This window comes from Nicotiana tabacum, chromosome 5 (assembly GCF_000715075.1).
Source record: "Nicotiana tabacum cultivar K326 chromosome 5, ASM71507v2, whole genome shotgun sequence".
NCBI classification, from domain to species: domain Eukaryota; kingdom Viridiplantae; phylum Streptophyta; class Magnoliopsida; order Solanales; family Solanaceae; genus Nicotiana; species Nicotiana tabacum.
In genome coordinates this window covers 50,807,819-50,879,907 of record NC_134084.1, presented here as the reverse complement: position 1 = coordinate 50,879,907, position 72,089 = coordinate 50,807,819, and the positions used below count along the sequence as shown (strand labels likewise).

At 38.7% G+C, this 72,089-nt stretch overlaps 1 protein-coding gene across 2 annotated transcripts; it reads right to left on the bottom strand.

The window, feature by feature from the left end:
- Positions 1-35,468: 35,468 nt before the first annotated feature.
- LOC107804954 (light-inducible protein CPRF2) lies at positions 35,469-57,092 on the bottom strand. Of its 2 annotated transcripts, XM_075253537.1 has the most exons (6): positions 56,606-57,092; positions 56,407-56,506; positions 45,418-45,622; positions 36,770-36,845; positions 36,569-36,694; positions 35,469-36,045 (listed from the first exon to the last, which is right to left on the bottom strand). In XM_075253537.1, the coding sequence occupies exons 1-6, from the start codon at positions 56,987-56,989 to the stop codon at positions 35,647-35,649; spliced, it is 1,290 nt and encodes a 429-aa protein (XP_075109638.1). In that variant the 5' UTR covers positions 56,990-57,092; the 3' UTR covers positions 35,469-35,646. The 2 variants fall into 2 exon arrangements, with proteins under 2 accessions (XP_075109638.1, XP_075109639.1); XM_075253538.1 differs by lacking the exon at positions 36,569-36,694 and having other exon boundaries at positions 56,606-57,090.
- Positions 57,093-72,089: the final 14,997 nt, after the last annotated feature.

Below are 72,089 nucleotides of genomic sequence, written 5' to 3'. Positions count from 1 at the left end.
TTGTGTCATTTAGGATGTGTATGCAAAATTTTAGGTCATTCGGACGTGGTTTGGTTGGTTTTTTTATCAAAAGCGTAATTTAGAAGATTTTGGAATTTTTAGGCTTGAATTCGATGCGAATTTGGTGTTTTGATGTTATTTCGAGCATTCCGAAGGTTGGAACAAGTTTGAATGATGTTATGGGATATGTTTGCATATTTTATTGAGGTCCTAGGGGCCTTTGGTGAGTTTCGGGTGGTCAATCGGACCATTTCATGTTTTGGAAAGGTGCAGAAAACTGTTGTTCAGTGTTGCAGAGAAATGACCTTCGCGTTCGCGAGTAGGCCCTCGCATTCGCGAAGGGTTAGCTGGTGAGGATGAGATTTTAGCCTTCGCGTTCGCAAAGGGCTGGGGTCGTTGTGCATCGCGTTCGTGAGGGAGGCTCCGCATTCACGTAGAGGAAGTTAGGCAGCTGGGTTTGAGGTTGATTTGTTCATCGCATTCGCGAGAATGGGAGCGTGTTCGCGAAGGTCAGGCTGAGGAACCATCGCATTTGTGAGGGACTGGATGCGTTCTCATAAGAGGAAATTTGGTCAAAGTAAGATTGTGCTTCGTGAACGCGAGGCATTGTTCGCGTTCACGAAGAAGGAATTGAGGCCTGGACAGAATGTTTAAATAGTCATCTTGTCTGCGATTTTGGGGTTAACTTCCACCATTTTTGAGCGATTTTGGAGCTATTTGAAGAGGATTTAAGAGGGATTCAAGGGTAAACACTTGGAGGTAAGATTCATGGACTTAATACTCGATTCTAATGTGAATTTTACCTAATTAACCATGGAAATTAAGCCTAATATTGAAGAACTAGGGCTTGTAATTGGAGACCTAGAATTTGGGATTTGAGGGGTCGTTTGTGGTTGGATTTTGATGCTTTTGGTATGAATGAACTTGGGGAGTGATAAGGAGTCCATTGATGTAATTTTTATCGGAATCTGAGACGTGGGCCCGGGGGTCTGGTTTGGCCAATTTCGGAACTTGTGTCGTAATTTGAGGCTTTGTTCCCTTAGCATATTGTGATGGTTTTGCACTAATTTAGGTTAGATTTGGAGCATCCAGAGGTCGATTCGAGAGGAAAAGGCATCGCGAGCTAGAGATTTGGACCGGGTAGAGGTGAGTAATGATTGTAAATGTTGTCCTGAGGGTATGAAAACCCGGTTGCACATCGTTGTGCTATATTGAGGTGACGCACACGCTAGATGATGAGCGTGAGATTGTGCACTATTGGGGATTGTGACTTAGTCCATCTCGAATGATTGTTTTACCGCGTATTTGATTGAAAATTGTTTGCTATCATCATGTGTTGGGTTGAATGTCATACTTGGGCCTCATGCCAACTATTTGAACCCTTAGGGAATTTTTACTGATATTTTCCTCACTATTTTGACTTTATACTTGTACTCAGTCATGCTATATTCTACTGTCTTCATAACTCAGCCATGTTTACCCTGTTTTAACACTTAAAATGATATTTTAAATGATATTTGGGCTGAGCATTATGCTTTACTGTTGCCCGAGTGGCTTGTGAGATTTTGACTGAGTAAGGCCGAGGGCCTACTTTATGAGGAAACACTGATTATGATTATGAGGCCGAGGGCCTGAGATTTGTACGCCACGAGGTGGCTTGTTGATATGAGGCCGAGAGCCTATGTAATTATGCCACGAGATGGCTTAATATTGTGCTTGGGCCGTAAGGGGCCCCTCCAGGAGTCTGCACACCCTCAGTGAGCGCGAGTACCCATCGTGAAGTGAGATATAGCCCGAGGGGCTAGTATTGTTCCATGTGTTGCCCGAGGGGCTGATTCTATTGGTGTTGTGCCCCAGGGGTAGTTCTTTATTTGTTTATCTTTCCAAATTATCTGTCATTTACTTGCTTAACTGTTAAAAAGGCATTTCAAAGAAGTTTTAACGGAACTAAAGTGACTTTACCTATTTTTGATTGTTTCATTGCTTTTACTGGCTTTTAATGCTTCTTTACAGTCTATTGATGTGCCTTTACGTGGTTTCTTATTACTCAGTCTGCATTTATTATTATTACTCACTGAGTTGGAGTACTCACTTTACTCCTTGCACCCCGTGTGCAGATTCAGGCGCATCAGGTCCTGCTTGCGAGGGTTGAGAGTTGTCCAGTAGATTCCGGAGATTCACTAGGTAGTTGCCCCGCGATTCGCAACCCAGTGTTCTCCCTTTATCTTATTTCCTTTTGTTTTAGTTATATAATAGTGGAGTAGACCCTTTCAGACTCGTAGTATTATTATAGATGCTCATGACTGGTGACACCCTGATGTCGGGCTATGTCTTTTTCCGCAAACTGTATTATTTACCTTATTTTGGGATTTATGATTATGATTAAGACTTAGTTTTATTACTTAATTGCTTAAAAATGAATTGGGAATGTGTCGGCTGGCCTTGTCTTCACGAGAGGTGCCATCATGACCAGGTCCGGGTTTAGGGTCATGACAGTAACAAAATATTATCCAGTTAACTAATAAGCGGACAAAACTCACCTAATTATATCCAAAAGAAATGTGGCACAAGGCCACTAATTGAGAAGGATGACTCTTTAGTCTATTATCCTAGGTGTCTAAAGTAACAAACAAGATAAGTCTTGACTTCAAAAACTTGATATAACATTTAATATCAATTTGATCCTTTCTGAAGTAGAAAACTAGAAACAGAAGCTTCAACCAAACTTCAAAAATGTGGAACAAGTTTAAACTTTAACTTAAAACCATTATTTGGTTCACAAAACAGAAAACAATTTCGTTTCAGTCCAAGAGTAGGTTTCGTTCATATTTCAAAGAAGCAGAAAGCTTCATTTCGTTCAAATAATTCAAGGAACATGTATGTTAAGGCCCTCCCTTCTTTCTTTTGGAATGGTCCAAACTATACTGAAAAAACGAGCAAATACACAGTTTCTATAAATTATTCTATTCATAGAAATAGTAGGGGTGTCTATATTCTTGATTCCCCATGAGAATTATTATTATCTTCTGTTCATAGGTCTCAAAATAATACGCAATTGTAAAAGTTTATCCTGAAGGAATATTGAGATATTTACGTATTTTTCATGGATTTCACTCATTTATACATGTGCATTGACCCATGACCAGATGGTGTTATATACGCGTATATATGTAAATATATGTATATGGGACATGGGAAAAGGTTACTGCATTATATCGCACCACCACCTGATCAACTGGTATATGTTGATGACATTGCCCATAGTGGCCAAGATGATATGATGGGATGCCCTCAGTGGATTGATGATATGATGTACACCCATACCTATGCATGACACGACATTTATACGCACGTGCATGATATTATAAACGTTTCAGAATTTACAAGTTATTCAGATTTAAAGATGTTTTTCCTTATCCATGTTTCGTTTATGTCTTTTACGTACTAATTTTCATGCCTTACATACTCAGTACATTTTTTGTACTAACACCCTATTTCACCAGGCATGCTTTTCACGCCCACAGGTGTAGGTAGGAAAGTTGATGGTCCCTCTTCTTAGGATCCCTGATAAGCGAGAGTTGGCGTGCTCGATTGTATGTGGCCTTGTCGGCTTTTAGTTTCTGATATATAGTTGTCTATAGTAGTCTTGCCGGCTCACCCACTATATTCTGCCTGTATACGTACATATGCCTTGTTGGCAGGATTCCTTCATATATGTTATTGTCATAATTTAGCAGATGTTATTTAGATTCATATCTTAGACGTATGCTTAGGGGTGGTTGACAGGCAGGACTCAGGCACTCGTCACGGCCCATCGGTTTGGGTCGTGACAAAAGTGGTATCAGAGCAGTTCTGTCCTAGGGTTGTTTACAGACCGTGTCTAGTAGAGTCTTATTTATAGGTGTGTCGTGCACCACACTTATAGACAGGAGGCTACAGGACATATATGATGTTATCCTCTCTTTTTATCTCAGATCGTGCGATACAAGAATTCATGTTCCTAACAATATGCTATATTTTCAGTGATGCCTCCAAAGAGTGTTGCCGCTCAAAAGGGAAAGTCTGTGGTCGGTGAGACTACTAGTCGAGCGCCACAAGTTACCAGGGCTCGGGGAGAGTCTTATGGTGAGGTTCCATCTCAGACTTCACATATCCCGCCTTTTCCAGAAGAGCTCCGAGGGTCAGGAGATGATAGATGCTATTCAGTTATTGACCCGATTAGTATCCGCACAGGCTCGGCGTCAGGAAGTAGGTATTGGTCATGCAGATAGGTCCGTGAGTGCGAGGGTTCGTGACTTTATTAATTTAGAACCTCTGGTATTCACTGGAGCAGATCCAAATGAGGACCCTCAGGTATTTATTGATAGAGTGCAGAGGACGCTACGGGTAATGAAGGCCACTGCGACTGAGTTAGCTGAGCTAGCTTCCTATAGACTCCGAGATGTTGCATTTAATTGGTACGAGTCTTGGGAATTGTCCAGAGGTGAGGATGCCTCTCCAGCGGTATGGCAGGAGTTTACAGAAACTTTTCTTCTTCATTATCTACCACCAGAGCTTAGACAAGCCAGAGTTGATAGGTTCTTGACCTTTCGACAAGGTAACATGAGTGTTCGGGAGTACAGTCTTCAGTTTGATTCGTTGGCTAGGTACGCTTCCACTATTGTATCTAAGATGGAGTATCGGGTTTACCGGTTCATGATGGGATTAGAGCCTCACTTGCTTAACGATTGTATGTTGGTCTCACTTCAGTCAGACATGGATATATCTCGTATTCATGCATACGCTCAGGGTGTAGAGGAGCGTAAACAGAAACAAAGGGCCGATCGTGAGCATGATAGGGCCCAGAATAAGAAAGTAAGGTCTTCGGGGCCTTCTGGTGAGTTCCGAGGTGGTTAGAGGCAGCAATACTCGAGGTATCCATCCCAACTCTCGGCTAGCGCGCCCCCTCAGTTTGGCGATAAGAGATTCGACCGTTCCATATATTCAAGGTCTGGTAAGAATTTCAGGGCCTTAGGTTCTCAGTATAGAGGTGAGTCAAATCAGATGAGGCCGCCCTTGCCACGATGTACTCAATGTGGTAAGTAGCATATCGAACAGTGCTGTATGGGATTAGGTGTTTGTTATACTTGTGGGTATTTGGGCCACATTATAAGGGATTGTCCAATAAGAGGTGATGCAAGCATAGCTCGGCTAGCGGGATCTGTAGCTGGTTCATCATCATCAGTACACCCTCCTGGGCAAGGTCCCCAAATACCAATGAGTCGTGGTAGAGGCAGAAGTGAAGCATCTAGCTCGAGCAGCCCTCAGAACCGCATTTATGCGTTGGCAGGACTACGGGACCAAGATTCATTGCCCGATGTTGTTACAGGTATATTATCAGTCTCCTCCTATGATGTATATGCACTGATTGACCCAGGTTCCACCTTATCATACGTTACTCCATTGGTTACTAGTAAGTTTGAAATAAAACTTGAATTAGTTAAACCTTTTGAGGTGTCTACACCTATTGGGGACTCGTCCATAAGGTTAAGAACAAGTACCCTTTTTTTAGAAATCATGTCTATAGTGTCACACCTCCTTTTTACATACCCGCGAGGGTACAAGGGAGTTTTTTCCAATTAAAGGACAATCGAAACGGGATTCGTTTATTTATTTCAGAGTCGCCACTTGGGAGATTTAGGGTGTCCCAAGTCACCAATTTTAATCCCGAATCGAGGAAAAGAATGACTCCATATTACAGTCTGCGCACCAGAAATCCGGATAAGGAATTCTGTTAACCCGGGAGAAGGTGTTAGGCATTCCCGAGTTCCGTGGTTCTAGCACGGTCGCTCAACTGTTATATTCGGCTTGATTATCTGATTTTATACAAATATGAAATTATGTGCAAAATTTTATCTTTTTACCGCTTTCTTACTTATTGTTATTATTTTACGAGAATTGCAACGTCGTGGAAATATATCTCGAACCATGTTACATCAATGCACCCGTAGTTGTTTGGCATATCTCGACTCGGTTGAGATTTAGATTTGGGTCACATAAATGTGCACCCGAGTTAAGGAAAATAAATTATTAAAGGCGCGCCTAAAGCAACTAGCGTCTTGTTATTTTGGGGAAGGCCGTAAAATTCGCTAAACGGCCTGTCCTCGAATTCTAAGTATTTTAATATATACATTTAGAGGGCCCCGCAGCTTGTGCATTTTTTGTTTGTCGAGGCTCGTCTCATTCATTATTAAAAAGAATTTGCAATGTCATGGAAATACATCTCAGACCACGTCACAATCAATGTACCCGTGATTAGAGACACATTTCGATTTCGTTGAGATTTGGATTTGGGTCACATAAATGTGCACCCGAGTTTAAGGAGATAACATTATTAAATACGCGCCTAAAGCGACTAGCGCAGGGTTATTTTGAGAAAAGGCCGTGAAGTTCGCTAAGCGGCCGATCCCGAGTTCTAAGTAATTAACACATACATTTGTGAGGGCCCCGCAATCTATATATTTTACTAGGCGAGTCTCATCTCATTTATTTTAAATGGACAAATCCTAAAGCGACTACATCTTTTCTATTAAAATTAGTCTCTAAAATAAATGAAGAAAATCCTAATTAATTACGAGCTTTTTTTTATTTAAGAAAGCATGGCATACTAATTGCTATATTAATACAAATATTGATGAACAAGAATTTTACTAAAAAAATTCGAAATTATAAATAAAATAAAAATTTGACAACTAATATTCAAAAGAATCAAATATAGTTAGATTGAAGCTCGCATTGTTATATATAAAAAAACTATTGGAATTAATTATTCACAACCATTTGAAACTGGATTTAACCATAATTACTAAAGCTTAATAGAAAGTTTATTAGACTTAAACGTTCTTCTAATTTTGTTTGAACTCAAATCATGCCTTAATACCTAATTCACGAAATTTAGTTCAAATTCATGCCTTAGCTAAATTTAAGTACTTGTTCACAATTAACCTACTGTTGATAATCTTAGAACCTTCATAGCTAGTGAATTAACCCGTTTTGCCAAGCCGATTCATTAAAGACTAACTTATGTTATTTTCTCTTATTCCAATTATTATTCAATAATACATAAAATAGCCTAAATACAATCAATAAAAGGAACAGAGAAAAAGCGAAATTAAAACTTCAAAATTCGATTCTTCATATGTATTCATGCTTCCACATTTTTAGCTTGCAATAACTAGTATTACATTCGTGTACCTGGTATTGGAAAACAAGAGAAGATGAAGCTGAGAAGCAGCAACAGTAGTAACAATGTAGCACAACAACGACAGTCCAGCAACACAGGAATAGACCAGTAACAGTAGGAATAGTAGAAAACCCAGGAGACTATAAACGACTCCAAGTATAGAGAAGAAGTAAAAGGCAGGAAGGTTCTGACTATTTCAGATCTTAAGCGAGGCAATGAAACAGTAACTATTCTTTTTCAACTTCAAAACTCTCCAAAATGAATTCTGCCCCTGTATATTCAGTGTATCCAGAATGTATATCGGGTGTATACTTCTCACTCCGCCCCCTCTTTTTTTCTTCTCTCTATCTAGTTTTTCCTCTTTTTTTCCACCCCTTCTTCCTAAATTTTCTCTTCTATTTATAGCAAAATTTTCGAAATTTTCAGATTTGTGTTTTTTATTATTTTATTATTTTTTTAATTAAAAGAAATCCCACTTACAAATTGCTTTTATTTTTTAGAAAAAGAAATCCCACCTTTATTTACTTTTATTTTTAAAATTCCAACTTTAATTACTTTATCTTATTTAAAATCCCACTTTTTATTTTTTTAAAAGAAAATCTCACTTTATTTAACTTTTCTTTAAAAAACAAACCACTATCTTTTCTTTTTCTTTTAAAAATGCTACTTTCAATTACTTTAAATTTTTTAAATTTTCAGATACCTTTATATTTATTTTTTAATTCCAACCTTATTTTACTTTTAAAATTTTTAAAATTTTTACTTTTTTTAAATTTTCTACATTCTTTTACTTTTTTTTATTTTTTTATTTTTTATTTTTTTAAAATCATTTCCGAAATTACTATATATATATATATATATATATATATATTTAAAAATAAAAATAATAAATAAAATAAAATATTTTCGGATTTTTTTATATATAAAAAAACAAAAAGTAAAACTTTTAATAGTGATAATTCACTTTTTATTTTTTATTTTTTTGGTTTTTTTTTTGTGTTGGACAAAAATGAAGAAGGGGAGTTGGGTTAATGGAGCGGACCGGATCGACCCGGTTTGAAACGGACCGGGTCATGGGGAAAGTTGGGCAATTATTTGGGCCTGTGGTTTGAAATTGAAGAAGTGGCCCAATCCGATTTTTTTTTGTATTTTTGTTCTCTTTTCTTCTTTTATTTTTCTAAAACTAAATTATAAAAGTACTTAAATTATTATTAAGAACTAAATTAAGTTATAAAAGCGCAAATTAACTTCCAATAACAATTAACGCACAATTAAGTAATAATTAAGCATAAAATTGTTCATTTGGACATTGAATGCTAAAAATGCAAAAGATGCCTATTTTTGTATTTTTTTATTAATTTAACAAATAAACATGCATAGACAAACATACAAATAGTTACACAAAATATCACAAAAATTGCACACCAAGAAAAATTATTTTATTTTTGAATTTTTTGGGAGTAATTCTCATATAGGGCAAAAATCACGTGCTTACAGCTGCCCCTCTTTGCCCGAAGACACGAATGGTTTTCGTGCAAAGATAAAGCGAGCGATTTTTGCCCATCCGAGTACTCCGTGTGAAGCATTTTTTTTATTTTTTTATTTTGAAAAAGATTTGACCGAACCTTTGCTTCAAAGGTTTCCTACATATCCTGGGCTAAACAGGAATCAGGTCAATGTAGTTCGGGAAGTTTTGGTAGCTGGGACTACCGTGGGACTGCAATGTTACTGTTGTTGCATGCTATTACCACTGTTTACCGATCTCTTTGTTACACCGTGCTTAAAAGAAAACAAGAAGCTAGGCTAGACTGCAACTTGTTCTTGTTGCCTTCCTTTCTTGTCGGCTTGTGTTTCCTCTGGTGCTTTTCTTCCGTGAATTTGGGGATGACACTGGCCCTTTGCTTTTCTGAATACCAGTTTTTATCATTTTGTTCGGTCCGCTGGGGACATGACTCCCTTCATTAAGCTTTTTGGCGGTTCCTCTGGGGATACGGCTCTCTCCATCAGATCTGTTATGCTGGGCATAATTTAATGTTCACAGGCCGCTTCTTTCAAGACGCGTCTTTTCTTCCTTTTGACTCATGCGCTTGAACTTGTGTTGGGACCTCTTGTTGCAACTTTCTGCTTTCCGGTGCTGGGGATTTTTATTGTTTCCTGTTGGGGATTCCTGTTGTAACCTTCTACCTTCCGGTGGGTTACTAATTTCAAGATTTGCAGTATAAGACTCAAAAGTATTCCTCTTGTTATACAGGTGGGTGCCTGAATGCAAAAATATGAAATGTATGCCCGCATTATACTGGTGGGCGACCTAGAACAGAAATGAAAAGACAGAAATGTATTCCCGCATTATACTGGTGGGCGACCTAGAATATAAATGAAGAGACAGAAAATGTATTCCCGCATTATACTGGTGGGCGACCTAGAACTGAAAGTATTCCCGCATTTTACTGGTGGGCGACCTAGAGCTGAAAAGTATTCCAGCATTTTACTGGCGGGCGACCTAGAACTGAAAGTATTCCCGCATTTTACTGGTGGGCGACCTAGAGCTGAAAAGTATTCCCGCATTTTACTGGTGAGCGACCTAGAACTGAAAGTATTCCCGCATTTTACTGGTGGGTGACCTAGAACTGAAAAGTATTCCCGCATTTTACTGGTGGGCGACCTAGAACTGAAAAATATTCCCGCATTTTACTGGTGGACGACCTAGAACTGAAAGTATTCCCGCATTTTACTGGTGGGCGACCTAGAACTGAAAGTATTCCCGCATTTTACTGGTGGGCGACCTAGAGCTGAAAAGTATTCCCGCATTTTACTGGTGGGCGACCTAGAACTGAAAGTATTCCCGCATTTTACTGGTGGGCGACCTAGAACTGAAAAGTATTCCCGCATTTTACTGGTGGGTGACCTAGAACTGAAAGTATTCCCGCATTTTACTGGTGGGCGACCTAGAGCTGAAAAGTATTCCCGCATTTTACTGGTGGGCGACCTAGAGCTGAAAAGTATTCCCGCATTTTACTGGTGGGCGACCTAGAGCTGAAAAGTATTCTCGCATTTTACTGGTGGGCGACCTAGAGCTGAAAAGTATTCCCTCATTTTACTGGTGGGCGACCTAGAGCTGAAAAGTATTCCCGCATTTTACTGGTGGGCGATCTAGAGCTGAAAAGTATTCCCGCATTTTACTGGTGGGCGACCTAGAACTGAAAGTATTAAAATTGTTTCCTCGTTCTTCCGAGAAAATTTTTGACAATCGGCAGAAAATTTTCTGCCCCGGTTTTGGTGATTTCCCTGGCATCGCGTCCTGCTGCCATCATCAATCCTTCGCTTTCCTGCAGCAGACAAAAGGATTTAGTTAGTTTTAATCATGGTGGGAGGAGGTGCCTTTCCGGTGGATGATTTTTCCTCTCTTTCCCTTTTCTTGCTCTGTGCCCCCATAACTGGTTGGTGGACAAAGTTGCTTGCTGGGGGTTTCCGGCCTGCTGGGGATTGGTTTTCAATTTATCCCCTTTTCTGCTTTCTCTTTACAGTACATGCCGTGGGAGTCTGCTTTTACTCCCGGAAACACTCCCTTTAGGAGTTTACTTCCTCCAAAACTGCAGGGCACAACATTGCATTGCCTGGGGCTAGCCTTTAGGACTGTTGGGGTTACCCTGCATCGGATGAATCCCTCTTCGGTCTCTGGTAGTAAGCTTTAAAAAATCCTTTTCAAGACAAATTTTTAGAAAGAGAAATAAAAAGATAGAAAGGGAGAAAATCTTTCTGAACCAATACTTGGCGGGAAAAGAAATTCAGAAGAACTTATCTGGATGACATGACTGGTCCTCGTGATCATGACGTGCACCATAGATTCCCGACCCAGTCTATTTGTATTAATCAACTTGCCCGATGGTCTTACTTGCTGGGGATAAATGAGTGTCCATTTCTTTGTGAATGTGGACCCTTTTGTTGATCTGTCTTGTCGCCTCATAGTGCCCTTCGAGGGGTTTTCACTAATGAGACTCTCTCTTTTCTCTCAACTCTCGGCGCCTTATGGTGCCTGTGAAGGTTTTCACCGATAAGACTCTCTCATTTTATATCTCTCATCTTATGTCGCCTTTCGGTGCCTATGAAGGTTTTCACCGATAAGACTCTCTCATTTTATTTCTTCATCGAGGAATCGGGGTGTTGTCGATGTGACTCTCTATTCTGGAGATCCCTTTGGACTATCAATTCATTTCCAATTTCATGATCCTCTTCTTTGTTGGGGATCGGCGTATTATTCTCGGCTTTATTTGCATGACTTGGCACCTCTTGGATATTGATCGGGAGGTCTTTTGGACGTCGATGTTGGTTTTGGTGTGGGGATAAAGCAAGGCTATCAAAATGAAATAATTTGATGGGTGATCTGCTACAACTTTTGGAATCTAACCTTTGTTGGAATTTTTAAAACATAACCTCTGCCCCAGTTTTCTTGCTTGGGAGATTTTATTTTTACTCTAGGTTGAGCTACGTGCGTTATGCACACTGTGCCTATTATGCATACTTATGGACATTATGCACACTATGACCGAGCCGTGAGGCGCCTACGTATCCTCTTCGAGGAATCAGGTCAAACGTAGTTCCCACGGTTTTGTATTTCTTATGATTTTTATCTTCTTTTTCTTTTCTTTCTCCTTCTTTTTTTTTCATTTTCCTTTAATGATTTTTTCTCTTTTTTTTTCTTTTTCTTTCATATTTTTTCCATTAGTGATTCCAAAATAGGGGTATGAAAGAATAACTTAAGGCTCAAAAGGGGGAAACAAGGGTTAAAAGTGTTTGGATAGAAGAAAAAATTGCCTCTGTCATTTCATTATCCAATAAGCACCAAGTACAAACAAACGAACCGATAATTGCCATAATTAAAGAAACTACGCATAATATCTCTTGACTGCATCAGAATTGATAGCCATGTCGACACATCTCCCCTCGATATCTGTCAAACACACAGCACCGTTGGACAACACTCTGGTCACAATATAAGGCCCTTGCCAATTTGGGGCGAACTTGCCTTTTGCCTCGACCTGATACGGGAGGATCTTCTTTAACACCTGCTGCCCTACTTCAAACTTCCTGGGGCGTACCTTCTTATTGTATGTTCTCGCCATTCTCTTCTGATACAGCTGACCATGGCACACTGCTGCCAATCTTTTCTCATCTATCAAGCTCAACTGTTCCAATCGAGCTCTGACCCATTCATCATCATCAATCTCGGTTTCAGCGACAATCCGGAGGGACGGAATTTCGACCTTCGCCGGTATTACGGCCTCAGTTCCGTACACCAACAAATAAGGAGTTGCACCTATGGAGGTCCGGACGGTAGTGCAATAACCCAACAGAGCAAAGGGTAATCTCTCGTGCCATTGTCTAGATCCTTCCACCATCTTTTGCAGTATCTTCTTGATGTTTTTATTGGCTGCTTCGACCGCTCCATTCGCCTTGGGACGATATGGGGTGGAATTGCGGTGTGTAATCTTGAATTGTTGGCATACCTCTCTCATCAGGCTGCTGTTAAGATTCGCACCGTTATCCGTGATGATTACTTTTGGGATCCCAAATCTGCAGATGATATGGGAGTGCACAAAATCCACCACCGCCTTTTTAGTTACCGACTTGAAGGTTTTAGCCTCAACCCATTTGGTGAAGTAGTCAATGGTTACTAAAATGAACCTATGACCGTTGGACGCTGCTGGCTCGATAGGTCCAATGACATCCATACCCTATGCCACAAACGGCCAGGGTGCTGACATCGTATGTAACTCTGTTGGTGGAGAATGAATCAGATCTCCATGTATCTGACACTGATGGAATTTCCTTACGAAAGTGATACAGTCGTGTTCCATGGTGAGCCAATGATACCCTGCCTTGAGGATCTTCCTTGCCAATACATATCCGCTCATATGTGGCCCGCAAACTCCAGCATGTACCTCTGCCATAACCGTCGTGGCTTGACCAGCATCTATTCATCTCAACAATCCCAAATCCGGGGTTCTTTTGTACAAAACTCCTCCGCTGAGGAAGAAACCATTCGACAAACGCCGAAGGGCTCTTTTTTGGTCTCCAGTGGCCTGTTCCAGATATATCCCCATTCTGAGGTATTTCTTGATATCATGAAACCAGGGCTCGCCATCTGCCTCCTTTTCTATGGCGTTGCAATAAGCGTGCTGATCACGGACCTGGATGTGCAAAGGATCAACATACATTTTGTCAGGGTGGTGCAACATTGATGCTAAGGTGGTCAATGCATCCACTACCTCGTTATGAATTCTCGGGATATGTTTGAATTTCACCGATCGAAATCGCTTGCTCAAATCGTGCAAGCATTGTCGATAGGGTATGAGTTTCAGATCCCGTGTTTCCCATTCACCCTGAATCTGATGTACCAAGAGGTCCGAGTCTCCCAAGACCAAAACGTCTTGGACATCCATGTCCGCAGCCAATCGCAGACCCAAAATGCAAGCTTCATACTCAGCCATATTGTTGGTGCAATAGAAGCGTAGTTGAGCCGTAACAGGGTAATGGCGTCCTGTTTCAGAAATGAGTACTGCTCCTATTCCAACCCCTTTCGCGTTTGCAGCTCCATCGAAGAAAAGCTTCCAACCTGGTTCCTCGGGTAACTCCAGCTCATTTGTATGCATTACCTCTTCATCGAGAAAATATGTTCTTAAAGGCTCGTATTTTTCATCAACTGGATTCTCTGCCAAATGGTCGGCCAGCGCCTGGGCTTTCATGGTTGTCCTGGTCACATAGACAATATCAAACTCTGTGAGCAGAATTTGCCATTTGGCCAACCTTCCTGTGGGCATAGGTTTCTGAAAGATATACTTCAATGGGTCCAAACGGGATATGAGATAAGTAGTATATGACGACAGGTAGTGTTTCAACTTCTGAGCTACCCAAGTTAGGGCGCAGCATGTTTTCTCGAGTTGAGTGTAATTGACTTCATATACTGTGAATTTCTTGCTAAGATAGTAGATGGCCTGCTCCTTCCTTCCTGTGTTATCATGTTGCCCTAGTACACAACCAAATGAATTTTCCAGGACTGTCAGATAAAGAATCAAGGGCTTCCATGGCTTAGGCGGGACCAATACGGGTGGATTAGACAGATACCCTTTGATTTGGTCGAAAGCCTCTTGACACTCTGCCGTCCAACTTACCGCAGCATCCTTTCTCAGCAGCCGAAATATGGGCTCACAAGTTGCTGTGAGTTGAGCGATGAACCTGCTGATGTAATTGAGTCTACCCAGCAAACTCATTACCTCTGTTTTGTTCTTTGGCGGTGGCAAATCTCGGATGGATTCGATTTTGGATGGGTCTAACTCAATCCCCCGTCGACTGACGATGAATCCTAATAGCTTTCCTGACGGAACCCCGAATGCGCATTTGGCCGGGTTAAGCTTGATATCATACCTTCGGAGTCTTTGGAAGAATCTCCTTAGGTCTGCTATATGGTCTTCCTGATGCCAAGACTTTATGATCACATCATCTACGTACACCTCAATTTCTTTGTGTATCATGTTGTGAGACATAGAAGTCATTGCTCGCATGTACGTTGCCCCGGCATTCTTCAGTCCGAACGGCATTACCCGATAGCAGTAAGTTCCCCATGGCGTGATAAATGCTGTCTTTTCCGCATCTTCCTCGTCCATTAGGATCTGATGATATCCCGCATAGCAATCCACAAAGGATCCGATCTCGCGCCCAGCGCAATTATCGATCAGGATATGAATGTTGGGCAACGGAAAATTGTCCTTGGGACTTGCTTTGTTGAGGTTGCGGTAGTCGACGCACACCCTGATTTTTCCATCCTTCTTTGGAACTGGTACCACATTGGCCAACCACTCGGGATATCGAGTGACCCGAATGACCTTCGCCTGCAACTGTTTAATCACCTCTTCTTTGATCTTTACACTCATTTCTGTTTTAAATTTCCTTAGCTTTTGCTTGACCAGAGGGTATGCTGGGTCAGTGGGCAATTTGTGAACCACTAGATTGGTGCTTAATCCCGGCATATCGTCGTATGACCATGCAAAAACATCTTTGAATTCCACGAGGGTTTTGATCAATTCTTCCTGACATTCGGCTCAATATGGATGCTGATTTTGGTTTCTCGGACATTATCAGCGTCTCCTAGATTCACAGCCTCAGTGTCATTTAGGTTAGGTTTGGGTTTTTCTTCAAATTGGCACAGTTCTCGGTTTATCTCTTCGAAGGCTTTATCTTCGTCATATTCAGATTCATCATCACAAACGACCTCTTGCATCATTGAGTCGGATTCAGATTGATTTATTAGACTAGGTCGAAGATCCGCTGTGCATGCCATGTCATTAGAACCAGTAAAAAGAGAACTGTTCAGAAAGAAAAAGAACAAAACAAAATTAAAATGGGACAAAAGAAGAGAACTTTATTAAACTTGCGGGATAAAAGGGTTCACACTTTTACAAAACAAAAGTAAAATTTGGATTACACCCTGGAATAATCCGAACAAAACAAAACAAACAAAACATAAATCAAAGCCTACTACCAAGACTCCCCTCGGACAGGAAGAGGAGTAACTGTCCAATTGTTGGTTTTGGCCTCAGGCCCCACAAACTGTATCTCTGCTCTGCTGGAACCTTCTCCAGCTTCTACCATACTGACATCAGCGAATAGCCGCTCGAAACTCTGATTCAGGTCCCCATCCATACCAATCAATGGTCCTAGAATCTTTGGGACCGGTGGCCTTTTGGCGCTTGCTCTGACAAAAGATCTTGAGAGACGTGGCACGGGTTTGGTAAGATACCAGACTTTCTTCTTCATTTTCCGCGCTTGCTTTACATCTGCTGCGGTTGGTTTGAACCCCAATCCGAAAGTTTCTAGATTTTTAGGCAGGGAGACAGGTTGGACAATCCCCTGAAGCTCGACTCCCAGGACCTTTCCCGGCACAAATCCATTACCCAGCATTTCCGAGACCATCATGACTGTCGCGGCGGCTACCCTAGGGTGCGGGATGATTTCTCCTTCAAAAATTTTGTTTGCCGACACTGTATCGAAAATCTGGTAGACCCAAGGACCTTTGTCATCATAGGTCTCTATGAAGGGCACAATGGCGCCACCCATGGTGCATGCCGTGTCCTCGCCGTGTAGTACGACCTCCTGCCTATCCCACTCGAACTTCACCATCTGATGTAGGGTGGAGGGCACTGCTTTGGCTGCATGAATCCATGGTCGTCCTAACAGAAGGTTATAAGATACTGTGGCATCTAATACCTGGAACTCCATGGTGAACAGGACAGGACCGATGGTCAATTCAAGTACAACATCCCCTACAGTAGCTGTTCCATTTCCGTCAAATCCTCGGACACAAATGCTATTCTTGTGGATTCTTCCGTGGTCGATCTTTAACTGGTTCAGGGTGGATAATGGACAAATATTGGCACTTGACCCGTTATCCACTAATACCCGAGTAACTACCGCGTTTTCACATTTGACAGTCAGATAGAGAGCTTTATTATGCTCTGTACCTTCCACTGGCAGATCATCATCTGAGAACGTTACCCTGTTCACTTCGAAAATCTTGTTGGCAATGGTTTCCAGGTGGTTTACAGAAATCTCGTTGGGTACATGAGCTTCGTTCAGTATTTTCATCAGGGCCCGGCGATGTTCCTCAGAATGGATCAGTAATGATAGCAGCGAGATCTGTGCTGGTGTTTTCCTCAGCTGCTCGACCACGGAGTAGTCCTGCACTTTCATCTTCCTCAAGAACTCCTCAGCCTCTTCTTCGGACACAGGTTTCTTGGTTGTAGCGGGGTTGGTTCTTCTTAGCTCCACCGGAGCAAAACACCGACCTGATCGAGTCAGTCCTTGCGCTTCACAACTAACTTCCTCCACTTTTTTTCCTTTGTACATCACCACTGCCCTCTCATATTTCCAAGGCACAGCCTTACTATCAACCATCGGCAACTGAACTGCGGGCTTTATTGTGACCAGTTCCCTGTATACCCCTTTTAACACAACTGCAGGTGTGGGCGGAGTCCCTGATATTACCAACTTGTTTGGCTCGGGTTTGCTTGTTATGGCGGACGGTCTCTTCCCCAATATCACTACCGGCTTGACGCCTTCTCCCTGGGACTGTACCCCTGTTCCTCCACTGGTCGGTCCTTCTTTCGGAGCGGCCTGGATCATCATCACTGTTTGTGAGGGTTTTCTCAATTCTCCTCCCTCATACACCAACTCAATCATGTGAGTCTCGTGGTGCGCTGGCAATGGGTTCTGGTTGATGTTAGGAGCTTCCGGTGTCTGGACCTCGATCTTATTGGTATCAATAAGATCTTGTATGGCATGCCTCAATTTCCAACACTTTTCGGTATCATGCCCCAGCATCCCTGAGCAGTACTCACAACTTATTGATCGGTCCAAATTCTGGGGTGGGGGATTTGGTTCTCGAGTCTGGACAGGACTAACCAAACCCAACTGCCTCAATTTGTGGAACAAAACGGTGTAGGTTTCTCCCAACTCTGTGAAAGTTCTGTGCTTCCGCAGCCTGTCATTCCTAGCATCTGGATTTCCCTGAAAGCCTGCCCCTGGAGGGTTTCTATATGCCCTTGGTGGAGGATAGGTGTTTTGGGGTGGTGCATATGTGTTCTGGGGAGCCGGCGCGCGCCATTGCGGGCGAACCGGAGGCTGAGTGTATGTCTGGGCTTGGTGTATGGAGAAATGTGGTTCTCGGTGTGGATAGTAGTGTTGTGGTAGGCTGTATGGGTAGTTTGGCCCGTGGGGCCTAGGTTGATTGTAGTGGGGTTTGCCAGACCTGGCCCAACTGCTTGCCTCAATCGTGGCAATTTCTTCTTTCTTTCTTCTTCCCAACGCACCTCCCGTGCCGCTCTGAATAGCCTGGGTCGTAGCCTTGAGTGCCGAGTAATTCAGGATTTTGTCAGACCTCAGACCCTCTTCTATCATGACCCCTATCTTCACTACCTCGTTGAAGGATTTTCCGACCGTTGTCACCAAGTGACCAAAGTAGGTTGGATCCAGTGTTTGCAAGAAGTAGTCCACCATTTCTCCCTCTCTCATGAGAGGATCCACTCTAGCTGCTTGCTCTCTCCAGCAGAACCCGTACTCGCAAAAACTTTCCCCGGGCTTCTTCCCGGTCCTCAATAATGTGAGACGGTCAGGGACTATCTCGAGATTGTATTGGAAATGACTTGCAAAAGCCTGCGCCAGGTCATCCCAAGTGTACCATCTGCTGGAATCCTGCCTGGTATACCATTCTAGCGCAGATCCGCTCAGACTTTGGCCGAAATAAGCTATCAGCAGCTCATCTTTGCCGCCTGCCCCTCTCATTTTGCTACAGAATCCCCGCAAATGCGCCATGGGATCACCGTGCCCTTCATATAAATCAAACTTAGGCATCTTGAACCCAGCCGGGAGTTGGACGTCCGGGAAAGGGCATAGATCTTTGTAAGCCACGCTGACTTGGTTGCCCAATCCATGTAGGTTCCTGAAGGACTGCTCCAGGCTTTTGAACTTCCTCAATACCTCATCCTGTTCAGGGGCTTTAACCGGCTTTTCAATCTCTTCCGGTACCTCCAAGTGCGGGTTGTAGGCCTGTGGTTCGGGTGCATGGAATGTAGGCTCAGGGGATAGTATTACGTATCGGGAGCCTGAAACAATGGCTCGCTGGTTGATCTTTGCAGGGTGGCTGATGTGGGTCCCATAAAAGTGGGAACATTTGGTGTTGGGAGAGGTTGATGGGGTGGTGGAGCTTGGGAATCATGTGGGCTTCTTTCCTGATGATAACGGGGATTCGGGAGGCTTGTTGAAGGGCCGGAGTGAGGGTATTCCGGCATGTGCCCCAGTGGATCAGGGCTCTTTTGTGCTTTGGCTAGAGCTAGCTGCATTGCATTCATCTCTAGTCCCATCCTTTCAATCTTTTCCATTGCTTCTTTTAACAACTGGCTCATCGGCCTTTCTTCCTCGTTACTATTCTCTGAAGTAGTCATGCTTGTTGCTACTGGTCCTTTGGATCTGGTTTGGTAAGAGTGTGTTGCCAGAATTCTTTAACAACTAACTTGTCTGGAAACAGACAACAACAAACTTTGTTAGCGTTAGATTTTAACAGATTTGATCACAACACATAGAGGATGCAATGTTCCTAGGCAGTTAACCGTTTCTACATGCTTTGCTTCAAACAACATGCGTCATCCCGGCTTACTCATTTGTCCCTTTTTTAAAGTACTTTGGGAAACCCTGTATTTTATTTTATTTATCCTTTTTTTCTTTCTTAAAAGCGGTCAAATCTTATGGGGATTGCCTACGTATCACGTCCCCGCGCGAATCAGACCAGGCGTAGTTCTGCCATAAGGTAAAGACACACAAAATTCTTTTTGGAATCATTAAGTTCATCATCAAAATTTGCTATTACAAATTACTTCCAATAAAGAATAGCAACAGTACAGACTCCACAGTTTTTAACTTGATTTGGCTAAAAGAAAAGAAAACAACACATGGGAAAGCACAAAGCCTGAACAGGACTCGACCGAAGATTAATTTCCCAACTTAGGGGCCCACGAGGCATCATTCGGCCTTTTCGCGGCTCTAGGTGTGAGGTCTCTCTACAAGCTTTTCAATTCATTCATGATCCGATGGACGCAGACCATGATGGAAACAAGGAGGGTTTTCCGAGGCATTTGCTCACATGCTAGGCATCTCATGTAGATGTAGTGCCCAATCTCGTCGATCCTTCCTCAAATGTTGTCCCTTTCAACGAACAATTGCCTTATTTGTCGGTTTTTTAATCCTAGTGCTTGCGCATTGTCGGCAAGCTGATCCTGGAACATCTCCATTTGTCTTTCCATGCAGGCCATTGCATCGTAACAACGTCTTCTGTCAGCCTGGGCATCTCGTGCTTGTTTGTTGATCCGATCATGCAGAGTGGAGTTAATTTTCCTTAATATCCCGATGCTCATTTCATAATCCCTTATGACTTGTTGCAGGTGCTGCCTCCGGGCCATGGTACTTTTTGCCCACTTGGTTCGTAATCTTGTTGTGCTAGCCTTGGCTCTTTCCAAGTCTTCCTGGCTTTCCGCAACCTGATTTTTTAACCCTGCTATCAATCTTTTATCCGCCCGGCTTCTCAGTTGGTTGTCGGCCTCCCTTTTCATCTTCCGGATCTGAGCTTTGAGGATCTCGCCTTCTCTGATTAATCTGTTCTTTTCTCCCTTATGGGTAGCGGACTGTAATTGGCTTTCAAACTTCATATCCTGAACTTGTTGCTTCAGTTTGCCTGTCTCGGCAAGATATTCCCGCTCTTTGGCCAACCAGTCCCACTACTCTTGTGAGGATCTGGAAAACTCTTGCAGGTGCGGTCTTTTAGCCGGCCTTGCGGATGATGTTTCCCCTTTGTACCAAGCCTGATATCCGGGCGAAACTTCCCCTTTTGTCCGATTCAATACACAAGTATTTGCCTCTAAGTATTGGCATTGGCCCCACATTTGGCGAACCCTTGCTTCAGGAAACTGGCCATCGGGACTGATCTCAATCACCTGGGTGCTTAAATCCTCGTCTTTTGGCACTATTTGACATCTCCCAAGTTGCCTTAAAACCCGATGCAACGCATAAGGTTGAATGCTCTTAAGTCCCATTAAGAGAAAATGGGGCCTGGCTGCTGGCATGTATATAACTTCGTCGATCGGTAACCAACCCAGCGTCCACTGTATTTGACTGGCGTTGAGGGCACGGAAATATGAGGTCCATGCCGAAACTCCTTTAGGTAGGTAGGCCTCATTAACTTTGGTATAGAACTCCTCTATGCAGGTCCTGTCAGCGGATCCATGGCTCAGAAACTGAGCTCGGTGACATAGGTGTTCAGTCGTCCACATTTGCAACAACAAGTTGCAACCTTCGAAAATGTTTCCTCCGGCCTTGCAGGACGTGAGAGCCCGGAATATATCGGATACAATCATGGGCGCCAGCGTGCTATCTTTCTGTGTGAGCAAAGTACTGACGACCCCCGCTATCTTTATGTTGATATTCCCATCTTTTCTTGGGAACACTAAGAGCCCTAAGAAAGTTATCATAAAAGCAACCCGTCTATGTTCATCCCACTTTCGATGGTTACTTTTGCTGCACAACTGGTTTTCTGGTTTGTCGAATCCTCCTATGTGACCATATCTTTGGTATATGAAACTCACAGTGCAAAAACCTTTTGCCAAGTCAGGGTTACGAATTGTTCTGACTATCTTTAATGAGTCCAGAAACCGGTGTACTGCCACAGCTCTTGGAGCAACCAGGTATTTATGCCTCAATGGAGCCTCAGCACTGCCGATATACCCTGCTATTTCTTCTAAAGTTGGGGTAAGTTCAAAGTCCGAGAAGTGGAAGACATTGTGCGCAGGATCCCAGTGAGGGACTAGTGCCCTTATGATATCTCCCCGTGGCCTGATATCCAACAAACTCGTGAGGCCTTTCAGATATTTCTTGATTTCGTCATGCCCTTCTTTGCCTAAATCATTCCACCAAAGCCGCAATTGGAGGGGAATTTTATTCATGATTGCAAAGGGTTCATTTGGAGTCGTGCTCATTCTGCACATTTATTAATAAGATTTTAACAAACAAAACTTATTTTGATCAAAACAAAAAAACATATGCTCACTTTCCTCAAGAGGATTTCTGAACACGACCTCTCAGCACTTCAGGGACGAAGATTTTTAAGGTTGTGTGAAAAAACAAGAGGTGGCCGTTTGTACAAAGGCAGCCTTCCGGGTTCCTTTTGGGAACATTTGGCTGTTTTTGATATAAATGGCGTCACCCGACCCTATGAAAGAAAAATACACTTTTGGCGTTTTTCCTACTTTATTAATTTTCAAAAAAAATGGGAGGTTGGACCCGGCGGGGGTTGCCTACGTATCTCACATCCGGTGAGAATCAAACCCGCGTAGTTCGGGCAATCAAGAATAAGTAGATGAACTAACTTCCTTTTTTGAATTTGTGAAAGAACTACTTTAAAAGGAGAAAGGAAATATTTTTGATTGATTTTCTTTTTAAAAGAAAGACTTCTATGATATATTTTTTTTTTAATTTCCATTTGTTTTTTTTTTCTTATTCTAAAGGAAGAAGAAAATATTTTTCGGAATTTTACCTTTAATAAAAGAAATGCTTCTAAAAAATATTTTTTTTTTTGAATTTTAAATTTTCTTTTCAATTTTGAAAGAAGAAAAATATTTTCGGATTTTTTTCTATCTTATTATACATTTTTTTTAAAAAAAAATATAGTTAAAAGACTTTCTAAAGAAGTTAATAATGGAAAATATTTTTGGATTTTGTTTTTTGTTTTTGAAAATTGGGGGTCTAAAAACCTTTCTAGACTTTTTGGCAAGACAAATATTTTTGCAACAAATAAAGACATATATATATTTTTTGGAAATAAAAACTTTTGGATATATATATATATACATGTATATATTTGTGACAAATAATGAAAGACTCTTTTTTTATTATTATTATTATTATTATTATTATTTGAATTTTCATAAAAAACCCATTTTAAAAAAGTAAGACTCTTTTTAATTTTTGTTTTTATGACAAGACAAACTATATATTTCTATATATTTTTTTTTGAAAAACAAAACAGAACAACGATTTTTTTTTCTATTTTTCCTTTGCTTTTAATAAAACAAACTAATAAGACGTTTTTTTTTCTTTCCAAAATTTCGGCAGAGTTTTGACAGTATTTGGGTATTGGGTTTTTTCAAAAATAAACAATCAATTCCCTAACCGCTATTTCCTTTTTTTCAATTTCACAATATTCATAATATTCAAACACCGGTCAGCATGCGGGCACGAGACAAATAAATGCACGGAAAACAAATAGGATGCATCAGGATGGCCTTTTCATATCAGGTTGCTAGTCCTAGACGGACCCAACCCCTGTGTTGAGTCCCCTAAGTCAAATGCAACGTGATGCAAATAAGCGTTCCTACTAGGGATCCAGCATGAAGTCACGCTATTCTATGTTCAAAACCTGGGTCGGTGTTCTAGACAGTGTACCCGAGCGGACCACTCGAGTTGAGGAAGGAGCTCCTGTCCGGGAACCAAAAGGCCAACCGGCTTAGAAACTTTCCGAGCCTCTTTTATTTAGGGTATGACACTAACAGAATAGGGAGTCTTAACCAGTAAGCACATCCCCGGAGGTAAGAAGAGTAGGTTTCGGCACAGTTTATATACAGTTTAGATAATATCAAAGCGGTAAAGGCAACATTTAGCACATTAGGCTCAAAACATGTAAAAATCAGATAAAGCCAAATATAACAATTTATCTAAGCTCGAATTTCTAACCCTGAACCAGTGGTTCTGGGTCAAAGTAATCCCCAGCAGAGTCGCCAGAGCTGTCACACCTCCTTTTTACATACCCGCGAGGGTACAAGGGAGTTTTTTCCAATTAAAGGACAATCGAAACGGGATTCGTTTATTTATTTCAGAGTCGCCACTTGGGAGATTTAGGGTGTCCCAAGTCACCAATTTTAATCCCGAATCGAGGAAAAGAATGACTCCATATTACAGTCTGCGCACCAGAAATCCGGATAAGGAATTCTGTTAACCCGGGAGAAGGTGTTAGGCATTCCCGAGTTCCGTGGTTCTAGCACGGTCGCTCAACTGTTATATTCGGCTTGATTATCTGATTTTATACAAATATGAACTTATGTGCAAAATTTTATCTTTTTACCGCTTTCTTACTTATTGTTATTATTTTACGAGAATTGCAACGTCGTGGAAATATATCTCGAACCACGTTACATCAATGCACCCGTAGTTGTTTGGCATATCTCGACTCGGTTGAGATTTGGATTTGGGTCACATAAATGTGCACCCGAGTTAAGGAAAATAAATTATTAAAGGCGCGCCTAAAGCAACTAGCGTCTTGTTATTTTGGGGAAGGCCGTAAAATTCGCTAAACGGCCTGTCCTCGAATTCTAAGTATTTTAATATATACATTTAGAGGGCCCCGCAGCTTGTGCATTTTTTGTTTGTCGAGGCTCGTCGCATTCATTATTAAAGAGAATTTGCAATGTCATGGAAATACATCTCAGACCACGTCACAATCAATGTACCCGTGATTAGAGACACATTTCGATTTCGTTGAGATTTGGATTTGGGTCACATAAATGTGCACCCGAGTTTAAGGAGATAACATTATTAAATACGCGCCTAAAGCGACTAGCGCAGGGTTATTTTGAGAAAAGGCCGTGAAGTTCGCTAAGCGGCCGATCCCGAGTTCTAAGTAATTAACACATACATTTGTGAGGGCCCCGCAATCTATATATTTTACTAGGCGAGGCTCATCTCATTTATTTTAAATGGATAAATCCTAAAGCGACTACATCTTTTCTATTAAAATTAGTCTCTAAAATAAATGAAGAAAATCCTAATTAATTACGAGCTTTTTTTTATTTAAGAAAGCATGGCATACTAATTGCTATATTAATACAAATATTGATGAACAAGAATTTTACTAAAAAAATTCGAAATTATAAATAAAATAAAAATTTGACAACTAATATTCAAAAGAATCAAATATAGTTAGATTGAAGCTCGCATTGTTATATATAAAAAAAACTATTGGAATTAATTATTTACAACTATTTGAAACTGGATTTAACCATAATTACTAAAGCTTAATAGAAAGTTTATTAGACTTAAACGTTCTTCTAATTTTGTTTGAACTCAAATCATGCCTTAATACCTAATTCACGAAATTTAGTTCAAATTCATGTCTTAGCTAAATTTAAGTACTTGTTCACAATTAACCTACTGTTGATAATCTTAGAACCTTCATAGCTAGTGAATTAACCCGTTTTGCCAAGCCGATTCATTAAAGACTAACTTATGTTATTTTCTCTTATTCCAATTATTATTCAATAATACATAAAATAGCCTAAATACAATCAATAAAAGGAACAGAGAAAAAGCGAAATTAAAACTTCAAAATTCGATTCTTCATATGTATTCATGCTTCCACATTTTTAGCTTGCAATAACTAGTATTACATTCGTGTACCTGGTATTGGAAAACAAGAGAAGATGAAGCTGAGAAGCAGCAACAGTAGTAACAATGTAGCACAACAACGACAGTCCAGCAACACAGGAATAGACCAGTAACAGTAGGAATAGTAGAAAACCCAGGAGACTATAAACGACTCCAAGTATAGAGAAGAAGTAAAAGGCAGGAAGGTTCTGACTATTTCAGATCTTAAGCGAGGCAATGAAACAGTAACTATTCTTTTTCAACTTCAAAACTCTCCAAAATGAATTCTGCCCCTGTATATTCAGTGTATCCAGAATGTATATCGGGTGTATACTTCTCACTCCGCCCCCTCTTTTTTTCTTCTCTCTATCTAGTTTTTCCTCTTTTTTTTCCACCCCTTCTTCCTAAATTTTCTCTTCTATTTATAGCAAAATTTTCGAAATTTTCATATTTGTTTTTTTATTATTATATTATTTTTTTAATTAAAAGAAATCTCACTTACAAATTGCTTTTATTTTTTTAGAAAAATAAATCCCACCTTTATTTACTTTTATTTTTAAAATTCCAACTTTAATTACTTTATCTTATTTAAAATCCCACTTTTTATTTTTTTAAAAGAGAATCTCACTTTATTTAACTTTTCTTTAAAAAACAAACCACTATCTTTTCTTTTTCTTTTAAAAATGCTACTTTCAATTACTTTAAATTTTTTAAATTTTCAGATACCTTTATATTTATTTTTTAATTCCAACCTTATTTTACTTTTAAATTTTTTAAAACTTTTTACTTTTTTTAAATTTTCTACATTCTTTTACTTTTTTTTATTTTTTTATTTTTTATTTTTTTAAAATCATTTCCGAAATTACTATATATATATTTTTTTAAAAATAAAAATAATAAATAAAATAAAATATTTTCGGATTTTTTTTATATATAAAAAAACAAAAAATAAAACTATTAATAGTGATAATTCACTTTTTATTTTTTATTTTTTTGGTTTTTTTTTTGTGTTGGACAAAAATGAAGAAGGGGTGTTGGGTTAATGGAGCGGACCGGATCGACCCGGTTTGAAACGGACCGGGTCATGGGGAAAGTTGGGCAATTATTTAGGCCTGTGGTTTGAAATTGAAGAAGTGGCCCAATCCGATTTTTCTTTGTATTTTTGTTCTCTTTTCTTCTTTTATTTTTCTAAAACTAAATTATAAAAGTACTTAAATTATTATTAAGAACTAAATTAAGTTATAAAAGCGCAAATTAACTTCCAATAACAATTAACGCACAATTAAGTAATAATTAAGCATAAAATTGTTCATTTGGACATTGAATGCTAAAAATGCAAAAGATGCCTATTTTGTATTTTTTATTAATTTAACAAATAAACATGCATAGACAAACATACAAATAGTTACACAAAATATCACAAAAATTGCACACCAAGAAAAATTATTTTATTTTTGAATTTTTTGGGAGTAATTCTCATATAGGGCAAAAATCACGTCCTTACACCTACCATAGCAGACTTAATCAAGTTAGATATGGTAGAATTTGATGTTATAATAGGTATGGATTGGTTGTCTTCTTGTCATGCCAATGTTGATTGTAGATCAAAGATAGTCCGATTTCAATTTCCAGTGGAGCCTGTTTTGGAGTGGAAAGGTAACATGGCATCGCTGGGAGGTAGATTTATGTCCTATCTCAAGGCAAGGAAGATGATTAGAAAGGGCTGTATTTATCACTTAGTTCGGGTTCACGATGTAGAAGTGGAGTCACCAACCATTCAGTCCATCCCTGTGGTGAATGAGTTTCCCGATGTTTTCCCCGATGAGCTTTCGGGTCTCCCGCCAGAGCGAGAAATTGAGTTTTCTATTGACCTACTACCAGATACTCACCCAATATCTATTCCTCCCTATAGAATGCCCCTCCCCCCCCAGAGCTGAAAGAGTTGAAAGAACAACTAAAGGACTTGCTTGAAAAAGGTTTTATCAGACCTAGTACGTCACCGTGGGGAGCACCTATTTTGTTTGTGAGAAAGAAAGATGGTTCCTTACAAATGTGTATTGATTATAGGCAACTGAATAAGGTGACGATAAAAAATAAGTACCCGCTCCTGAGAATTAATGATTTATTCATTCAGTTTCAAGGTGCCAAGTGTTTTCAAAGATAGACTTGAGGTCCGGGTACCATCAAGTAAGGGTTAGGGATGAAGATATCTCGAAGACATCATTTAGGACTAGATATGGGCACTTTGAGTTTCCGGTTATGTCGTTCGGTCTGACCAATGCCCCAGCAGTATTCATGGATTTGATGAACTGTGTGTTCAAGCCTTTTTTAGATCTGTACGTAATTGTATTTATTGATGATATATTGGTGTATTCTCGTTCAGGGGATGAGCATGTTGGTCATCTACACACTGTGCTCAGAGTTCTACAAGAAGGGAAGTTGTATGAAAAATTTTCTAAATCTGAATTCTGGTTGAACTCTGTAACTTTCCTTGGGCATATCATTTCGGGTGAAGGCATTCGGGTGGATACACAAAATATTGAGGTAGTAAATACTTGGCCTAGGCCCACAACACTGACGGAGGTTCATAGCTTTCTTGGTTTGGCAGGTTATTAAAGGAGGTTTGTAGAGGGATTTTCTTCCCTTTCAGCACCTTTGACAAATTTGACTCAGAAAGGAGCAAGGTTTCAATGGACTAATGGTTATGAACGGAGTTTCCAGGCATTAAAGGACAGATTAATGTCAGCACAGGTTCTAACGCTTCCAGAAGGGACCGATGGTTATGTTATATATTATGACGCTTCAAGCATTGGGTTGGGTTGTGTGTTGATGCAGCGTGGTAAAGTTGTGGCTTATGCTTCTAGACAACTAAGAAAGCACGAGAAAAACTACTCGATCCACGATTTAGAGTTAGCTGCGGTGATTTATGCACTAAAGATGTGGAGGCACTACTTGTATGGCATTCATGTTGATATCCATACGGATCATAAGAGCCTCCAGTACATCTTCAAGCAAAAGGAATTGAATCTACATCAAAGGAGATGGTGGAGCTACTTAAAGACTATGACGTTGATATTTTATATCATCCAAGGAAGGTGAACATAGTAGCCGACGCCCTCAGTCGTAGATCTATGGGTAGCATGTCGTATTTGCAGCCAGAAAAGAAGGGAATAGCCCATGAGGTTCATCAGCTAGCTAGTCTTGGAGTTCGGTTACTGGACTCAGGTGACATTGGAATTACTCTTCAGTATATGGCAACATCCTCTTTAGTAACTGAAGTAAAGGAACGCCAGTACGAGGATCCTGTGTTAGTTCATTATAGGGATACCACCCTTCAGAAGGTGAAGAAGCTGTTTGAAATTACAGAAGATGGGGTCCTCAGATATCGAGGACGATTAGGTGTGCCTAATGTTGCAGGGTTGCATCTGCAGGTTATAAGAGAAACTCATTATTCTCATTATCTATCCATCCAGGAGAAACAAAGATGTATCATGATATTAGGGAAGTGTATTGGTGGGATGGAATGAAAAAGGATATTGCAGAATTTGTTGCCCAGTGTCCTAACTGTCAGCAGGTTAAGATTGAGCATCAAAAACTCGGTGGATTATTGTAGGCTATGGAGATTCCGAAATGGAAATGGCAAATAATCAATATGGACTTCATCGTAGGCTTACCTTGTACTCAGCATAAGTTCGATTCGATATGGGTGATTGTTGATAGTCTTACAAAGTCAGCCCATTTTCTGCCTGTTAGAACTACATATTCCTTAGAGGATTATGCGAGGCTTTATATTAAGGAGATAGTACGACTGCATGATGTCCCTGTATCTATTATCTCAGATAGAGGAGCTCAATTTACAGCTAACTTCTGGAGGTCCTTCCAAAAGGGATTGGGGACTCAAGTAAGTCTTTGTACAATATTTCATCCACAGACAGATGGACAGGCTGAGCATACTATTCAAACACTGGAGGATATGTTACGAGCTTGTGTAATCGACTTCAACGGTAGCTGGGATGATCATCTGCCGCTTATTGAGTTCGCATATAATAATAGTTACCATTCCAGTATTCAGATGGCTCTATACAAAGCTCTTTACGAACGAAAAAGTAGATCGCCTATAGGGTGGTTCGATGTTGGAGAATCTGGATTACATGGGCCAGACCTGGTATAGCAAGCCATAGAAAAAGTAAAGTTGATTCGGAATCGACAATTGACAGCTCAGAGTCGTCAGAAGTCATATTCTGACGTGCGGCATCGAGATTTAGAGTTCAGGGTTGATGACTGGGTATTCTTAAAAGTGTCACCTATAAAAGGTATGATAAGGTTTGGAAAGAAAGGCAAACTTATCCCACGGTATATTGGGCCTTATAGGATCATTCGGAGAGTGGGCCAAGTAGCACGTGAGTTAGAATTGCCCTCGAAATTGGAGTCTGTTCATCCGATTTTTCACGTATCTATGTTACGAAAGTGCATTGGCGATCCTACCCGAGTGGTGCCCACGAATGTAGTACAAATTACAAAAGACTTATCATACGATTAAAGAGGACTTGTCATACGAGGAAATTCCGGTTGCCATTCTAGACCGACAAATCCGCAAGCTACGGAATAAGGAGGTAGCCTCCGTGAAAGTACTTTGGAGAAACAACAATGTGGAAGAAATGACTTGGGAGGCCGAGGAAAACATGAAGTCTAGATATCCCTACTTATTTCCTCCTCCAGAGAAGGGTCCGACTGAGACGTCATAATCATAAGGTACGAGTATAAATTCTTGTATTGGTTATTATCGTTGGTCATGTGAGGCCATTGTCGTTATTCATAATCATGGTTCACTGTGTCGTTGGATTATTAAGCTTCTACGGGGAGAGTTGGTAGTGGTGTTGTTATAGAGGCGACCTTACCAAAGTTATATAGACCACGGGGAGTTGAACATTCGAGGACGAATGTTTCTATGGGGGGAAGGATGCTACATTTCGCGTTTTCGTACGTTAAAATTTCGTTTTCAGTTAACCGACGTAGACTCAAGGATGAGATCATCTTGACGTTAGCGTACTTACGCTATTTATAACAAACGATAAATAAGTTTTATGAAGGATAAAGGGGTACACGGATTAACGAAAACGAATTTCGTTGGAAGTGACCAATTTGGAATAAAATACGAGTCGAGCGATAATACCCGATAATTATAAACTAGTACCATGCAAGGTACCATATGACCACGGTAGTATAATATATAAAGTATATATGAAGTATTTTAAAAATAAATAGAATTTTAAGTAATTTGTGGTAATTTTTAAATTATGTGGGTAATTGATTAATTACCGGGTAACATAACATTACCAGATTAACTAATAAGCAAACAAAACTCAACTAATTATGCCCAAAAGAAACGTGGCACAAGGCCACTAATTGAGAAGGATGACTCTTTATTATCCTAGGCAGAGCCAAAGCCAGAATTTCAAGCTTGTGGTTTCAAGATTGTAATCCTTTTAAGTCATTGGGTTCTATATTAATAAATTGTACATATTCAATGAATTTTGTAAGACAAATACAAAATTTGAACCAAAGTTACTGGGTTTAGCAGAACCCGCTGCCGACACTCTGGCTCCGCCCCTTATCCTAGGTGTCTAAAGTAACAAACAAGATAAGTCTTGAGTTCAAAAACTTGATATAACATTTAATATCAATTTGATCCTTTCTTAAAGTAGAAAACTAGAAACAAAAGCTTCAACCAAACTTCAAAAACGTGGAACAAGTTTAAACTTTAACTTAAAACCATTCTTTGATTCACAAAACTAGAAAACAATTTAGTTTTAGTCCAAGAATAGGTTTCGTTCATATTTCGCAGAAGCAGAAAGCTTCATTTCGTTCAAATAATTGAAGGAACATGTATGTTAAGGACCTCCCTTCTTTATTTTGGCATGGTTCAAATTATACTGAAAAAACGAGCAAATACACAGTTTCTATAAATTATTCTATTCATAAAAATAGTAGGGGTGTCTATATTCTTGATTCCCCATGAGAATTATTATTATCTTCTGTTTATGGGTCTTAGAATAATACGCAGTTGAAAAAGTTTATCCGGAAGGAATATTGAGATATTTACGTATTTTTCATGCATTTCACTCATTTATACATGTGCATTTATCCATGACCAGATGGCGTTATATACGCGTATATATGTAAATATACGTATATGGGATATAGGAATAGGTTACTGCATTATATACGCACCACCACCTGATCAGCTGGTATATGTTGATGATATTGCCCATAGTGGCCGAGATGATATGATGGGATGCCCTCAGTGGCTTGATGATATGATGTACACCCATACCTATGCATGACACTACATTTATACGCACGTGCATAATATTATAAACGTTTCAGAATTTACAAGTTATTCAGATTTAAAGATGTGTTTCCTTATTCCATATTTCATCTATGTCTTTTACGTACTAATTTTCATGCCTTACATACTCAGTACATTTTTCGTACTAACGCCCTATTTTACGGGGTATGCGTTTCATGCCCGCAGGTGCAGGTAGGCAAGCTGACGGTCCCCCTTCTTAGGATCCCTGATCAGTGAGAGTTGGCGTGCTCCACTTGATCCAGAGCTGCTTTTGATTTTGGTACGATACGTTTGTGTGTGTGTGTGTGTATATATATATATATATATATATATATATATATATATATATATATATGTATGTATATGGGTATGACGTGGCTCAATCCCGTCTTTGTACAGTTATGTTTCTATTAGAGGTCTATGGACAGTATGTCTAGTTGGGTTGTATGTGGCCTTGTCAACTTTCAGTTTTGGATGTATAGTTGTCTATAGCAGCCTTGTCGGCTATTCTGCCTGTATACGTACATATGTCTTGTTAGCAGGTTTCCTTCATATATGTCATTGTCGTAATTCAGCAAATGTTGTTCAGATTCATATCTTAGATGTATGTTTAGGGGCGGTTGACAGGTAGGACTCAGGCACCTGTCGCGGCCACTCGGTTTGGGTCGTGGCATATTTATACTGTGTAATTACAAGGTTACTTTGTAATTTCTTCATTTTTGTTTTTATTTTAATTTATTTTCTTTATAACTTTTTATTTCCATTATTTTACTTTCTTTTTATTTTAATTTTTACTTTTTAATTTTAAAATATATTTGTCTTTGTACATTATTTATATTTTATTTCTCTACCTTTACTTCTTGTGATTCCATGTAATTGCTTGCATATTTTATTTCTTATTTTTCTTTTTTTTTATTTATTGTAACTGCGTTATTATTATAGTTTTTGAAATTACACCTCCTAATATTAAAAATATGAGTCATTAACAAACTTGGCATATAATGAGTGATGTTATTAAAGTAAAATTTCATTGTTGAATAAGGTTATAACCTTATTATGTTTCCTATTCTTAAGCTGTATTGGAAATTATTTTATTATGTTGATATTTGACATATGTTAAATTTTTTTCATTTTTTGAATTTTAAAATTGTGTTATATTTATGGGTCCAATTTACTTTTTTTAGTAGTATTGTCTTATTATTTCACATTGCATATTATTTATTTTTTAATTAGAATTGATACATTAGTTTTGTCAAATTTGAATAATATTATGACATTATATTTATAAATATTAATTTATTTTATCAAACATGCATTTCATGACATTCTTACAAAATTACATGTTTTCAGTTTTTATAATTAATTAAGCTAAATATTATTAGTTTAAAGAATATATATCAATTATTTTTACAAAATTAGTTATAAATATATGATTAATAATTAATTTATATTCAAGAAAAAAATATGCATCTTAAATACCAAATTTAATATCATTTGTACTTATAAAAATTATTTATAAGAATATATTTGTTATATTGACTTTTAAGTTTTGATAATTACTTCATTTAAAATTTAGTAATTGTGTAATTCCACGTGTGCAACCAAACAGTACGCTTGACGTTATGATAAATAAATATGTCGTCGTAATTACTATATTGTATAATTACTAGGCTGTATAATTACTACCCTAGTAATTACACCAATTCTAATTATTTGGTGGTTTTCCAAACATACCCTAAATTTAATTGATGAATTTTATAATTTTGTTGGTGTATATATATATAAGAGGAATAAAAAATGCTGACTTGGAACCTCTCATATGCTAGGAAGGGTATTTATCTTCTTTTTTTCCCTCAAATTTTTGCCATCTTAACTTATTTTTTCTGGTCAAAAAATAAATTATTCATGCATTTACACCATAATTTAATTATATTTATCGAAAATTATGAGAAATGGCTATTAAAATATCAGCCTTTAATGTATAATTGTGTTGTTCCAAGAATTGCCGTTACTACCCTTTCATAAAGGAAAAAATGAATGCTAAACATTCACATTTTATAATTAAAAAAATGTTACAAAATCTAATTCACAAATCTATTGAGGCCTTGGATAAATGGGTATAGATATTACCTGACGCATTCAAACAATACTTATCGGAGACGAACAACACCATTTGTGGACGCCATCCAATTAGCGGTTTACTTCATGTAACTCTCCTCTCTTTTTGGCAAACTATTTTCTCTGAAAGAAGGTGTTGCCTTTGGCTTTGTGGTTGTACAGTGTATATACGAGTGTTATGTATGATTCATGATCGGAGTAGTCTTTAAGTTGTACTATGCCTTGATTTGGATGCCGTGCTTCTTGCTATTATGCTTTATATATTTGTACGACTACGTGAGCTCCGTGAATCATGCAAAGGACCATGTGTAGGTGTTGATTTTCTTGTTGAGTATGATATTTGTTGTTTTATGGCATATCCGCCTAATTTGAGCTGTAGTTGTACACTCGCACATGCATACATCTAGCATGGTATCATCTTCATTATTCGTATATATGTATTCTTGTTTATATCTTATGTGTGATGGACTGGATTAGCAGCACGTGAATGGTCTGTGCGGGATGAGTTATTATGGCACGTGAGTTGTCCGTGCGGTTATTATTATTAGCACGTGATTTGTCCGTGCAGCAGGTGAGTTGTTCGTGCAGCATGTGGATAATGATCCATCCCCTTAGGATCATACTCTCATGTTTTTCTTTTGATGGTGTAGAGGCAGGTTGTGAGAAACCGACCATTTTCTGGTTGTTGTGGTTATGGAAAAGTGATCTTGTTTGGACGTTGCATCTCTTCTCTATTTGCAAACTCGTTGGATGTATACAAAATTTTATTGCATATCTTCTCTATATGCTAATTCCGGAAAATATGCATGCCTTAATGCATATCTTCTCTATATGCTACCTTAATTGATTAGATGAGACATTGTACATGTCTTCTCTATATGTGAACCCGTGTGACTTGACTAGTTTAATCGTGCATATCTTTTATCTATGCAATTGTTGAAGGATTAATTGAGTGATAATGCATATCCTCTCTATATGCACTTGCTGAACAATTATATGGTATTTCATGCATATCCTCTCTATATGCAACTGTGGAAGGATTATTTGATAGTTTACGCATATCTTTTCTATATGCAAGTTTGATGATTTAATGATGTTGGACGTCTTCTATATATGCTAAGTTGTTGAACTGGAATAGTATTTGGGCATATCTTCTCTATATGCAATTGTTGATGTGTTATTTGATATCAGAAGCATACCTTCTTTACATGTTGAACTGTTAAGAGAATTGCGCACATCTTCTCTATGTGCCATGTTGATGGTACTTATATTTTCCTATTTAGACCTTGTTACTATTGCTGGGTACACGAATATGTTATTGATTGTGTAGGTTAAATATATATAGTGAGTATCCTTGACCAGACCTCATCACTACTTCATCGAGGTTAATTAGGATACTTACTGAGTGCATGGGGTCGATTATACTCATACTACACTTTTGCACTTTGCATGCAGATCCTGAAGCTGAGCTATAGTGGATGACAGAGATTATCATTAAAGATATACCTGCTTTCCGGATATAGCTACCACTTGTCTTCGGTAGCTTTGGATTCGTACTCTATTCATGTATATTCCAAGCACATATTGTATTTATGTTCGAACTACCTTTGTAAAATCTAAATCTTAGTGACTCATGAGTTGTACTATCAATCCTTCGGATGTTATATAGATTTCAGCTACTCCACTCCTTGTTATTGTTGATTTGTCACTTGTGTTGCATTACTCTATGTTTTGCTTACCTAGAAGGTGTCATCACGACTAGGAGAATTTTGTGTACACACTATCAAAAAGGCATTGGTATACATAATAGTCAGTTTTCTGCTTCAGATAGACTCGTTATGCTAAGAATGATATATATTTTTTCAAAGTGATATGATATGTATTCTTTTACAATATTTTTATGTGAAATCTCTTGCAGTTGTTAACTCTTCTGCTTACTAAGTCGCTATTGCTCTTTCCTGCATTGGGTTCCACAAGTACTCGCTTCTCCACGCACGCGCTTCTGCAGATGCTCCAAGCTAGCCACCCGCTGCATTGAAGAAGTTCTGCCAATCTTATCACCCCCGATTGCTTCTGCTGCAGAACTCTGATGTGCATTTTCCATGGAAGGAATATCTATCATACCATTTTGCATTCTAGGAGTATGGTTGGGCATATGACTATTTTCCGGTGCTTGATAGTAGTGATGTCTGGGGTCATCTTGTTCAGGAACAGCAGCGTCTGCTGATGAGTCAAAAGGACTGCCAGTGAAAGATGGCATCATCATTGTGGATATCTCAGACATAGCTTGGAATAGCGGGTTTAACCCAGTAACTCTTTTAACAGTTTCTTCAGCCATCTTCACCTGCACATCAGTATATGAAGGACTGTTATACAGGTTTCAAACAGAAAAGGACACCAACAATGAAAAGAAAATGGAACAGAAGGATGATACCATAACTCAACTTCTTTCTCCCCAAATAAAATCCCAATGTGCGAGATCTCTCTACTACAGGTTCTCTTATTTAGTAGAAGGGAAAGAGAAATTAACGGAGGGATGGTTCTTCTCCACCACTAGTCTATATCAGCTAGGTATCCTAAAGTAAGTCGCAGTAATACAAGGAAAGCTGGTGTGCCAGTGTAATTTAAATAAAGCCAGGTAGATTTTGATTAAGAAGCACATTAGGCGTTTCAACGTCTAGAAGCATGGAATGACGAACAAAGAGGAGATAGCAAAAGTGTAACAGGAATTTTAATCTCAGTTTAACTTTCTGATCAATTGATAAAAATGACAACGCAATGAAAATATACTTTTCAACTATATTTACCTTACTTTTCTCCAACACAAATGAAAAGAATATTGTTAAACCTGTTTTCTTTAGCCTTACCTTTGCTCTCAATGTCTCAACATCTGCTTTCAATACTCGATTATCAACTGCTGCTTCATTGTATTTCTGGCTTATGTCAGTAAAGCGTTTCAATAAAGAGGAGTTTTCTACTCTTACTTGAGAGACCTTCCATGAACAAATTTTCATTAAATGAATAGTCTTAAAGTAAATCTTAACTGAAAGCATGACCTAGAAACATACCTGTGTCTCTAATTCTGTTAGATGGGCCTGCTTTCTTCTTCTGGAGCGTCTAGCTGATTCTCTATTGGATAGCATTCTGTCAATGTGTTGGCACAAGATATTAGGAATATAACCAGATAAATTTGACATAAATATAACATACCAACAATAAGCTTCATCTCTTGGATGCCCAATAAATTCATTACCTTCGACATGATTTTACATCAACTACTACTACTACGCTTTAATCCCAAACAAGTTGGGGTTAGCGATATGATTCCTCATTTCTTTCATTTAGCTCAACTCATATCATTATCATTACCAAAACAAAATAAAGGTGCACTAAAAGAAGATAAATTTGTTAAAAAAAAATTGATAAGTAAAAAGATAAAATTGTAATAATAGAATAAGAAGAAGAAGAAGAAGAAGAAGAAGAAGAAGTTCTCTACCAAGTAGAAGTTCGCTACAACAGCAACAGCAACAATAGTAGAAGTTCTCTACCAAGTCTAAAGCCTATTCCCAACTAATAGGTATCACCTATACGGATTTTTTTCCTTCTATTTTGCTCGATCTTTAACTAAGTCTACTTTAATTCCAAGGATTTGTAGGTCTTTCGAGACAACTTCCTCCCATCCCCTTTTAACAACTTCTCCCGCTATAGTTTCACACCTAGACCGATGCATCTGTAGGTCGCGCGGGAGATAAACAAACCATCTCAAGCAACCTTCTCTCATTTATCCTCAACGTGTTCTTCCTGCACCTTCTGACGAATGTGGTTATTTTTAATCTTATCTAATCTTGTGTAACCACACATCCATCTTAACATTCACATTTCTGCAACTCATCTTGTGGATATGTCTTTAGCAGCCCAACATTCACTACCATATAACATAGTCGGTCTTATAGTTGTTCTATAGAACTTACCTTTCACCTAGGTAAGCATCCTTCTATCACATAACACCCTGGTTGCACTTCTCTATTTAAATCATCTGGTTTAATCATATGAGTAACATCTTCATCTACATTCCATTCTCATGAAACAACGAGCCTAGATATCTAAATTATTTGCATCTTGGCACTGCAATTCCATCTAGTCTCACATCAACTTCGCTCTTCTCATGCTGACGAAACTTGCTGTCCATGTACTAGATACTTCTATTAATCTTAAAAGCCTTGTACACTAAGGTGTTTCTCCATCAAGCTTTCGGTTGACACCCTTGCTAGTTTCGTCAATTAGCACGATATTACTAAACAGAATCAAATCCAAACAACTTATATTCATGACTCCACCTCTAACACCATATCATTTTCTGAAGACTTATTTGTTCTTGCATAAAACAGACTACTCCCTCTGTTTCAATTTAGATGAGGTAGTTTGACTTGGCACAAAGTTTAAGAAATAAAAGAAGACTTTTGAAACATGTTGTGCTAAAAGCTTAAGGGGCAAAAGCTTAGGGGGATCATGATATTTGTGTGGCTATAAAAGCTTCTCATTAAGGGTAAACTGAATGTAATGAAAAGTTTAAAGTTAAATTGTTTCTAACTATAGAAATGTGTCATTTGTTTTGGAACGGACTAATAAGGAAAGTGTGTCATCTAAATTGAAAAGGAGGGAGTAGTAATCTTGTCATAAATGACACCTTCCTCATTGAAGTTCAGCTCTTTCCTTCAGAAGTAAATCAGAAAGATCCATTTGTCTGGAGGCAACTGCAATTGGTAGTCTGATTCTGTATTCTCTGAGATGGGGAGAACCAGTCCTCCTTCAACCCAAGAACATCCTAACTGAACTTCGAAGCTTTTAGGCTTTTGGAAAGGCCACAAAGTATCTGTACGTCCATTTACTGTAAGCTTTCCACTTGAACTGTAGACCAGTAACTTACAGGGACCGGTGCAAGGCATTTTTCTTGTTTTAATATACAATAACTGAGGATGCAACGATAAGGGCCATTTACCAATCAGAAAATTAGTAGAGGACAATGTAACAATGTTGCCACAGCATATGAGGATGCAATGATAACGACAACTTACCTATCAGAAAAATGTAAGGGAAAATGTAACAACTCTGCAATATCTTACCTTCATATGAACACTCGATACATAAAGCAATTCACTGAAAATGACCTGCCTTATATGAAAGTTATTGGAAGAGTGTATAATGGGGAATTTCACACAGTAAGACATAGGCCGTCAAGATTTAATAATGAGGTTGCCTCAGCATTGTACTCTTCAATGTCCCATAAATTAATTAATATGATGTGTCCATCCACAAGGTCTTATCAGATACTTTAACTCCTTTCTCAGATTCAAACAACTTCAACAACTCTAGTCCCCAACAATAAATATTCTGGAGATGGTGAAATTATTGGTTACTAAAAGTATTAATTAGAAAGCTAAAAAAACATTGGCCTTAACTAAAATTTAAACCACGTGTAAGGTATGGAAAGAAAACAATCGGTGGAAGAGGAGAAATCAAAAGATTCTGGATAATTCTGATTACTCATAGTGCTAAAGTAAGATTAAAGTCATCTAATGTACATGACAATATTATAAATTTACACATATATAGTGTATCCACATATTTAAAATATCTCTCCGATATTAAAACATAAACAGAATTTTTTTCATAAGTATAAATATAAATATATAATGTATTCACATTTTTTAAACTTTTATCAAATATAAAACCAAAAGGATTTTCATAATCTGTTATATTTACCTAAAAAGTATGGGAATACTTATTTGAAAGGATAGATGTAGTTCCCTTAAAATTCAATACTTATTATTAGAGACTATTAACTGGTAGAATATTAGTATTAAAGAGTTTGGCTACAACCAGGGAAAAAACTGTAATAAGTCGAATTTTTTTTATATACTTATTATTATGGGATTGGAGAATTAATTTTATGTCTAACTATTTGGTCAAATATTAAGCAAGTAAAAAAGAATTTATTATACTAGTTACTACGTACATGCGTTGCACGTAAATCTTTAGTCAGAACTTTTATGTGAAAGAACAACTAACTAAATTTAGTAACAAATTATTTACAAGATGAAATGACCATTGTAAAGTAATTAACGTGATGAAAATACAACAATCATTTAAATGCTAAAAATTAATGTTATTATATTAACAGAATACTTGAGTTCAAAATGATATCGTCTTAACCTAAAAAAATGATCAATTTAGTTAAGCTAGAAAGTGTCTTATTTACAGTGTATAAACATTCAGTGTGGTAGTAGCGTATCTAATACTTCTTTATAGATGACGTTTTTGGCGTATATTTTCTTCTATAACTTTGGCTTTTCCCTCTTAAAAGAGAAACATATAGTTGTTCATTTTTGAATCACCTCCAGAAACTATTACTTTTTCACCATTGTAGTTTGATATATTTGTGAGGGCTGTCTCAATTATTTATAAAGTCATGTCGAATTTAAATTAAGTCGTATATAACCCGAGTAAAATTATAATTGCTTTATCGTATTCAAAGCAATAAAATATTAATCATACACATGTTCTAATAAATTATAACAATTATAGGGGTATCAAATTACTGAGTCATACTATGAAAGTATGGGAGAGGGTGGTTGAAGCAAGGTTGAGGATGACGGTGTCCGTTTCCGACAACCAATTTGGTTTCATGCCGGGTCGTTCTACCACTAAAGCTATACACCTTGTTAGGAGGTTGGTTGAACACTACAGAGATAGAAAGAAAGACCTGCACATGGTGTTTATTGACCTAGAAAAAGCGTATAACAAGGTTCCTAGAGAAGTTCTCTGGAGAAGCTTGAAGGCAAAAGGCGTGTCGGTTCCCTACATTTTGGCGATTAAGGACATGTATGATGGGGCAAAGACTCGGGTTAGGACAGTAGGAGGCGACTCTGAGGATTTTCCGGTTGTTATGGGGTTACACCAAGATTCTGCGCTCAGTTCGTTCCTATTCGCCCTGGTAATGGACGCGTTGACACATCACATTCAAGGGGATGTGCCATGGTGCATGCTATTCGCCGATGACATAGTTCTGATTGATGAGTCGCGAACCGGTGTTAACGAGAGGCTGGAGGTTTGGAGACAAGCTCTTGAATCTAAGGGTTTCAAGCTTAGCAGGTCAAAGACGGAATACTTGGAGTGTAAGTTCAGCACTGAGCAGAGGGAAGTGGGCGTGGATGTGAGGCTTGAATGTCAGGTCATCCCGAGTAGAGACAGCTTCAAGTACCTTGGGTCGGTTATCCAAGAGGGAGGGGAGATCGACGAGGATGTTACACACCGTATCGGGGTAGGATGGATGAAATGGAGGTTAGCATTTGGAGTATTGTGTGACAAGAGAGTGCCACTGATACTCAAAGGTAAGTTCTATAAAGCGGTGGTTAGGCCGGCCATGATGTATGGGGGTGAGTGTTGGCCGGTTAAGAAATCACATATCCAGAAGATGAAGGTAGCAGAAATGAGGATGTTGAGGTGGATGTGTAGGCATAGTAGGATGGATAAGATTAGGAATGATGTTATTCGGGAGAAGGTGTGCGTGGCTCCCATTGATGACAAGATGCGGGAAGCAAGGCTCAGGTGGTTCGGGCACGTTCAGCGGAGAAGCCCAGATGCTCCGGTAAGGAGCTGCGAATGGCTGGTTGCGGAGGGCCTGAGAAGAGGTAGAGGGCGGCCTAAGAAGTATTGGGGGGAGGTGATTAGGCAGGATATGGCGATGCTTCATATTTCCGAGGACATGGCACTCGATAGGAACATGTGGAGGTCGAGTATTAGGGTTGTAGGTTAAGAGGTAGTTGAGTCTTATCTTATGCCATAGCTTTGTGAGACTAGTTTGGTAGGGACATTATTTTGCTTTTGCTTTTGCTTTGTATCATTCTTCTTGATTTCATGTTGTTCTTATTTTTCATATATATATATATATATATATATATATATATTCTTCCATATTATTTCTGTGGTGTCACTAATATTGTCTTCTTTTGTTTTTTTGTCTTTTTTAGCAGAGGGTTTTTCGGATACAGCCTCTCTACTCTTTTGGGATAGGGATAAGGTCTGCGTACACACTACCCTCCCCAGACCCCACTAGTGGGATTTCACTGGGTTGTTGTTGTTGTTGTTGTTTTTTACCATGTAATTTCATAATGAGTTTAACTTATATAAATATACCGTGTTTAAGGATTTTTTACATTATCATATCATATTTATTTATTGTAACAATAATCTGTCTTATTTTCAAGATTATAAATCTACTTATGCAATTATTTTTGGCAAAGCGATTAATTTCGTATTTTGCCCTGGATACTCCATGATTATTTAATAAATTGCAAAGGATTTCTAACTTTTGTACAAACTTTCACCCAAAATGATCACCCGGCTCGTCAAATATAACAAAATAATAGTCACAACCATGCAAGAAAAACAATTACTTGTGGCACCTATTAAGATTTTGTTTTTTTAACTTATAACATAACATTGTTGAGAAGTTTTTTAGCAATTTTTTGAACATAAATAAGAGTAATAACAGACATAGTAATTACATGAATCACATAATTGCGTCGAGTTCACACCTTTTTACTTGAAAATATTATCGAAAATTACGAAGAAGTATATGATAATTTTAAAATTCATTCCACATCATTTGAGTTAAAATAGTTTTACAACTGTTGGATAAATCTCCACTATTAAAATATGTACTATCAAGAAATAATCAAGAATTATATGGACATGAATAATAGATACATTTAAAAGAATTATATTACTTTAATGCTCTAAAAATTACATAATAATCCCTTAACAAATCAGCACCTTAAACAATACAAATATTAATTTTTTTAAAAATAAATGTTTATTATTTAGAATAAGGTAAATATGAAAAAGATAGATGGTTTGGAAAAAAAAACTTAAAATCATAAACACAATATCTTCAAAACGATGGACAAAGATAAAATCAATACCAATTATATTATCCAAACATCCTATATGTTTTGAAAGTTTTAGTTGATTTTCACATTCTATATTAACATTGTAACGTGTTTTTGCTTATGTCACAAAGCCGATCCAATCATTGTGTTCCCGTTACTTTAAACTATTTTTAACCAATCGTCATACATAATATATTAATAATAATATTCTAAAGTATTTTGCTTTTTATTTGAATATAAATTGATGTAAATCTTGAATTTGAGACAATTCACGACACATGAGCATCTAATGAAAATAAACCATTCAAAAAAAATTTTATTAAACTTCGATGTATAGGAAACCTAATCTAACATCCATCAATTTTCTTTGAGAAATTTGTAAAGGAATCAGTTATTCATTCTGAAGTAAAAATAATAATTTAAAGAGCACAATCTCATCAGTATTATTAGAACCACTTTATAATCATTTAAAAGAAAAATATTCGTATAAACTTGTTCTTATATTTTTGTATCCTTTAAATTTAGATTTTATATTTTCAAAGATTATCATTTAATTATTTTTTTTATTATTTACTATTTTAAAAATTAACTCAATTTATTTGAATTATATAGTAACTCAATATTTAGGAATACAAAATATAACATAAAAGATACTAAAGTTAGTCTTATCTTTATATGAATTAATATAAATAAAGATTTTAAAGGGTAGAAAGTCGTTTAAGATGTTATGAATGTTTTCGGAGCGTAGTACTAAATTTTTCTTTTAGTATGTGCCTTTCTTTTAGTACGTGCCTTGTGATCATAAAGAATTGTAATTAGGAACAACAATTCTTTTTGAAAGAAAATTATGGATGTACTTTTCTAATTCAAGTAGGATCAACTTTGTGGGGTCGGGTATATGTGTAGTTTAAATTGAAGAAGAATTCCATCATTTGGTAATTTACTATCAGATCCTTAAATTATACAAATACTTAGGGCATAAAAGTCTATTAATATTTCGGGGATATTTTAGTCGTTCAACATTCAGCATAAATTATTCGTGCTTATATATATATATATATAGAGAGAGAGAGAGAGAGTGTTGTTGAATATTTGTTTGGAACTTACTAAGTATTATATAGTGATATAATTTCAGTGCAATTATTTTTGTACTCGTGTGTACTTGTATTGTCTAACACTTGCTCTAGGGGTTTTCAAAGTGGCGGGTCAAGGATGTTATTGAGTTATACTTACGTATAACTCACTCTTTACCTGCATATCTAAAGAAATACTGTTGTTAACAATAGAGCTAGAGGCTGACGAACTTTTTCGAGCTGATTCTATTGCTGAGATGAGCCACCAAATAGTCCGTGGAGGCCGTCATTTCAATTTTATCTAATTCTAGCCAGTTATATCCTTTATTTTGGGGTTTGCATGCCCGTTAGTTAAACTCATGTTACATGATCCATGATCTTAGTGTATGAATTGGGCTAGAGATTTATTGTTTGAGTGCTTGTTGGCTAAGTTGCTCCAACACGGCAGTTTAGATGCCGCACCCGTGTCGACACGACACTAGTATGGGTGTGGGTATAGGATCCGTACCGGATCTGGTCAAATAATTTTGGGTACTTTGACCGCGACGTATGAAAAAATTCGAGAGGAAATACAATTTGATTCCCGAAATCAGAACCAAAACTAGGGTAAATTTGAAGAAAATAGCTGTCTTATCTAGGAAATCAATCCTTTACTTATCTACAACTTGAGAATAAAAAACAATCATACTTTACAAGCTATACGTAAATATTCCACATAATTTCTCATAATTTAGAGATATTTTTATATTTTGAGTTATTTTTAGCTGAATCCCCGCACCCGTATCCGTACTAGGATCATATCCCCCAATCTTAGAATTTACATCTCAAAGGATCCGACCTCTAGATCTCCACCCCTGTCCACAGATAAGCAAATAGTCCGTGGAGGCCGTCATTTCAATTTTATCTAATTCTAGCCAGTTATATCCTTTATTTTGGGGTTTGCATGCCCGTTAGTTAAACTCATGTTACATGATCCATGATCTTAGTGTATGAATTGGGCTAGAGATTTATTGTTTGAGTGCTTGTTGGCTAAGTTGCTCCAACACGGCAGTTTAGATGCCGCACCCGTGTCGACACGACACTAGTATGGGTATGGGTATAGGATCCGTACCGAATCTGGTCAAATAATTTTGGGTACTTTGACCGCGACGTATGAAAAAATTCGAGAGGAAATACAATTTGATTCCCGAAATCAGAACCAAAACTAGGGTAAATTTGAAGAAAATAGCTGCCTTATCTAGGAAATCAATCCTTTACTTATCTACAACTTGAGAATAAAAAAAAATTATACTTTACAAGCTATACGTAAATATTCCACATAATTTCTCATAATTTAGAGATATTTTTATATTTTGAGTTATTTTTAGCTGAATCCCCGCACCCGTATCCGTACTAGGATCCATATCCCCCAATCTTAGAATTTACATCTCAAAGGATCCGACCTCTAGATCTCCACCCCTGTCCAAGCAACTTAGCTTGTTGGTTTTATAAATCGAATATGGATTTGGTTAGATGATATTTCCTATTTAATAATTATTCATGTGTTTGGACTTGTACATATATTTTTCAATTTGTATATAAATGGTTAAGCGTAAGGAGTTGGTTCGCTTGGCGGGTGGTATTAGCTAGGTGTCAATCACGTCTAGGGGATAATTTGGGACGTGACAAAAATGAAGTTGCAAACTGTATTACCTCCTCACCCGCTTCACATCAGTTGGATCTGTTGATTGAGTTGTTTCTCCTTCAGCTTCATCATCATCTGATTGCTCCCCAGATGAACCACTTGTTGTTGATCTTACCTGGATCCCAGGTTTCTTCTGCACTGCAGGCAAGGGGGGTATTCCAACGGGCTCATCAGCATCCTTGTCTTGAACTTTTGCCAATTCCTGTCCAAATCCTGCACCAATAAAAAAAAGGAAACTAAAGAATGAAGATACAACCTTGTTAAACGTAAATCATACAACAACATGCAATGTCTCTTTCCCTCGATTAAATGGATATCTATGTTCATTAATCATCTTATTTATGTGTTGTGCATAACATGCTTTGGTGCTGATGAGATCCTTGTATTCTTGGATAAAAGATCATAGACTTGGATTTCTGGTCCTTAATTATTGAAAATTTGCAATTTTGGTTTTTGTAATATTTAACTAAGTGTATTTGGCATTCAATTAATTTTAATATGTTTTTGGTCGCTCCCTCCGCGGATGGACTTCACCGATCTATCGGGTTCTTAGTGCATGAACCATAATTTGAGGGAAATATAATGTTAGGGTATTGTCCTTTATAGAGGAAAATAAGTTTTATTCTAACAACTTATATATATTACAATCAATAGAAGAATAGAAGTACTGAAATAACACACTCAGCATAAAAATGATAGTCAAAGTAAATTTATTTGAGGTTGTGTGATTCTTATGAGGTTCTATGAAGAGTTTTCCTTCTATCTAGTGGCATACATGTGCTACGATTAGAGCTCGGATCGTTTGAGGAAGTTGGCCTCCATGAGGATGAGTAAGCATTGGCAGATAACTTGGAGTGTGTTTTACTAGTACTACATGCGCCTATGATGAATTCAGCTGAGTAATCGGCGAGACACTGGCAATTAAGAAAGAAGAGTATTGTGGGATATCAAATGATGTGTTTTGTGGCTCCGAGCCAAGTGGGGAAGTCTACCATTGACGATTGGATCGCATGGTCATGTGTTATATTAATTTTTGGAGTAAGGCACACTTGTGGATCAGTTATGACTTGAAGAGGATGATTTCGAGGATGATTCGAGCAAGAGATTTGTTGGATGCATGATGTAATATGCTTTATTGGTATATGAAGGTTGTGGAATGACTCGGGTTTGATATTCATTGTAAATGAAGTGTGCAAAGAAAGGGATTTGCTTGGTTGCTTCTTTTTGTATATTCATGTACTGGCGGAGCACTAGTCGTTCGGTGTGAATTGGATGTACATCAGAGATTATAGCAGAGTGAACAACTCTCAAGGACTCTAATGGTTCAAGATTCATATGTTATATCTGAGGGTTCCCAGATTTGTGTATGGCTATGATCTGAGATTTGCATCGCATGGTGCCGAGACTTGCAGTATTTCTTTATCATTATTTATTCTACATTATATTAGTAGAAAGGTGAAAGAAAGAACTTCGGATTCAAAGAAGGTCTCTTCAAGCGGGCGTTTCGGTTTGAGGTACTATGGGGTGCATGAGAGGGAATAAAGTGTTATACGAAGGTCTCTTCAAAGCGGGCGTTTCGGTTTGAGGTACTATGGGGTGCATGAGAGGGAATAAAGTGGTATACGAGTCCTAGGACGACGTGGTTTCATATTGGGATCACTTGATATGAGTGTTGATTGAGGTCCATAGTATCCTGGGAAAGACAAGTATTATCTTGAATACAAGTCAAGAGGAATATGAAGATGTTGGCTTAGCTTAGCAGTGGTTTGGATCAGCATGATAATAAAAATGATCAGTTCATTAGGTATGACAGGCTTTACAGATGTTTTGTGGCAATACTTTTGAGTTAGGCAGCCTGCGTGACTTGGTTAATTTTGAGGGGTTAAGTTCTGATAGCTTGGTTATGTGCATATAGGTTTCGATGAGCTCACGATGGTTTCGACCATGGCTTGAGGCCAATGTCTTCTATGGGTATGGAAGGTTTATTGCGATGTTCCCCTGGATTGAGTTAAGTGGAAGGAATGATTGAGTTAAGTGGAAGATTCCTGGTTAATGGAGTGTCTATCCTACTTGTGATTCAGAGTTGATTATAAGACTCTTGTATTTTCATATGTTATGTCATGGGCGGCTTTTCAGCCGTGCCCCATGACCCCTTGGGCGCGCCCCGTGGCGTCCTAGCAAGCCTTCCAATGCCTAGCGCCACGGACGGCCCCGTGGTCTTGGTCGCGCCAAGTTACAAGCGCACATGTGCCTCTGTCGCCCCACCAATATCTCTTGCCAGCGCCCAACCGCAGGCAGATGCCAACAGCGCCGCGCGCGCAGACCCTGATGCCAAAGACTATGTTGCTGACAACTGACCTGTTTCTGCCTTATAGCAAACTAAGTCTTTTTCATTGTAAATATAGAGTAGTTTTATTCCATGTACTTCCATTATGTTTCTCTAGCTTAATCAAGTCTAATCTTGTAGCTTTGGATTATTTTTTTTAAGTATTATTAGGGGGGATCAAGCAATCAAACTTTCTAGCAAGCAAACAATTTTCCGTACTGGTATCTCTCCCCTCGACACCGCGTTGTCTTTCTGTAATAGCTTTCATTAATGCAATCAAGCTTTCTTTCATTCTCAATTCTCATTCATGTTCTCTCAATTGCTCTTGGCATTGGTTTTCCCGTACGGCACTGACAATCTAGTCTAGCGTACGGAGGGGACCTCAGTTGGCGGACAGCAAGTGCACTGACATCAGTTGCTTAGCCTTACGTCGCCCTTCCAAGGAATCTCAGGAAGGTGCCTCGTAACAGTTGGTATCAGAGCTTAGGCTTGACATCGGACGAGGGAATGCATTGTCATTACCACCATTTCTGACCATGGTGAATCATGGGGACCGCATTGCGGCCCTTGAACAGACGGTTGACGGATTACTGCCCATCATGGATACGATGCCTGAACTAAGAACCAGCCTAGGGCAAAGGTTAGACGACCTAGACCGCAGGGTGCTCCAGGCCGAAGTTGACATAGAAAACATCAGTCGTGACTCCGAGGGAGACCGGCAAACGGCAGCCATAGAGGCAGCCGAAATTTTTGGCAAATTCGAGGGACTCCAACAGGAGCGTGCCGAGGATTTAGCTTACAGGGCACAAGAGGCAGACAGGGTGACTGCCATGCAACAAACTATTGACGACTTGACAGACAAGCTCAATGTCGTCAATGCTGCTTTACAGGGCCTGCTGCGAGGCGGTGGAAACCAGATCGGGGGCGCTGCAAACCCCACTTCCGCGACACAAAAACTGAAAATTCCTGAGCCAAAGCCATACAGTGGGGCTAGGAATGCCAAGGAAGTGGAGAACTTCATCTTTGATGTCGAACAATATTTCGATGTTGTTGGGGGCCTAGAAGAAGCTAAGAAGGTAGCAACTGCTGCCATGTATCTTCGGGTGATGCTAAACCCTGGTGGCGGGTGAAATACGAAGCCATTAGGGCCGGTAAAGATGCTCTCGAAACATGGGCGGAACTGAAGGCAGCCATACGCCTACAGTTCTTCCCCGAAAATGTTGAATACAATTCAAGGAGAAAGCTACGGGAGCTCCGCCAGACCAAATCCGTGACTACGTGCGGGAATTCTCCGCGCTCATGCTAAGCATACGCGACATGGGGGACAAAGACAAGCTCTTCACTTTCCTAGAAAGGCTGAAACCTTATGCCCGTATGGAGCTACAAAGACAACGGGTAGATACCCTGCCCAAGGCGATCCAAGCAGCTGAATGCCTTGGGGACTATCAAATGGAAGCTCGGAAAGATAGGCCTCAGCCGCCTGCCCGAGCGGGATTCAAAGGGGGCCAGTCTAGCAATGGTGGCCCTAGCAGAAGTGGGGGAGATCGGGGCTCAAACAAACCTAAGGCTCCCTCCACAGGCAGCAACAGTGCTACGTCTAACAACAATGATCGGGGGAGGAAGCCTCCTTCAGGATGCCGTCATTGCGGCGGACCACATTGGAACAATGAGTGCCCACATGCACAGATGAACGCCCATCAGACTTTTGATGATGGGACTGATGACGACTCAGACGATGCGGATCAGACTGAACCAGTAGGTGCCTTCAATGCAATTGTTGGCTCCATTTCTGAGGCACTAGCAGAGACTAGTGCTGGTATCCGTAAGAAGAAGGACCCATGTCCAGTCACCAAGAAAGGGAAAAAGAAGGCGGATGATGAGACTCCTCTTAAGCACGAGAGGACCTTAATGTTCGTTGAGATGAAGGTGAATGGCAAGCCCATTCGGGCCATGGTAGACACGGGTGCTACCCACAACTACTTAGCCTCGACTCAAGTGGAGCGCCTTGGTCTAGTTGTAGGGAAAGGTAGAGGCCGTGTCAAGGCTATCAACTCACCTCCCCAGCCAGTGGGTGAAATAGCCAAAGAAGTACCGGTGAAGCTTGGCCCTTACGAAGGAAAATTCAACCTGCGCGTGGTGATCATAGATGACTTCGAGTTGATAGTTGGATTGGAATTCCTGAGGCAAACCAACACCATGCTTGTACCGTATGATGACATGTTACTGATGATGGGAGCAAACGGGACCAAGCCCTGCATTATCCCATGCATGCCCATAAAGATGGCCGTTGAAAACATCTCGGCCTTGCAGTTGAAGAAGGGGGTCAAAAGAAATGAACCCACGTTCCTGGCAACCCTCTGCATCGAAGATGTAGAACGCTCCTCGGGTCCCATTCCTGAACCCGTGAAGGAGCTACAACTAGAGTTTGAAGATGTCATGCCACAAGACATGCCAAAGCGACTACCGCCTAGGCGCACTGTGGACCATGAAATTGAGCTGGTGCCGGGCGCGAAGCCACCCGCCCGGGCGCCTTACAGAATGTCACAACCCGAACTCACCGAGCTTCGGAGACAATTGACGGAAATGCTAAACACAGGGATTATCGTGCCCTCCAAATCCCCATACGGGTCCCCTGTGCTATTCCAAAAGAAACATGATGATAGTCTACGACTCTGTGTGGACTATCGGGCTCTAAACAAAATTACTGTGAAGAACAAGTACTCTATTCCGCTAATGGCAGACTTGTTCGATAGACTGGGTGGTGCGACGGTGTTCACCAAAATAGACCTGAAGACAGGTTATTGGCAAGTTCGGATTGCAGAGGGTGATGAGCACAAGACGACCTGTGTGACAAGATATGGGTCGTACAATTTCCTGGTTATGCCATTCGGCTTAACTAACGCCCCAGCTACGTTTTGCACTTTGATGAACCAAGTCTTCTGAGAGTACATTGATGAATTCGTGGTGGTCTGCTTGGATGACATTGTGGTATATAGCCAAACATTGGAGGAACACCTGATGCACTTGCGGAAGGTCCTAGCTCGATTGCGGGAGCATGAACTATATGCGAAGCTATCTAAGTGCTCATTTGCTTAAAAGCAAATTGACTTCCTCGGACATGTCATCGAGGAAGGGCGGATCAAGATGGACCAGCAGAAGATTCAGGCAATCACAGATTGGCCGCCGCCTAAGGATATCCACGCCTTGAGGGCGTTCCTTGGTCTATGCAATTTCTATCGGCGATTTGTGAAAAACTACTCCCTCATTGCAGTACCATTGACAGAACTCCTCAAGAAGGTCACGCCTTGGGAATGGGGACCCAAGCGAGCGGAGGCCTTCAACGCATTGAAAGCGGCTATGTCTAGTAGCCCCGTCTTGGCCCTTCCTGATCTGGCCAAGCCATTCGAAGTACAAACAGATGCATCTGACTATGCCCTCGGTGGAGTCCTGCTACAAGAAGGGCATCCTGTAGCATACGAGAGTCGGAAGCTGAAAGATGCAGAGCGGCGCTATGCCGCCCATGAGAAAGAATTATTGGCTATCGTCCACTGCTTGCGCCTCTGGAGGCACTATCTGCTGGGGACCCCGTTCGTGGTCAAGACAGACAACACAGCTGTTAGCCATTTCATGACCCAGCCGAAGTTGAATGGTCGACAGGCCAGGTGGCAGGAACTCCTAGCTGAATTCCACTTCAACCTGGAGTACCGAAGTGGGAAGACCAATCATGTTGCTGTTGCGCTCAGTCGGAGAACTGATCTAGAATCGGTGTGCCTACTCGCCACCCTAAGGGGGAGCGAAGTAGCCACCTCCATCAAGGACCAGATACAGGATTTACTCATCAAAGATCCTACTGCACAGTATTTGGTTGATTTGGTAGGACAGAGCAAGACTCGCCAGTTCTACATGGAAGATGGTTTTCTGAAAGTGAAAGGGAACCGACTTTATGTTCCTAAAGGAGGAGATCTACGAAGGACTCTTCTGGCGGAATGTCATGATACTCTGTAGGCCGGCCATCCCGGTGAAGAACGCACTATGGCGTTACTTCGCCGTGCATATTATTGGCCTCAAATGGCCGATGACGTTGCTCAGTATGTGAAAACTTGTCTAGTATGCCAGAAGGACAAGTCAGACCGCTTAACACAGGCGGGACTCTTGGAACCACTAGCTGTCCCAAAGAGACCTTGGGAAAGTGTTTCCCTGGATTTCATCACCGGATTGCCCAAGGTCGGAGATCTAACAACTATCTTGGTTGTGGTAGATCGGTTTTCCAAGTATGCTACCTTTATTGCTGCCCCACAATATATATCAGCAGAAGATACAGCTCGACTCTTCTTCTCTCATGTCGTCAAATATTGGGGCCTGCCCAAAGACATTGTTAGTGATCGTGACTCACGCTTCACTAGTAACTTTTGGACCCAACTCTTTAAGTGCCTTGGGTCGAAGCTGAGTCACAGCTCAGGTTTTCATCCGCAATCTGATGGCCAGACAGAGCGGTTCAATGGTATGTTGGAGGAATATCTCCGTCATTTTGTAACCGGATCGCAGAAGAATTGGGTGAAGCTTCTGGATGCTGCTCAACTGTGTTTCAATTCACAAAAGAGCTCTAGTACAAACAAAAGCGCTTTTGAAATTGTTACCGGACAGCAACCGCTACTCCCACACACAGTCAATGCACCAAATATGTCTAAATCTCCTCGAGCTGCTAGCTTCTCTAAAGAGTGGAAGCAAAATTTGGAGATAGTGCGGAGCTATCTTGTCAAGGCTCAAAAGCGGATGAAGAGGCATGCTGATCAGAATCGTCGCTTTGTTGAATACCAAGTAGGAGACAAAGTGATGGTCAAAATTCCAAAGCGTTACTTATTTGCGGGGGTCCATGACCCTCGCCTATTGCAAAAATACATTGGACCCTTGTCCATTGAAAGGCGCATTGAGAAAGTTGCATACTGGGTGGATACCCCAGCTTGGTGGAAAATTCATCCTGTCTTCCATGTCAGCCTCCTGAAACCTTTTCGGGAAGACACGGAGGATCCTTCAAGGAGCCAGCTCACAATACCCAGTATTCGAGGGCCCAATTCAACCGGGAAAAGGCGTGTTGAAGCTATCCTTGATGATAGAGTGATTCATGCCTCAAGGAAAGATCACCAAGAGTTCTTGGTGAAATGGCAGGGCTGTGATGCAGAGGAGAACACTTGGGAGACGGGAACAAACCTCAAAGCCTACAAGAGCCTAATTGAAGATTATCTTGCAAGTAAGGCGCCGAGGACGTCGCCAACTCAGGTGGGGGAGAATGTCATGGGCAGCTTTTCAGTCGTGCCCCATGACCCCTTGGGCACGCCCCGTGGCGTCCTAGCAAGCCTTCCAATGCCTAGCGCCACGGACGGCCCCGTGGTCTTGGCCGCGCCAAGTGACAAGCGCGCATGTGCCTCTGTCGCCCCACCGATATCCCTCGCCAGCGCCCAACCGCAGGCAGATGCCAACAGCGTCGCGCGCGCAGACAACGCCGCGCGCGCAGACCCTGATGCCAAAGACTATGCTGCTGACAACGGACCTGTTTCTGCCTTATAGCAAACTAAGTCTTTTTCATTGTAAATATAGAGTAGTTTTATTCCATGTACTTCCATTATGTTTCTCTAGCTTAATCAAGTCTAGTCTTGTAGCTTTGGATTATTTTTTTTAAGCATTATTAGGGGGGATCAAGCAATCAAACTTTCTAGCAAGCAAACAATTCTCTGTACTGGTGTCTCTCCCCCTCGACACCGCGTTGCCTTTCTGTAATAGCTTTCATTAATGCAATCAAGCTTTCTTTCATTCTCAATTCTCATTCCTGTTCTCTCAATTGCTCTTGGCATTGGTTTTCCCGTACGGCACTGACAATCTAGTCTAGCGTACGGAGGGGACCTCAGTTGGCGGACAGCAACTGCACTGACATCAGTTGCTTAGCCTTACGTCGCCCTTCCAAGGAATCTCAGGAAGGCGTCGTGTAACAGTTAGCATGATATATGCAATGCGCCGTGTGGGATTGAGATTGCACAGACAAAATTGCGGTTCAGTTTCGAAATGAAGGTCATGAGTTCTAGATAGCATGGGAGATTTCAGATATTTAAGAGGATATTAGCACTATCTTGTATCGCCTGATGATGTATGTTGTAGAAGACGCACTGAGTATTGAATTGCGGATGTTTTCTAATCCTACTTGCATGGTTGGTAACCATTGATGTTCAGGTTTGCTACTCGACGCAGATCCGTTTATTTCTTCCAACGGTAGTCCTATTTTCAAACTTTCAGTTATTCGGATTTATGTTATTCTCGAGGAATGCCTCGAAGACATTGTTCTCAGTTTTAGTCCTTAGAGGCTCATGATCTATCATTAATGGGGTCAGATTTTTAAATTCAGATAAAGCTTTGCTAAACTTTTGTTAGCTATTTTGTTTTAGATCGATATAACATAAGAGTTATTCGTATTTGGTTTGATTTATTAACCTTATCAACACTCACAATTAGATAGAACAGGGCTTGCTCGATGAGTAAGCAACGTTGAGCGCCATCACGTCCCATCCCGGTTTCGGGGCATGACACCAAACTTTTTGGATGTATACATGATTTTTACAGCATATCTTCTCTATAAGCTAGCTACCATGCACACATGTCTTTTATGCATATCTTCTCCATATGTCGCTTGATGAATTGAGTCACAGAACATATCTTATTTATATGTTAACTTGGGTAACTTAGCTTGCTTATTTGTGCATGTCTTCTCTATATGCAACTGTTGAAGAATTAATGATATTAAGCGCATTTCTCAGTATGTTGAGCTGTTAAACTGGTACAAAACCTGTGCATATCTTCTCTAAATGCTGAGCTGTTAAACTGGTAAGCAACCTGTGCATATCTTCTCTATATGCAATTGTTGACGCGTTAATTGATATCGAATGCGTATCTGCTCTACATGCTGAATTCTTAGCTTTGTTACAATGCTTGTGCATATCCTCTCCATGTGCACCGATGGCCTTATCTGTACTTGAGGCGTAGATTTCGATATTGTTGTTGTGTACATGTATATATTATTGAGTTGTACAGGTTAAGTATAGTGAGTATCTTTGGACTTAAAACATAGTCACTACTTCATTGATGTTTGTCAGAATACATACTGAGTACATAGGGTGGGTTGTACTCATACTACACTTCTGCACTTTGCATCTAGAACTTGCAGCTGAGCTGATATGGATGTCGAAGGCTAGCATTGAAGATGTAGTTGTGATCAGATTCAAACTGCCATTTTTTCATGGTAGTTTAGGACTTATGTTTTTGTTTATGTAAATTTCAAATAGATGTTGTATTAGTTCTTCGTACCAGAGTTGTATTTTTAATCTTAGTCGCTCATGATTTGAACTACAAATCCTTGAGCTTTTGTATGGAATTCAGCCATCTACTTTATTGATTATTGATGATCTTTCATTTGAGTTGTACTATTCATTGTTTGGCTTACCCAGCATGTTGAGGTTTAGGTGTCATCAAGACTAGGTGGGATTTGGGATCGACGTATCGTGACAACAACAAAATACTGAAACGCATAGTATTTGCACAGTGTTTTATCATATGAAAGTCATGAGGCCTTACACACTAGCAAAACCTGGACTGGTTGATGGGAGTGGAGACTACAGCAAGTACATGCTCCCTTCAACTAATAGAATGTTGACAAGCCATCAAGGTAAGTCAAGCTAGAATTGGTAATGCAAGAAACTCACTCGGCAGACACACTAAAGAAGAGCATAAAAATCATTAGAATGTTCAAAAGAGAGGTCCAAACCAGATTTTATTTCTCCTTGTTATCTATAAGCACGTATATTATGTTTGGTTGCACTCATCGTTAATTGAAACGTGTTTTAATGGTCAACAATATTATGCCTCTTACATTTTCAATGCACTGTAGTTATTGCGCGAATGATGGACACAGATCCATTTATATACTACCATTTCACCGAAATATAATACTTTGTTATGGTCTTGCAAGCTTGGTAAGAGAAAAGTGACCCGATGCTTCATCTGCTTCTTTAGTTTAGTAAGACTTCTTTCATGCTATTGCATGAATCATTTGTTTGATCTCCCACTGATATCTATGCTAGCTTGAAAGGTATGGCTACTCTCTTGTGTCCTGCTGAACATCCTTCCCAATAAAGGCTTGCTTCAGGATGTCCTGTTTGTGAAAAGCTTTTCGGAATTTTCGGAATTTTTTTTCGAAAAACATGTTTGCTCAAGTTTTTGCAAAGGTGATCTTTTCGGGAAAGGAAAAAAAAAGATCAATGATGAATGATGAACAGCATTGAAAGTGCTTTTGATTTAAAAACTCAGTTACACACACAACTCACCAAAAGAAAAAAGAAAACTACAATGGACAAACATATTTTTCTTTCTTACAAAACTGCTTCTCCAAAAAAAGTTTAAAACCCTTCCTCAAAAGTCCTCCAAATGGTTAACAAGTGTAATGACACAGGTCTAATGAATAGTGAAACGCCTATATGTTAATTTCATAATTTTTTTATGAACAAGAGTAAGCAACAGTACTAGAAATTTCCTGGGTAAGACACCAGCATCTGAAAACCAACGCGATTCATAAATTTTGAAAAAAACAACAAGGAAAAACAATATATTCAGTTTAATTGGTAACGCTAACCTTTTGGAGGCACCTGAGATCCAGATTGTGATGCAGTAGCCAACAGTGATCCTTTTTCGGATGGCAAAGAAACTGAATCTTGAGGTTTTACACAGTTTGCCTGAGGATAAAATTGCAATTTACAATTTGATTAATCCTAAATGTGGAGAAAAGCAAAAAACAAAATAACGTAACAACAAGCCCAAAAGAAAAAAATTACACGAGTCAAAGCGAAGGCGGCGCAAGCCAAATCAAGGCGTTTTTTGAGGACAGCTTGGTATTCATCGGAATCAATCGGAATATTCGGAGGAGGTTCGGAGCCAAACGATGCCGTATTGGACATAGGCGGCTTCGGTTGATCAGCGATTAAATTCTGATTAAGCGTCTGATCCTTGATCTGCTGCGAAGAAGACGAGGAAGTAGTAGTGTCGGCGGCTGTGGCCTCTTGAAGGAATCGCTGAAAAGCCCATTCCGACGAGCTCCTGTTCATCATCTTCGACGACGACGTGGTGGAAGACGAATCCATTTCATGAGACAACCGCATCGGCGGCGGCGATGACCACAGCTGGTCTGCAATATCGTCCACAGAAAACACACTATCCATTCTCTCTCTCTCTGATTTGAAGAGAGAGATGAGACTTTTAGACAAAGAGGTGAATTGCTAAATCTGAGCTCTAATTCTGATCTATGCTGTCTCTATCTTTACCTGTATGTAAGCTGTAGTAAAACGGGGGACAGCATACAGGGTGTTCATACAAACCCGAAAAACCGAACCAAACGGAAAAGCAAGCCAAACCAACCAAAAAATTAATACTTTTTTTTTTGGTTTAATTTTACTCACACACACACACACACACACACACACACACACACACACACACACACACACACACACACACACACACACACACACACACACACACACACACACACACACACACACACACACACACACACACACACACATATATATATATATATATATATATATATATATATATATATATATATATATATATATATATATATATATATATATCTATACAAAATTTCAAAAATTTAATAGTAAATATTAGCAGTTTGCATTTTTAGTATAGTTCTTTACCTTTATATTCTAGTTTGATTGGTAGTTTTCTTTTGTTAAGCTAAGAATCCATTCGTATTAAAAATAATATATTTTTAATTGAGTCCATAAATTATTCATCACTATGTGATTCAATTATCATCAATATATCTTGGTAAATAATAGATTTCTTAAAGGGCAATTGATTTGATAGTGTTACGTTAAAAATGTGGTCTCCGAAATATGTGTTTGGTATTGTATGTCTTATAATTAAGAAAAAACCGACAAATAATCGAAAAAATCGAAAAAACCGAAAAACCGACAAAACCCGACATAAACCGAATCGAGAAAAACCGACTTAATTGGTTTGGTTTGGTTCTAATATTTGAAAAATCGACTTACTTGGTTTGATTTCTTTTTAGGGAAAAACCGATCCAAACCGAACCATGACCCCTAATTACAGGTTTACCAAAGGTAATTCAAACGTCTAAGTTATGTGCAACGATAAAAAAAAAAAAATTATATCTCCTAGAATGCAAGTGACACCAAAATATTAGATACAAAGTGTATATTTTTAGGATAAAATCTTTATCTTTATATTATTATATTATTAAAAGGAGAGAAAAAAGTCTTCTTCTTAAGCAAAGTGACAGCCTAGAAAAAAGTCACATAACATAAGTAGTTAATAATAATAGTTATTGGTTATTGTTTTTGAATTTAAATATCTATTAAGTAATAAAATAAAATATTTTATAATAAAAACGAAAATTAAAAAAAACTGTCCATTCAAATTGGAGATTTAAAAAATTATTTAAAAAAAAAAGAAAATTGAAAAAAAAAGACATAAAGAAATTAACTACCTAAAATTAACTACTTAAACATGGGTGAGTGTTGGTTTAGATTAGTTAATTTTTTATTTCTTTTGTTTAAATAATTTTTGTTTTTTATAAATAAAAATTGTATTTATTGATTAAAATTCAGAAAATATTATTGAGAACAATATAATAATAAAAAAATAAAAAAAACTATCTATATATTATTAATAGGAGAGGAAAAAGCCTACACATTAAGCTAAGTGGCAACCTCACAATAGGTCACTTGGGAATTTAGGATAATTTAATTTAATTAATATCTTTTAATATTGATCGCGCATCGTGCGGGTACGACTACTAGTTCTAATTTTATTAGAATAGTTGGAGTTTTAAAAAAAGTGATAGTTTCAAATAATGGGGTGTAAAAACGTGGAAGTTTCAATTCCAAACTGGACCATAAAACTAATATGGTATTTGGTAAAGGAAATTAAAGGCAGAATAGCCTAGTAGACACCTATATTTGTTCCGATTTATTATTTCGGTCCCTTTACTCCACGAAGTTTCATTTAAACACTTGTGCTTGATCAAAATAAATATTATAAACTCCTATGACCGTTGACCAAGCTTATTTGGCCTTTGTTTATGTGACTAGGATGGAATGCGTGGTATGCACGCGTAAAGAGAGCGTGAAAGTTATTAATAATAATTTTGAGAAAATGCATAAAGACCCCATTAAACTTGTTCGAGAAAATTATTTACACACCTAAACTTTACGGGTGTCCTAACACCCCACTATTCTCATCTAAACTATATTTAATACCTCCTTCAAAACATTTGGCTAGCCGCGCGTCTTAGACAACCGAATTGAGCGCGTCCTTAATCTCTTTTAATCGTTGAAAACACCCAAAAAAAAATTAATGTTAATATAACCCCCAACCAATGGTAAAATCCCCTCTTCCCCAATATTTTATCAAACCCAATTGAAGAACCCTAATTTCTTCTTCTTCTTCTAATTTCTGCCGAAATTCCATCAAATTGCCTTTTGAAGTTTTAATCTTTGAAGGCAAAGGTTAATCTTTCTCCTTCTTAAGAACCCTAATTTCTTTCTTTTATTACTGTTATGTCTTTCCTCTAAAATCCAATTATCTGATCTTTGAAAGCAAATGCAAATTATCTGACTTTGATATTGTCTGTTTGTGTTGTAGTTGTTGCAATGCCTTCAAAAGGCTTGAATTTGACAAGTCTTTGCACGGAAGAGGAAGAAAATGAGTTAAGTGAAAAAATTCGATGCAACCATGGCTATGTGTTGCCTTTGTTAATAGCTTGGACCCCTCGGAACCCAGGAAGAAGATATTGGGTTTGTCCATACTATTGGGTAAATGATAGTAAAAATTCTTTCAATAATTGAGTTATGAAAAATTATCATTGATTAATTTTCTTTTGTTATTCATCTTAGGGTTCATGATCTTGTGATTTTTGGGTTTGGAATGATTCCGAAATTGATCCTAGGTCCAAATTTGTTATTCCAAAATTGCTTGACAAAATGGGTGAACTTGAGAATGCATTAGAAGGCTTTGAAAATCTTGCCAAGCCGAGGACAACTTTAAAGGTTGAAAACATCATAGAAGGGACAAGATGAAGAAGACTGAGGCTCAATTGGTAAAATTGCAAGTTGATATGGAGAAGATTAAAGAGAAAGAAAAGAAGTGGAAGAGTAAATTGGCTAAGTCAAAGGTTAGGGAAAATGTACTTTGGTTCATTATATTGGGGATGTGTATTATACTTGTTGCTTGTAGGTATCCAGGAATGTCATTGAAAGAAGATGCAATGAGATTGCCATTGTGAATCTAGTTTTGTCATCTTAATATATATGTAGTTGTTGCTTGTAGGTTTTATTTTGTATGTTTGCAATGGATCTTTCATTTGAATGTAAGCCTGTTGTAGTTTTGTCATCTCAATATTTTGTCTTATCAATTGTTGTTTCTAATGAAGCGTTGTTTTTACATTGTGAAGTAAACTGCATAAACTTCAGAACTTGGCAATCAACAATAGACACACAAAAGACTTAATATGGCAGCTGCATAAACTATATTGAAACACATATTTGGTCTCATTGACCTAAAAGAAACAAACATAATAAAAGTCACAAAATGAGTTAACAAAACAGATGTTTGTTGTCATTGTAGCAGCAGCAAAACAGACACCAAATGTAACAAAATGCGAAATGCAGTTTATAGCTACCTAAAAATCCTTATCATAATACAGAATTACAGTCTATAGTTGCTTAAAATTTTAGCATAATGCAGTCTATTACAATACAGTTATCAACAAAACAATATCTTCATCAATTGGGTTGATTTGCAGTGGTGCTTTCCTGGCTCAACTTAGCAATCTTAGACCTTGTTTGAATGAGTTTTTTGCCTCTCAATTGTTGAAGCTGCCTTGATGTCATAGCTTCTTTACCTTTCCATTTAACACTTAGTGTTGTTTGATAGCCTAGATCTCCAGTTACTTCTGCCGAAGACCTCACATTCTTAAAGTTTGCAGATGACATTCCAGGCTGCCAAAATCCAATAGAAAATCAGACAATGAATTCACTTAAATATGAGAGGTTGTGTTAGACTTACATTTTGAATTTTGAAGCCACTTTGAGTGTGTAAAACTCACATCCCAACCATTCTTGGCTTCTTATATTGTGTTCTTACATCAGTGCTAGTACCAACATCCTACATCGACCAATCAAAAGTAAGAATCTGGTAATTATTTAAAAGAGAGAAAGAAGGCATTAAAGGGAAGAACTTCACCTTTTTTAGAACCTTTTGGCCTACCCCTTCCTCTTCCAGTACTTTGCTTTGGTGGCTTTGAACTACCAACACTTACAGGCACAGAACTTGCTGAAGCAGCAACATTATTACTTCCAGTAGCTTTATGACACCCCCTCTTGTTATGACAATTGCTACATGTCATTTCCACTCCACTTTTGGACAATTTTCCTGTCTTATTTTCACCTGGCTCTTTTCTTCTAACCTTCTTTGGCGTTTCTGGCATCTTCTTGACATGAGATGGTATAACAGTTGGGTTGTGTGACTCTAGCCACATATTCATACCCAAGATAGACTGAAGAAAGTAATTGTATGTTTTTATGTTAGTGGCATTATTGTACCAGTGAGAAATATAGTTCAAAGGCTCCAGATTTTTATAATGCAAGCCAGCAACTGCATGAGCACATGGTATGCCTTTTAACATCCAAGCTCTGCAGGTGCATGTTTGCCTGTTGATGTCCACCAGATGCTTCACTTCACTTGCACCTGATCCTTGCTTCACTTCAAATCCAAACTCACCATTCCAGAAAATGTTACATTTTATTGACCCTTCTATGTTCTCTTCCAAAACTTTCATGGCCATTGGTGAAAAATCAGTAATTCAAGTCTTTTCAAACTGTCTGAGTTGACCTATTCTGTTCATCATATTCACCCTTATTTCTTCAAGCATTATCACTATAGTCTCCTGCCTTGCTGCCAAAATCCAAGCATTGAAACATTCTGCCATATTATTGTCAACACTATCACACTTGCAGAATTTGTTGAAATTACACCTTACTCCATCTTTCAATGTTGTAGTACAACAGTTCATCAACTATCTTATTCCCTAATTTCTTCATTTCATCCAGATTTTTCCTCAACTCTCACTCATAGGTAGACCTTGCACACCTCCAAAAGTAGTTCCTTCTCTCTATGCCCTTCCATTTCTTAGACCAGTTAGCTAGGATGTGCCTTGCACATATCCTATGCTCAAAATTTGGAAGCAGATCTGCTATAGCATTCCCAAGCCCCTGCAAAGTGAACAATGGTAGTTTTAAGTGAAATAGTAGTAGGAAAATAACAATAAACTACAAGTACTCACCTTTTGCATGTCTGTTATTATGGTCAGATTTGTACCATCTCCAAGCTGAAAATCATCCTTTAAAATGTTGACAAACTACCTCCAAGTGTGCATATTTTCAATCTCAACAATAGCCCAAGCAAGTGGAAGCATCTTATTATTTGCATCTTTGCAAACTGCTACAAGTAGTTGGCCTCTACATACCCTTTTTAAAAAACATCCATCCAATCCAATGCATGGCCTACAACCAACTAAGTATGACTTCTTCATTGCATCAAAACAAATGTAGAACCCAATAAACATTTTCTTCCCACCTTCAAAAGATTCTTCACTAAGCTTCACTATACATGTACTCACTGGATTAGATCTAAGCAACTCATCCATATAATCTAATATACTGCCATACTCCAGTTTATGATCACCCATTATCTCATTCAACACAATATTTTTTGCCCTCCTACAAATTATCCTCCCAACATATAATCCCAATTTCTTTCTAATCAACTCCTGAAAGTTGAATATTCTAATGTTAGGTTGTACTTTTATCCTCTCATTGAAACTTTTGGCCAAGAACTTTGAATTACATAGCTTGTTTCTATTAGTAATGTCATATTTGTGAACTGGATTGTAGTTCTTGACTATAAAATTCTTAGTCTTAGAATCATAACTAGCAACTAGAAGCCAAGGACAGGATGCCTTTTTGCACTTAACCCTCACACTTGTTGGTTCATTTACATACTTTTCTATAGAAACCTTTTTGTTGAACAGCATATTTAGTTACAACTTCTCTGAAATCTCTCACACTTGCAAATGCAAGTCCAGTTTCCCAAACTATTTTCTTGCAAGTCTTGTCAAAGATTACTCTTCTTTTAGTCTTTCTTCTTCTAGCTTTAACTTTCTGTTGAACCTCCCCTTCACCTTCATCATCAACACCATCTGGATCTGTCTCAAAATTAGCAGCTTCATCTGAGTGGTAATAAGGCTCATCACCACCTATCTTACCTTCTAAACTCTTCTTCTTCCTAGATTCATATTCATCATACCCCACATCTGGCCCTCTCTTACCTAGTTTAACATGTTCTTGTTCAGGAGCACTTTCTTTCCTCTTCCTCCTTTCTACAATCCTTCTTTCTACCATAAATGCCATGTATTCCTCATGTGTATCACTGCCATAATCAGCTTCTCCTTCTTCAAACAACTTCTCATGCTCTGAATCTGAGCTATTATCAGTGCTGCTACTAGATTCAGATGAGTTTGATTCAGATGAGAAGTTTTAACTATAATCAGTAGTAACAACTGTAGGCACACTATTATTGGCACTATTTTCAGCAGTGTTGGATGCCTTTTCAGAAGTTCCCAAACCCTCACAGCCTCCCAAATCATGACCAGATTCCTTCTCAAAAGTAACATTACTATCACCCCCCCCCCACTTGGCTAACATATTCTAATAGAGGGGGGACCACTACAGCATCATCAACCATGTGATCTACATATACCTCCAAAATATTCCCACTTTTTAACTCTTTACAAATACCCATAAGGTCCCTATCAACCTTAATTACTACCAAACCAGGACAATTAGGTGGTCTAACATAAATAACAACAGAAGAACTATTGTACCCAAACTCTTTCACATAACCTAAAAACTCAAAATATGAGAAAATATCAACATCGACATCAACACAATCAATAATCATCCCACCAACATAATCCTCCACTGAAAAGGAATGTAAATTATCCGTGGAGATTTTTCCATCATGGAAAAACCTCAGTGTAACAAGTACAAAAGACATTGAAATACCTGAATATAGTAGAAAATAAACTAATTAAGGATTAATAGTTACTATTAGACCCCGACATAAGAAGTCACAATACATGCAACAAGAAAAAACTGAAATTTGGTTATTATTACACCTTAAAAATTGTATTTTTGTTACTCAATTTCACATTGAAGATGTTACAGTGAAGAAATTTGAATCAAGTTCAAAACCCTAGATACGGATGATATTAGACAAACTAAAACAGAGATAACATTTAGGGTTGATGATAGAAAAGGTTAGGGTTGATGTATTTACCTCCAAACTAAAACAGAGATAACGTTTGAACTTGATTCTTCAAAGACCTTCAACTTTGAACGGGTTTTCTACCATCTCGCCAAATGAAACAATTGAGAACAAACAGAACCCTAAGGAACAACGAAATCAAAGGATTTTGGAACAGGTCCCTTCGATTTTAGTCATGCAAATCAATTTTGGTGAGGCAAATCGAATCTTTGAAGGTGGGGCATTATGGTTTTACAATTTGGGAATTTTTTACTAACGGGGTTAACAGGGTGAATGAGAGTCTTTGAAGGCTGTTATGTTTATTTACTAAACAATTTAATTACGTGGCTTCATAATAAAAGCGCGTGTTTTCCACTCAAGTTATTATAGTTGGCCTAGGGGGTTAGGAAGGAGTAAATAAATATAATTCTTTAAATAATAGTGGGGTGTTAGGACACCCGTAATGTTTAGGTGTGTAAATAATTTTCCAGGACAAGTTGAATGGGGTCTTTATGCATTTTCTCTTTTTTTAAAAGGAAAAATTCAAATATAATATTATTAATAATAATAATAATAATAATAATAATAATAATAAAAGAGAAAATCACTATTATTTAGTGAACTACGTTTGACCTGATTCCTTAAAACCTTACCCAACCCATCGCCCACATTTGCTGCCTTTTACCCCGTACCATTCATCCATCAAGACCACCACCATCACTCCCTTCTTCCTTTCTCCTATTCTTCCCACTCTTTGCACTTTTTTATTCAAGAACTTCAAAATCTCTCTCCTAAATCCTTCCACCCAATCACCACTAGTCCACCACTGCCAACTGAACTCCGATAATGTTTCACCTTAGATTTTGACAACCTCTACTTCCAATCCCTGGTAGATCTTCTTGTCAACACTCGCCCTTCCGATATTCCAAGATGACGACGATGATAGCAGTCTGTATGAAAAATTTGGGATCTCTTTGGTTCGAAGAAATGGTGATTTGAGGAAAATTGATGAGATCTATGCTGCCTTATAGTTTCTGCAATCATTTCATAACCAAAAAAATTGAATCCTAATAGTTTCAGGTACAACAATTATGGTGAGATAAAGAAAGAAGAAGTTGAAGCTGATGAATTTTTGAGGTTCTTTGAAAATCGAGAGGGAAGGTGAAAAATGGCGTGAAGGAGAAAGAGAATCTGGTATTAGTAAAGAAGAAGATGATGTGGATTATGTATGTGACATGGATCTGATATGTTATCCATGTCACAACACTGAGACTCACGTATATTATGAGGGTTTTAAAATATTCATTTTGATCAAATACAAATGTTTGAATGAAACTTTATGGAGTGCAGGGACCGGGATGACAAACTGAAATAAGTATATGTGTCTACTAGGCTATTCTACCAGAAATTAATATTAACTAAATAATTTGTTAAATTAGATGATATCAACACAGTAGTTCCAAAATATGATTCCAAAGTAATGTAGGAGTATAAAATTAATGTGGTATTTGGTAAAGGAAAGTAGATAATTAACTAAATAATTTTCTAAATTAAATAATATCATCATCTGAATATTCTAAATTGATTTTGAATTTGAATTTAAAAAGAATTAAATATCTATATTTTTTTAAGAAATAATAATTTTTATATATTGGGATAAGTTAAAATGTAAGTTAAAGTAAATAAATATACTTAATGTATTAAACATTTGATACTTTGAAAATTAAAAAAAATTCAAGCAGCAAAATAAGATCTTAAATAAAATATCTATATTATAGAGGTAATGTGAGAGCATTTTAATAACTCTCACAAATATTATTGATAAATCTAAAAAATATCTGACTTTTTAGCAATAAAATTGTAACGACCCAATCGGTCGTTCTGAGCGTTTGCATTCTGTTCAGCTGTTTAAAGTTTTGAGTAGCTTCATATAATGTATTATGACTTGTGTGAATCATCAATTCTGGTTTTCAGATGATTCGGGATTGATTTGAAAGAATGATTCTCATTTTAGAAGCTTTAAGTTGGGAGAGTTGACTGAGTTTGACTTTTGTATATTGACCTCAGATCCAAGTTTTAATGGTCCCGTTAGGTCCAGATGATGATTTTGGACTTGAACGTATGCATGAATTTGCATTTGGATGTTTTTAGAATGTTTCAACACGATTTGACGAAAGTTGAAAATTTGAAGGTTTGGAATGTTCATAAGTTTGACCGAGAGTTGACTTTGATAATATCGGGTTCAAATTATTGTTCTGAGAGCTAAAGTAGGTTTGTTTTGTCACTAGAACTTGTGTGCAAAATTTGAGGTCATTCCGGGTTGATTTGATATGATTCGGCACAAGTTTTATAAGTTGATAGTTCAAAAGCTCATTAAGTTTGATTTGAGGTGTGATTCGTAGTTTTGATGTTGTTATGCGTGATTTGAGCCCTTAAGTAGGATCGTGTTATGTTATGAAACTTATTGGTATGTTTGAACGGGGTTCTAAGGGGCTCGGGTGAAATACATATGTGATTCAGATCATTTTCGTCTCATGTTGCATTGCTGAAGAAGGCCTGGTGCTGGTGTTTCCGCATCTGCAGAAGTTTGTCCGTAGATGCGGACATAATATCGCAGAAGAGAAGGTGGCATGTTGTCGAGAAGTCGCAGGTCGGGGAGCTAGGTTGCATCTGCGAAAGCGCAGAAGCGGTGAATTGGGGTGCTATGGCGCAGGAGCAGATCAAGGCTCGAACCTGCGATGTCAGAGACGCGAAAATATTTCCGTAGATGCGAGAGGTCGGATTTCAATGATTTTCCGCAAAAGCAGAGTTTTCTCGCAAAAGTGACGTTGCAGAAGCGGAAGGTGGTCCGCAAAAGCAGAATGTCTGGGCAGAAGCTTATAAATTCGAGGGTTTGTTCATTTTGTCATATTTTGAGTTAAGGCTTCGGATTTAGGCAACTTTGGAGGCGATTTTTACCACATGAATTGGGGTATTTTTGACTCGATTTTGATTATATTTCATGATTACATCTTCGAGTTTTGGTATTTAATTGGTGATTTTGAAAGGAAATTTGGGGGGTTTTGTCTGAATTATCCTAAAGTGAATTATCGAGTTTTGAACATCGATTCGGAGTCAGATTTGAGTGAAATTCGTATGGTTGGACTTGTAACTGAATGGGTTGTCGAAATTTGTGAGTGTTATCGGGTTTTGAGGTGCGGGCCTGGGTTTGACCTTTTGGTTGACTTTGAGTATTTGATTAAGGATTCGACATTTATCGTTTGGGTTAGTTTTCTTTGGCATTATTTGATGTTTTTAGTTGCTTTTGGGTAGTTTTGAGTCGTTTAAAGCTTGATTTGCGCAAGATGGCATTTCTAAAGTATTGTTTGGCTTGCTCAGTAGTGGATTTGTCTTGTTCGAGGTAAGTAACATATCTAAACTTGGATTTGATGGGTATTTAACCCTAGGAACTATGTTATGAGAGATTTATTGGGGTGACGCACATACGAGGTGATGAGCGCGTGGGCGCGCACTGGGGTAATCATGATTCAAGTTGACTATTAGACTATGACCGGACTTGTTTTGTTGTTATATCTTGTTACATCCATATTCTCCCTACTTGCTTGATTTTATGAGCTGTGAATCATGTTTAAGCTATGTGCTTATTCGGTTTGAGACGTAATGAGGTTATTTATATTGTTTTGAGTTATCTGATTTAACTATAATTATATGCTCAGCCATGATTCTTCATTTGCATATCATATCTTAGTCTCTATTTATCATTTGATGTTACATCACATATTATCATTATTTGGGCTGAGTGGTACGATATTGCGAGCCCTTGAGACTCGAAAGATTGATGATTGAGGTAGGCCTGAAAGTCGGTTGTGAGTGTTATTGTGGATCGGGTTGCACACCGCAGCAGGCCATATTAGCTTACCTATTATTGTTATTATATGGATTGGGCTACATGCCGTAGCAAGCCTTATAGGCTGTGATTAGAGTTTGGGCAGGATCCGCCCCTCCAGAGTTTGACATACCAGCAGTGAGCGCAGGGCACAATGTTATATATGCACGTGCTTTGGTGAGAGACTTAAGAGCCAGGCACCCGTACAGTGCTTAGTGATTGTATGTGTGTGTGTGATGAAGTAGACAATTGAAATAGACAGCTGGAGTATGTTAAGGGTGAGAGTACCTGGTGATATCATCGTGAAACTATTCATTTGACATGCATACTTGGCATGTAGGTATAGAGATGCATTTTCCTCATATTAGACGGTACTGTGATATTTATGATTTGACATGTAGGCATAGAGATGTATATTCCTCATGCTAGACGGTATATGATAGTTGATGACTTGATATGTATGTTGACATGTAGGCATGGAGATGTATTTTTCTCATGCTAATTAGTAAACGAAAATTCTTATCTGGTGTGGTGAATTGGGAATACAGTTTTTCTAATAAACTCATGTCTAGTTGATTTTCAGTTGTAAAAATTTGGAATTGACTGTTATACCCGGAAAGTATGCCTACTTTTCCATAACTATGAGCGAGTTGAGCATGATATCTTTTGAGTTGTTACTTTTACTACCTCCATAATATTATTATTATGAGTTGACTTTGATATATTGGTGTTGGAAACTGACCTTCTTCTAAGCTCGTCACTACTTTCAACCTAAGGTTAGGTTTTTTACTTATTGAGTACATGTGGTCGGTTGTACTCATACTACACTTCTGCATTTTGCGTGCAGATTTTGGAGCTGATGTGCTGTATATGACAGGACCTGGCATTAAAGATGCACCTACGTTCCAGTTATAACTGCCTTTTGTTCTTGGTAGCTTTAGATTTGTAAATCTATTTATGTATATTTCAAATAGATGATGTATTTATTTTATACTAGATTTATAAATTCTAAGTCTTAGAAGCTCCTGATTTGTACTACGAATCATTGGGATTTGTATAGAAATTTTAGATATTTTATTTATTGACTCTTGTTATCCTAATTGAGTTGTGTTGACTATCATTTCGCTTAACTAGTGGGTTGGGTTAGGTACCATCACGAGTAGCTGGATTTTCGGTCATGACAAGTTGGTATCAGAGCCCTAGGTTCATAGGTTCTACGAGTCATGAGTAAATGTCTAGTAGAGTTTGTGGATCGGTATGATGACGTCCATACCTATCTTTGAGAGGCTATATGACATCTAGGATAAATTTTTGTCTTTTTTTCCCTATCGTGCGGTATTGATTCAGCTTGAAGCGTATCTCTTTGAATTCCTTCCACTCACCTATATGTTATGTGAACGCCCGGTATCAGTTGTGCATCGACGACTTATGATTCCCTAGATGAGGTGCGAGATGTGTTTTATGTGTTGTGAAGATAGGCCAGTGAGGACTTGAGTCTAGGTTTTAACCACAGCTTGAGCTCGGTGGTTTCAATTATGTGAGTATGTGATGTTGGACTTATATGTCTGGCAGTTTCCCTAGGAGTGGGATTTATGGCTCGGTGAGTGGTTGGATAGCTATATGATGAGTATGATGTGACTGAGGGATGTGTTCAGATGGTTTGGATGTGATGAGAAGATTTTGCTTGTGATGTGAAAAGGAATATTAAGTGCTTGATTTTTGTCTTGAGGTGTCACACAGTCTCGAGTTATGAGCGTGTTGAAGGACCTTTCATGTTTTTCATTTGTGGGATAAAGTAGGTTCTTATGTCTTGTTGACGAGTTCAAACTCGGGAATATTTAGTGATTGTATAGTGGTTGTGGCCATGAAAGAGCATAGAGAGATGCTAGTTTGAGGCTAAGCAGGTGGGTTATCTCCTGCGGGATGTTCTGAGGTTGTGTGATTCTTATGATAAATATGTGGAGAGTTTCTTCCTACCTGTGGGTAACAGGTGTTGCTATTTGAGTTGGACCGCTTCGGAAAGTTGGCTTGACTGCCATGAGGATGGATGCAAGCTTAGCAGATCATTTGATGTATTTTATTTGTGTTATATGAGCTTATGAAGGATTTAATTGAATTTCAGTGCGGGATTATGACAGTAATAGAGCTTGGGTAATGTGAGTTATCACATGTTTTGTTCTGTGGCTTTGAGCCAAGTGGGGGAGTCAGCTATCGATGATCAGGTTGCATGGTTATGTGTTGTATTGGTTTCGGTCTGAGGCATACTTGTGAATCGGTTATGACTTGAAGAGCTTGATTTGGGGGATGATTCGAGAAAGAAAATTTCTGGATGCATGATGTATTATACTTTTGGACAATTGAAAACCCTGGAATTATTTGGGATACCGATTGTGGCCGATATAATATGCTAAGAAAAAGGGACTCACTGGTTGCTTAGAGATGTGGGTTACTTCTTTGGATGTCGGTGTGCTAAAGGAACACGAGTTGTGTGGCTCTTTTGAGTTGTGCAATTGAGATTGGAGCAGAGTGGATGACTTTCGTGAAGGTTCTAATGGGTTCAAGATTTATTTGTGGTATTTGTGAAATTTTCGAATTTGTATATGGCTAAGATATGAGATTTGCATTAGATGGTGCTGGGACTTGTGGTATTTTTGTATCATTATGGATTCTATATTTCAGCATTTGGGAGGTTAAGGAAACAGCTTTAGATTCACATAAGGTCTCTTTGGTGTGGCTATCTTGGTTGCAGTATTTTGGGCACCTAGGAGAGCATACAATGGCTCATGGACTTTAAGACGATGTGGTTTCATGCTAGGATCTCTGATGGTGATCTTTGGGGAAGGATCGTGGTGTGCTAGCAAGGAGAAGTGTAACTTGAAGGCAATTTGGATGAAACTCGAAGAAATAGGTCAGTTTAGTAGTAGGTTGAATCAGCATGGTAATGGATATGATCGGTTCTTTTGGTTATTATGGTCTGGCAAGGTTTTGTTTGGCAACCGGCGTGACTTAGTTGAGTCAGAGGAATTCAGTCTCGATGGCTTGGTTATGTTCAAATGGGTTTCATAGAGTTCTCGATGATTTCTACCACGACTTGGGATGGATATTTTCTACATGTATGGAGAGTTTGTTTTGCGCTGTGATTTTCTCCTGCATAGGATCTAGTGGAAGGTTTCTAGATAATTAAGGATGTATTTTGGTTGTGAATTAGAGTTGATAATGGGATTCTCGTGGTTTCATATGATGGCCTGATAGATGCGGTGCGTCATGTGGGATTGAAGTTTGCATGTACAAGTTTGACGTTCAATTTTAAAGGGAAGGTCATGAGTGTTAGACCGCACAAATGGTTTCAGATGTTTAGAAGATTGCTGGTACTATTTTCTACCTGAGAAGACTGCGCATTTCAGAAGGCGCACTGTGTTTTGACTTATGGATGCTTGACTGGTATTACAGTAATCGCCTAGTTGGTGGACTACCGAAGTTCAGATATTTGCTATATAGAATGGAAAATTTAGGAAGTATTTCTTGTGGGGTGATTGTGCTTGAGAGATGAGTTAGTTAATTGGTTGGTCGAGTCGGGATCATATATGGAGACAATTATATTCATGGGATTTGGAGACTAGGAGTCTCAGAGATAGATTGTTTCTTAGTTGCGGACTGCAAAGATATGGGCAAGTTAGCCAGCTGATGGTATGTGTTGTGGATATGTTTTAATGGATATTTGGAAAGGTTATCTACTTATTTCGGAAGAGGGAATCGATTTGGAGGACACTAGTAGGCCTAATGAGGACATGTATTCTACACCGAGTCATTTTTGTTGACTCAACACGTCTATTGTTGAGGGATGTGTCATTCGGTCAAAGTTAAGCTTGTTCGTGTTCTGATATGATCTATGTGTTACTCTTCTATGCTTTGTGGGGTTGTGATCTGTTGGTTATTTGCACACATGATGCGGTTCTGTTTGGGCCTTATGGCGAAATTCGAGCAAGATAGTTCTTAGGATGTTGAATGGTTGGTTGCGC

Excerpts from the sequence above, each read along its gene's own strand:
- LOC107804954 (XM_075253537.1), bottom strand. The coding sequence starts at position 56,989 with ATGGATAGTGTGTTTTCTGTGGACGATATTGCAGACCAGCTGTGGTCA. Across the intron at positions 56,507-56,605 it reads CCGCCTTCGCTTTGACTCGT|GCAAACTGTGTAAAACCTCA; the intron begins GTAATTTTTTTC and ends TTTTATCCTCAG. Across the intron at positions 36,846-45,417 it reads GATGTGAAGCGGGTGAGGAG|AATGCTATCCAATAGAGAAT; the intron begins GTAATACAGTTT and ends ACACATTGACAG.